The sequence below is a fragment of the Beta vulgaris genome, chromosome 8 (assembly GCF_026745355.1).
Source record: "Beta vulgaris subsp. vulgaris cultivar EL10 chromosome 8, EL10.2, whole genome shotgun sequence".
NCBI lineage: Eukaryota > Viridiplantae > Streptophyta > Magnoliopsida > Caryophyllales > Amaranthaceae > Beta > Beta vulgaris.
This window is the reverse complement of record NC_079209.1, coordinates 18,902,224-18,974,312: the sequence shown is the minus strand read 5'-3', so window position 1 is coordinate 18,974,312 and position 72,089 is coordinate 18,902,224. Positions and strand designations below refer to the sequence as shown.

The window sequence follows — 72,089 nt, the reverse complement described above, 5'->3', positions numbered from 1 at the left end:
CTTAGCTTGTTGTATACGTGTGTGATTTGAATATGTGAGTGTATGTACTTTAATAATGATTGATGCATTATAATGAATGTTGTGTCGTTTAATTATTAGAGGTAGTCTTCATGAATGAGATGGATCGTATTTGGATGTATGGTAGTCGTGAATTGAGTGAGTTTGTGAATGGGGTCTCAGAATTCTGTACAACTGCATTAGAATATCAAACATCCTCTGGAGCAAACGACTTTTATTGTCCTTGTTTCGATTGTAGAAATGTGAGCAAGGTTAGTAGTATACATGTGGTTAGGGAGCATGTCTTTCGCCGTGGGTTTAGGCACTAGTAGAGAAATGCCGATTTGCGTCGGACCTGAGACGCCTATTTGCGTCGGACTCAAGTCGGACGGCACAGGTCTCGACGCAAATGACCTTAAATTGATCTGCGTCGTATGCGAAAATGACGCAGATCCTTTACCTATTTGCGTCACACGTAATATACGGTGCGACGCAGATGACTCTCCCCAACACCAGATAGAAGGGGAATTTGCGTCGCACATAGCACTGGGTGCGACGCAAATCAGGCATGTGCGGCGCACCTTCAGCGATGTGCGACGCAAATCAGGCCAAAGTTATGCACAAATTCTCAAATGCCCAGCAGTCAGTAATTTGCGTCGCATGTAGCAATAGGTGCGACGCAAATTACAAAATTTGCATTTTTTTTTTTTAGATTTCAGCTTTTTTTTTCTCTCAAACTCACATATTGTATATTTTCATTCACCATGCTAGTAAATCAAAACAAGATTCCAAAACAAATAATATTCCCACAATATGACTTAAAATCGCAATATTTTAGCATTGATAGGTAAATATTATATACAAACAAATCTTTGCATTAATATGTAAATATTAGATACAAATAAATGTAAAAAAATATATACAACATATACAAAACAAATTACATTGTAAATATGTAAAAAAAAATGTAAAACTAAAACTGAATCTAATAAAGGAAGATGGTAATGGCGACGTTTTTCGATGTGTTTGAGGGAGACAACTTCGAGAACAAATTCCAGATCTGAAAATAAAACATAAAAATGCCAAAAAAATAAACAAAAAAAATTAGATACAAAAAATAAAATAAAAAACGAAATGATTAAAATTTTATTTTTCATCTGCATGAACTAAGTTTTTATTTTTCAGATCTGAAAATAAAAAATGAATTTTCAAATCTGAAAACTAAAGTAGAAAATCAAATATTTGCGTTGAATCATACCTGGGAAACAAGATTATACTTTGATTTGTTCGTTCGCGTTGAACCATACCTGGGACACAAATCAGATTCGTTTGTTTGTGTTGAACCATACCTGGGAAATGATTCGTTCGTTCGTTCGCAAAGGAATTCGTTCGTTCGTTCGCAAAGGAATTTGAGAGTTGTGAAGCGTTCGTTGGAATTCGTTCGTTTCCCAGGTATTCGCTGAATTTGAAAGATTGTACTTTGATTTGTTCGTTGGAATTCGCTGAAAGTAGGGAGGGTTGAGGAAGGGAGAATTTAGGTTGGAGAATTTGAGAGGAGTGAAGCAGCTTAGCAGCGCATAGACTAAGAGAGAGTGAGAATTTGAGAGGAAACCTGAAGCGGCGCATAGAGTGAGAGAGTGTGAGAATTTGAGAGGAAACCTGAAGCGGCGCATAGAGGAGTGAGAAATTGAGAGAGATGAGTTAGGTTAAGGGATATGTTAAGGGGCGCGGTGGGCTGAATTTGGTTGGGCCGCAAATGTGCGTCGGATGGGCCAGGATGTCCGACGCAATTTGGTCTTCTGCAACGCACTCAAATACGATGCGACGCATATAGGGAAATTCATTTGCGTCGTATGGGCCACGTGGTCCGACGCACATTGAGCTTTTGCAACGCACTTTTAGTCGATGCGACGCAGGTAGCTTATCCTGGTGCTAGTTTACACATGATGTGCGTCGCACTCTTCTTCATGTGCGACGCAAATAGGTTTTCTGCGTCACTTCCGTGTTAGTGCGACGCAAATCAGGGGACGCAAATCGTCGTTTTTCTACTAGTGAGGCCTCAATACCACGTATGGGTTTAGCACGGTGAGCAGGGGAGGTATATAGGAACTCTGGAGTAAAGAATGATGTATGTGAAGAAAAGAAGGATGATGATGACTTAGGGGATGAGAATTTGGATGATAAATTTGGAGATGACAATAGGGATCGGGTAGACGAGATGATACACGAGGTTGAAGATCAGTCGTGTAGACCACCTCGTATTTTTGAGTCTATGTCTCAGGCTGCTGAACAGCCGTTGTATCCAGGTTGTACAAAGTACACCAAACTTTCCGCGGTGGTAACACTGTTCAACATTAAGTCGAACGCTGGTTGGACGGACTCTAGTTTTACATCGTTGTTGGAAGTTTTAGCTGAGATGCTCCCTGATGGAAATGAACTGCCAAAGTCGTACTATTATGCGAAGAAGCTAATGTGTCCTTTCGGTTTAGAGTACGAGCGGATACATGCTTGTCCTAACGATTGTGTGCTTTATCGTAATGAGTATGATCATTTACATGAGTGTCCACGTTGTGGATTGTCGAGGTACAAGCGTGAAGGAGCTGGAGGTAGTGAAGGACCACCAACTAAGGTGTTGTGGTATCTACCCATAATACCTAGATTTAAGCGCATGTTCTCAATTAAAGGAGATGCGAAGAATTTGAGGTGGCATGCAGATCGTAGGAAGAAAGACGGTCTGCTCAAGCATCCGGCTGATTCACCTGAGTGGAAAACTATCAATAGGGTGCATAAGTCATTTGGTAATGAGGATAGGAATCTGAGGCTTGGATTATGTACGGATGGCATGAACCCTTTTGGCAATCTCAGCTCGCAGCATAGTACATGGCCAGTAGTTTTAGTGGTTTAGAACTTGCCTCCTTGGTTGTGCATGAAACGCAAGTACATGATGTTGTCACTTCTTATATCGGGGCCCAAACAACTGGAAATGACATAGATGTATACCTTCAGCCACTTGTTGAAGATTTACAGAAGATGTGGAACGAAGGAGTGTTAGTATTTGATGCGTATGCTAATGAGATGTTCACTCTACGTGCCATGCTTTTTTGTACTATGAACGATTATCCAGCTTATGGGAACTTATCTGGGTATAAGACTAAAGGAAAACAACCTTGCCCGATTTGTTTAGATGACATGAAATCTACACACCTTAAGGGCTGCAAACATGTGTATATGCGCACACGAAGGCTCCTCAGTCGCGACCATCCCTATCAGTTTAAGAAGAAGGCATTCGATAGGACGGTTGAAGAAGAAGTTGCTCATAGACCATTAACTGGTACTGAAGTTTATAATCAGGTGAAGGGCATTGAAACAGTCTTTGGTAAACCTGCTAGTGAGGTTGATCGACCTACAGGATTATGGAAAAAACAGTCCATTTTTTGGAAACTCCCATATTGGAAAGATCTAAAGGTTAGACATTGTTTGGATGTCATGCACATAGAGAAGAATGTTTGTGAAGCTATTCTCGCGACACTTATGAATATTCCGGGCAAGACAAAAGATGTTAAGGCGTCACAACTTTACTTGGAAAAATAAGGGCTTCGACCAGCTTGCTACACGATGTCGTGTGCAAAGAAACAGATTTTTTGCGAGTCATTGTATGGCATTAAGGTCCCTACTGGCTACTCATCGAATATGAAGCGCTTTGTTACCTTAAATGGTGAGATGAAGTTATCGAGTATGAAATCGCATGATTGTCATGTCATGATGCAAGTATTCTTACCGATCGCAATTCGTGGGATACTTCCAAAGCATGTGAGGCACACCATTACAAAACTGTGTTCATTTTTTCATACAATATGCAGCAAAGTCCTAGATCCATCGACCCTCGATTCCTTGCAGGCCTGAGTAGTTGAAACTCTATGCAAATTTGAGATGTATTTCCCCCCCGCATTCTTTGACATTATGGTCCATCTCATTGTCCATCTAGTTCGAGAAATTAAGCTGTGTGGTCCAGTGTTTTTGAGGTGGTGCTATCCTTTTGAGAGATATATGAGAACTTTGAAGGATAAAGTTCGAAATCCTGCACAATCAGAAGGTAGTATAATTCAAGGGATTGTGGGTGAAGAGATCAGTAATTTTGTGGCTGAGTATTTTGCTAGTGTTGATCCTGTTGGACTTCCGACATCCCGACACGAGGGCAGACTTGAGGGCAAGGGTACAATTGGTTCAAAATTGATCACACCTTCCGTAGAAAAGCGTAAACAAGCTCACGTATATGTATTGCATCACGTACCAGATGTCCATCCTTATTTAAGTGAACATATGGACGAATTACGTGTTACCAATCCTGGAAAAGGAGTGAGGGCATTGACGCAAATGCATAACAAGACTTCCATTGATTGGTTTCATAAACGAGTACTGAATGATTTGGATGAAAGTGTTCCTGAAACAGTCAAGTGGTTAGCATTTGGTCCTCGTGAAACTGTACGCTCTTATGAGGGTTATGATATTAATGCGTATACGTTTCGGACTGAACGTCAAGATCTGAAGTCAAGATCGCAATAAAATAGTGGTGTTTCACTTGTGGCGTCGTCTACACAATATGCAAGCTCGAAAGTAAGTCGCTTGTACATGCTGAAATCAACTATTATGGGCGAATACAAGAAATATGGGAGCTGGACTACTGTACTTTTCATATTTGCCTCTTGTGTTGCAAGTGGGTTGACGATAATCGACGTTGTGTAAGAAAGGATGATCCTTGCGGTTTCACTCTTGTTGACCTTAGTCGTCTACGTGAAACTGAGGAGCCATTTGTAATTGCATCACAAGTCAAGCAAGTATTTTTTGTAACTAATCCTGCTGATCAAAAGTGGTCAATTGTTGTACCTGGTAAAAGGAGTATCCTCGGTATTGGTGATGTTAATAATGAGGAAGAATATGATGCATTTGAGGACCTCCCCCCTTTTACCTATCCTGAAATTAGTGTGGAAGATGATGTGAATATGTCGGAGAACTATATGCGTGTAGATCACACGGAAGGGATACATGTACTTGAGGATCCTAAGAAACGGTGGAAGGTCACTAAATCATGAGACATAAACTCAGGTCTGTGTAATTTCTCCAATTTGTAACTATTTTGGCCTTTTCGCTCCCAAAATGTACTTATCAAGTCATTTAACCCCAAATTCTCTTTGAACATCATTATATGAGGCATAATATAACTAGTATGTACATTCTTAGGCTTGCATTTGTAGTTGGTTGCATTTCGGGAACGAAAATGCCATTTCGGGGCTATTTTGGTCTTTTCGCTCCCAAATTGTACTTATCAAGTCATTTAACCCAAAATTCTCTTTGAACGTCATTATATGAGGCATAATATAACTAGTATGTACATTCTAGGCTTGCATTATTTGTTGGTTGCATTTCAGGGACGAAAATGTCATTTCGGGGCTATTTTGGCCTTTTCGCTCCCAAATTGTACTTATCGAGTCATTTAACCCCAAATTCTCTTTAAACATGATTATATGAGGCATAATATAACTAGTATGTAGATTCTTAGACTTTAATTTGTTATTGGTTGCTTTTCGGGAATGAAAAGGCCATTCCCGACCTATTTTGGCCTTTTCGCTCCCAAAATGTACTTATCAAGTCATTTCACCCCAAATTTCTTTGAACATGATTATATGAGGCATAATATAACTAGTATGTAGATTCTTAGGCTTTAATTTGTTGTTGATTGCATTTTGGGAACGAAAAGGCCATATTTTGGCCTTTTCGCTCCCAAAATGTACTTATCAAGTCATTTAACCCCAAATTTTCTTTGAACATGATGATATGAGGCATTATACAACTAGTATGTAGATTCTTAGGCTTTAATTTGTTGTTGGTTGCATTTGGGGAACGAAAAGGCCATTTTCGGCCTATTTTGGCCTTTTCGCTCCCAAAATGTACTTATTAAGTCATTTAACCCCAAATTTACTTTGAACATGATTATATGAGGCATAATATAACTCGTATATAGATTCGTAGGCTTTAATTTGTTGTTGGTTGCATTTCGGGAACGAAAAGGCCCTTTCCGGCCTATTTTGGCCTGTTCGCTCCCAAAATGTACTTATCAAGTCATTTAACCCCAAATTTTATTTGAACATGATTATAAGAGGCATATATAACTAGTATGTAGATTCTTAGGCTTTAACTTGTTGTTGGTTGCATTTCGGGAACGAAAAGGTCATTTCCGGCCTATTTTGGCCTTTTCGCTCCTAAAAGGCCATTCCCCTGCTGCCCCCCTCCCACAACCCCCTTCCCCCTCCCCCTGCACCCTCGCCACAGCCCCCTGCCCTCCTCCCACTCCCCTGCACACCCTCCCCTACTCCCCCCTCCCACTGCACCCCTCCCCCTGCTGCCCTCCCACTGCTGCCCCCCTCCACTGCACCCACTCCCCCTCCACTGCCCCCTCCCCTGCTGCTCCCCTCCCCCTGCACCCTCCCCACAGCCGCCTGCCCCTTCCCCACAACCCCCTGCCCCCATCCCTACTCTCATGCACACCCTCCCTGCTGCCCCCCTCCCACTCACCCCCTCCCCGCTGCCCCTCCCCCTGCTGCCCCCTCCCACCCCCCCTCCCCTGCTGCCCCCTCCCCCTGCACACTCCCCATACCCCTGCCCCCTCCCCACTCCCCCTCCCCCTGCACACTCCCCACAGCCCCCCTGCACCCTCCCCACAGCCCCCTGCCACCCTACATACCCCCTGCCCCCTCCCCACTCCCCTGCACACCCTCCCACAGCCCCCCTCCCCACTCCCGTGCACACCCCCTCCCCATTGCACAGCCCCCTCCCGCCCTAAATGTGAATTTTTTTATTATTAATGCGTATATTTGTACAATTTCAGGGACATAGCGGAGGTGCATACGGATACAAGTGCGGAACACACCACCGAGGATGAGTCGTTCGATTACTAAAAGGAGAGGGGTAAATTGGTTAAGGCTCGCCGTGAAAAAAAAGATGCACAAAGGCCAAGTAAGTCATTGGAGAATAAAAAGAGAAAAGGAAGGGAACCTACAAAGTCACTAGGGAAACCCACCCTAATGACTTTGGAGTACGATCATTTGGGGCAACCTTGTGGAAAATGGCGTCAAAAGTATGCCATGCAAGTTGGATTTGCATGCATAAGCTCTCCATTCTCCACTCATGGAAAGAGGTGCCCGAGTCTTTGAAAAAGATGATTTGGGAAGATACTATGGTAAGCTTCGCGTACAATAACGTTTAGAATCTTAACACTTTAGTTAAATATATATGTAATATTTACTAATTTGTGAAATGCGTTTTTTGTAGAATCAATTCAATATTGAAAATGATGAAGCCAAGAAGAATGTGTTTTTATCCGCGGTTGCCCAAAGATTCAGAGACTTCAAGGCCAAGTTAGTGTCGGGGTGGATCACTAAGCGGAGAAAAGTCTTGGGTACAAAGAAGAAGAAAATCTATGGGGGAGAAACACACACCAGTTCTGAGGCTTCACCGGACACATCATTTGAGGCGCCCTCCAAGTTACTATATCAGATATGGAGGCATATCACACTTGAGCAGTGGCAAGCATTTGTTGCACAAAAAACAACCCCGGAAGCTGTTGTAAGAATATTTTACTTGGTAAGATTTAATACTTTTAGATCCAGTAATATTGTATAACACCATACCTAACCGTTGTTTATATTTGCGTGTTTCAGGCATCTCGTGACAAAAGTAGCGCGAATGCAAAAGCTAAGAAGTACTATCACCATTTGGGTGCTCAGTCGTATGGTCAGGCGAGAGATACATGGATGTATAGCCATTACCCCACGATTGGGTTGACAATGGCAACGGGCACTAGCTCTACGACGACAGTTGCACAGCCTCCGCAACCAGATAGAGTGCTCGATTGGTGGTGTTCGATGCATGGGGTCGATGCAAAGGGACAGAGAGTCTTGCCTGATCCCGGAATAAAACAGATAGCTAATGCCATTGTAAGTACATATTATAAGTTTTTGATATGGTATATACACTATAACTTGTGCGCTCACGAGCATTTCTCTTTTATCCTTATGTAGATGGGCTTGAAGGAAAAGGAGGCAGCTGGTGAGTTCACTCCTAAAGGAAAAATAAATGACTTACACGAGACTTTAGGATGGGACCAATATGGACGTGTGAGGGGCGTAGGTGTCCGCCTCGGGGTGAGAAAGGTGTATGGTGATCAATACACCTCTACGTCAAAATCCAGTGCCTCCATGTCAATTCGGCAGCTTCCATAGATGTGGAGGCTATGAAAGCCCAAATTCGGGAGGAGCTCAGAGCGGAGATGACTCATAATTTCAACGCCATTTTGGCGTAGATGGGCTTACCGACTTTGATACTTTCCAGCAGGACAGTGTTCCTACACAGCCTGATCGAGTTCCAAAGTTCACCGTAATCACTTAATATCACAACTATTGTTCTTAAATGCATGAAATTCTTACTATATATATGTTGTTTCATAGACTAACTATGAATAGAGTTTTTTTTAAAAGGAAGAGACACCATGTGAGCTATTAGCTTGAGGAGATGGTCATGGCAGTTTGATTCTCGTTGCTTATGGCCAAGCACAACCCCTGAGGGGCCGGGTACGATTGCACAACCAGGCAGTCGCTGATATTCACTATGTGGTCAGCATTTCATAGATTGTGCCCGGTTTCGAAGAATTACCTCTTCCGCTGCCGAATGCAGAAGTTGGTCTACAGTCAGTGACTGATGCCCTTGGCAGTTATGTTCTATGGCCGCGTGCATTGGTGCGGTTACAGATGAGGTACAATGATTAACATAATATATATATATTATATATATATATAATATATTATATATATATATATATATATATATATATATATATATGTTTTCTTTATAGTTCCTATATATATATGATTGTCAGTTATATCTTTTTAATTTAACTAATTACTAGGGTTCGGGGAAGGCCGACAGGAAGGGAAAGAAGGCATGTTCACCTCAAGAAGGCCGACATGATGAAGTGGAGAAAGTAAATGTTTCTATGGCAAAGTGTCCACTCATTACGGAGATCGAGGTGGTGCAAGGCCTTACTTCTCCGTGCTTTTGGCACATGAGTGCGGAAGCGATGTAGACGATGAAGCAATGATTGAGATTCAGTTGTCGCACCACCAATTCCACTACTTTGAGGATACATTGACCTTCATTTCTAAGGGTGATATTAAAAAATTATTACTTGGGGAAGAGTTGAATGTTTCCATGATACAAACATTCATGAGGTAATACTTTAGTATATAGTACATATATATGCCTTAATTAAGTAGTTTTCAATCCAACTAACTTCCATAATAAGTAAGTTTTCTTTTAATAACTATGATTTCTCAGGCTATTATACAATGAATTGATTGCATCTAGTGAGCCAATGTTTGGTTGGTTATGTCCAAGCTTCGTACGAGATGACAGTTGCTTAAAAAACAAAAAGGAGGTGAAAGACTATCTCAAGTCTTCTTTGAAAGCATGTTCTCGTCAACAATATAAGATCATTCTTCTTCCTTACATTGAATCGTATGCTTCTTAAACTCACTTTACTTTAATTAAATTGACCTATTAGTTGTTCTACGATTAATAATAACTATATTTTATTGTTGTAGGAATCATTGGACACTGATTGCAATATGTTTGTCACGTAACGAAGCCTACCACTTTGATTCTATGCGTAAACAAACACCACGGCCCTTACTAGTCAAATCATTGTTAAATAGGTAGCCTAATCGAAACTCAATATATGCGCACTTATTAATATTAAATGTACATCTAATCTTATAATAATGTATTGATGTAGTGTGATGAAGGAGGTTAATGCAATAGGACTTCGAGCACCAAAATCTCCTGTTTGGCATTCAGTCAAGGTAACATGACTAATTTTTTTCCTTACATAGAAACACATAATACACATCTAACATCAATGTCATTTATTGCATCCTTTGGTGAATTTACTGTCCGCTACAAGAAGGTGGACTTGCGTGTGGGTATTACGTCATGAGGTTCATGCTCGATATCGTCAACTGTCGCACACATGTTGAGGATCTTCAAAATGTATGTAACTTATTAATTAATTAGTATATGTTAGTTTCTGCCTATTTTTGCCTTTTACGCTTTCAAATCGTATTTATTGATTCATTTAACCCCAAATTTATTTTGAACATGATTATATGAGGCGTAATGTAACTATTGTGTAGATTTTTAGGTTTCCAATTGTTGTTTGTTGCATTTCGGGAACGAAAAGGCCATTTCTCGAGTAATTTAACTTCATTTTCTTTTTGAATATGATAAAATGAGATATATTATAACTAGTGTGTAGACTTTTAGGCTTGCATTTGTTTTTGATTGAATTTCGGGAAGATATATGTCATTTTTAGAACTACTAACTACGGTAAAATGATTGAATTCTTATATATGTGTTTATTCTTTGGTTGTTTTGCAAGGTTTATAAGAATTCCACACCAAGTTCGACGAACTTCACCAAAGAAGAAATAGATGAAGTTCGGGATAAGTTGGCGTCCCACATTACCGATGATTTCTTATGATACATTTTAGCTCGAATCTACTAGTTTGTATCAATTCTTTGTACACTTTTTACATTATTAAATATATATTTGAAGTTAATTTACCTTTCTCCACTTGCCATATGTTATTGCATTTAATTTGCATATTGTTTTTTGTCGAAGGGAGGTTCATTTATCTAAAATTCAGAAGCAACCATTTATTTCATTTCTTTCTAAAGAAGTGTAACAGGTTGACATTTAGTAGACTTGCTAATGTACAACTTTTTCCATTAACATTTCTAATTATAAATTATAATAGCTTGTAAAAAGTTGAAATTATGAAAACATCTATTGAGACAAATCAAATAATATTTTCTAAAATTAACTTTTATTTTTAATCTATAGATAAAGTTTGATATTTGGATAGCGCAAAATTGAGAGTGTTGAACTTAAAGAGCGACGATAGATAAAGTAGTATGTTTTGATATGTTTCAGATGGATCGTTTACATTAGGAGAGAAAACTTATTTTAGTGATTCTACTTTACTTTGCAGTTTAGATTTTCAATTAATAATAATTACACAATTTTGATATTTTTCAAAATCTCTACTCCCTCCGTTTCAAAATATAAGGCATTCACGCTTTACAAAAAGTTGCTTTGACTACAAAGATCTCTCGTAATATGATAAATAAAAATTATACCGTTGGATTCATCATGAAAAATACTATAATAACCTTAATTTTTATATCCACGTAAATTAAGAGTAATTAACGGTAAAAGTTCGACCTCAAAAATCGTGCGTGCCTTATATTTTGAAACAGAGCGAGTATTATGTAAGTAAAGAGGGAGGAACATGGTGTCCTCCATACAGAAAGTCTGATATACCTTTGATAAATTTAAATTGTCAGATATATTAAATACTATTTTCTTCTCCTTACTTGCCATATATATTGAACAAGTTAACAATGGAGTTGAATATAAAATTTCAATTAAATATTACAGTAGGGAGAATGATTTCCTATTATTACATATGTGTGAAAACCTTGATATATAAAAAAATAAATTAACAATATAACTTGATTGACACAATCAGAAGAAGAAAATAAAAACTTGAATTTCATATTCATTTATACTGATAAAATTTTTAAAACCTAAATGTTGATTATTAGTCAGTAATTTCTGTTATACAAATCATGTATCAGATTCAGAGCCAAGAAGAAGCAAAAGAGCTCGAAAAGAAAACAGTTTTGGATCTGATTTTATTACTGCTTTCTTAACTGAACCTTATTTGATTGACTGTGATTTTGTCTCTTCCTTTATTTTGGAAGATGATCCTAAAACATATGATGAGGCAATGAAGTCCATTGATGCATTTTTTTTTGGAAAGAAGCTATTAATGACGAGCTTGATTCAATCCTAAGTAATAATACTTGGGAATTGACTGACTTACCTAGAGGTTGCAAGCCCATTACTTGTAAATGGATCTTCAAAAAAAAATTGAAACCTGCTGGATCCATTGACAAGTATAAGGCTAGAATTGTTGTCAGGGGATTTACTCAAAACATAGAATAGATTATTTTGATACTTATTCCCCTGTCACCAAAATTGCAACAATTACAACTTTGCTTGCTTGCATTCATAATCTTTTTGTGCATCAAATGGATATGAAAACTACTTTTTTGAATGGAGACTTGGAGGAAGAGATTTACATGACTCGACCTGAGGGGTTTGTGGTTCCTGGTCAAGAAAATAAGGTTTGTAAGTTGGTCAAGTCATTGTATGGACTTAAACAAGCTCCAAAACAATGGCATGACAAATTTGACAAAATTAAATCGTGGTGATGGTGTTCATGTAAATAAAGGTGATTCTTGTGTTTACTCTAAGCATGATGCCTCTGGGTGTGTTATCATTTGTCTCTATGTGGATGATATGCTAATATTTGGTACTGACTTGGATCGTGTCAAAGAGACAAAGAATTTCCGAAATTCAAAATTTTAAATGAAAGACATGGGTGAGGTTGATGTTATTTTGGGAGTAAAAATTAAAAGAACTCCAAGTGGTATTTGTTTAAATCAGTCTCACTATGTAGAAAAACTTCTTCAAAAGTTTAACACCTTTGATGTCGATCCAGTCAGAACCCCCTATGATCCAAGTTTTCATTTAATGAAAAAACAAGGGTGATCTAGTTGGTCAATCCGAGTATGCGAAAGTTATTCGAAGCGTTATGCTTGTTATGAATTACACAAGACAAGATATCCAAGTTTTCATTGATTGAAAAACAAAGATCATTGGGATGCTCTTCGACGGTTGCTTAGGTATCTTAAAGGTACCGTGGATTGGGGTTTACAATTCTCAAACTTTCTAGCTGTTTTGGAAGGTTTTTGTGACGCAAATTGGGTATCTGGTAATGATGAAATTAACTCCACTAGTGGCTATGTTTTTACACTAGGTGGTGGAGCTGTATCTTGGAAATCTTGCAAGCAATCTTGTACTGCTATGTCCACTGTGGAATCTGAATTTATTGCTCTTGTATTGGCAGGTCATGAGGCTGAATGGTTGATAAATCTTCTTGCAGATATTCCAATGTGGGGGAAGCTAGCTCCTTCTGTCACTCTCCACTGTGATTCTCAAGCTGCCATAGCTATTGCAAATAACCACGCCTACAATGGGAAAAAGAGACACATTCGTTTGAGGCATAAGGTTGTCAAAGATATGTTGTCAAATTGAGTGATATCACTGGATTATGTTAAATCAGATTGGAACATAGCGGATCCGCTCACTAAAGGCCTGTTTAGAAAACTAGTTTTGGAAACATCGGAAGGGAAGGGTTTAAGGCCCATTGGATGGATGAATTGTAATTAATGAACTCATAGTCACTATGAGTTCAAGGGAGGACATTATGAATAATTCTGAAGCACAAATTTTAATTTTCCATCCCTAGATGTTTATGAAGTAATGTGCTTGCTACAAATTGAAATTGAGGTTTAGGGTGACTAAAGGCTCTTAATGAACCCATATCTTTATTTTTGGAGGTGTGATGTAGCTCACACTTGATGGGATTCACCTACTTAGATGTGGAAGTGTGGCCGCTTCCTATGAGATTTGCATGGGCTAATTCTCTAGAGCATCTATGAGCATCCAGGTCTAAATGTATGGCTAGTATAAGGCGTCACTATTATTCGCGGAGAATCATAATGATATACATGGTCAATTGTGTGTTTCAAAGTGATGTTTCTTTACCTCCCTATTAAGCTCAAGACTCAAGTCACTTGATAGGAAAGAGATCCTGGCTTAAAAATACTAAGTGTTAATTCAAGTCGCAAGACGTTAACACTAATGCAATTGTTTGTTTTGCCCAAAGCCAGTTCTTTTTCATTCTTTTTCCTTTCTCTCTTCTTAACCTGTGGGGGATTGTTGGAAGTTCAACAATTAATACCTCAAAGTGAGGAGTGGAAAAACAATGTTAAAGGCTCTTGTCCCACATTGAAAAATATAGCTTTGCTTTACCTTATTTATTCACAGGAGTTCCTTAGCACTACTTGTTAGATAGAGTGCTAGATGGATGGACACACCACACACGCGCGCGCGCCGGCCGGGCCGGGCCGGGCACGGACTCGTGGCGCGGGCGGGGGTTGTGGGCCTGCGGTCCATTTTAGATTTCCTTTTTTTGTTTTGTCGTAAATCGCCAGAATCTCGGATTGCTTTTATTACCGAATTCTGTAACTGTTGGTAGCAAGATTTCCGGAGCCTAATTGATTCACTTTCCTTATCTTCAGCCTTCCGTTTATTCTCTTTGGAGCCTTATTAAAAGGCTGGTTTCTCTTCAGTCAATACACATAAAAATAACTCACTTAAAAAATACTTCTCCACAAAATCTATTATGGTTTTGGGCAACTTCTGATCTCCATTAGATGTGTGAGTGCACACGTATCTTGGAGTCGTGCTAATGCTGGAGGACGATCACTTGGTCTCTACTACATCGGGGTAGCGCGAAATTGTCTTTCAGGATAGTGGTTATCCACGTCACGATCTGCTCTCCGTACACGCTTCAACAGATAAGTATAATTTTTTGTTTTATTTGCAACATCTTCTTCATAGGGAGCTAAGATAGGGGACAAAGAGGAGAAAGGGAAGCATAATGGTGGTGGGGTGTCGGGTAGAATTGTTGTGGGAATCTTAAAGGGAGGTTCTTCCTTTTTTTATGTGGCTTTAATTTCTTTGTTGTTGCTAAACCAAAATTATTGTTACACTAATTGATTACTAGTTATTGTAAGTCTAATTTGTTAACCTATTAATAATTTTGTAAATTTTAATTTCTTTTAGCCACAAAAATTCAGAACATGTCTATTTAGCTTATAATTATTATTAATTAAAATTTTAGCTTAAGTATACAAGTTTATAATTTCGGAATATTTGATCTGAGAGGTCATCTCCGTTCGATTACCATATTATTTATTTGAATTTGTAGTCTGTTGTTGCTATGAAACATAGATGATATTTATTACATGGGCACTTATAATCTATTTGTTCTTTTAGGATCATTTGCCGATTAATAAACGAAGTCAACCTTCTAAGCCAACTGTTTTAAAGGTCAATTTTAAATTTTAAAAGTGAATTCAGTATAATTCTAAATTTAAGTTGATCAAATATGAATTTATTCTATATTTACGATTATTTGATTGGAATTATACATTTGAACAATATATGTTACAAGTGATTGTGGGAAGAAATATTAAAGTTAGTTTTTATGAAGTTTTTAAGATCAGGTTATCAGGAAATAAACACCATTACATGTGATACTTAAAAATGATTTTTAATGAAAGATCTGTTAATTTGTTAATTGTGATTTACTTTTTTCTTTTTCTTTTCTTGTCTTTGTTCTGTTTTTATTTTAGTTTCCAATTGACTACAGTAGCATATATATATTTCAAAACTTGTTAAATGACTGCAGTAAATGATATGTTTAAAACTTAAGGTCCATTCTCTTCAGTTTATTTTCTGTTCAGTTCAGTTTAATTCAGTTCAGTCCAGTTTAATTCAGTTCAATTCAATTCAATTCAGTTCAGTTCAGCTCTGTACAATACTTTTATTCTCACATATCACTATTCATTTCAGTTCAGTTCAGTTCAATTCAATTCATTTCAGTTCAATTCAATTCAATTCAGTTCAATTCAATTCAATTCAATTCAGTTCAGTTCAGTTCAGTTCAGTTTAGTTCAGTTCAGTTCAGTTCAGTTCAGTTCAACTGTTTTATGCCGAAAAGAACAGGTCCTTAAGCAAAATATAATAAAAATTAAAATTTTTTTTTTCAAACATTACTAAATTATTCACAACTACTTAACAACTTTTGTGAATTAATCAATCACGTCCACACCACCTTTTAAATTTCCTCGGTTCCATTGTTTCTCCTTCTCCACCACCTCTATTATATTACTCCCTCCTTTTTCTAAAGATCTTCCCTCTTTCCGTTTAAGGGTGTTTCCAAAAGATCTTCCCTCTTTTTTGCTTTATTCCTTATTTGGCAAAACAAATTTCCCTGTTTACCCTCTCATGTCAATATCATATGGTCCACCATTACATTATTAATTCAATTTTACTCCCTTTCTCTCTCCTACTTTAACCCCTTTTATTTGTTTATTTCTCTTAACCCCTTTCTCTCTCCTACTTTACTCACACCATGCCCCACACAACTTGATTTTCCTTGGTATCTGTAGGAACAGTAAGTGAGAAGATCTTTAGGAAACGGAGGGAGTACTTCACAAAAAAAAATAAGAAAGTCTTCATTTTTTCTATTTTAGTAAATGTTTTTCTACAATATAAAAAATATGAGAAAACATCATGGTGCCATAATCTATATTTTTTTATTTAAAAAGAAGTCCGCCAACTACTTATTGGTCAATATAAATCACAATTACAGGTTTGTTTTTTCCACTTTCCTCGCTCCTCTATCTATATACTTTCCGTTTGCTTTTTCACGTTCGGCAAAACATTTTTTTAAAATGTGAATATATCTAATTGCGTATGAGTAAAAGTTATAAAAAGTTGATATTTGAAATCCTTGTATTGAGACGAATTTAACAAGATCCTACTTGACTATGTTTTTTTTATATAATGATGAGAAAAATCTTGTTAAACTTGGTTGATGAATAGTGACCAAATATCAAATTGCGCAATTATTTCGAAACGGATGACGTATATTGTCCATTCACAATTAAAATTTGCTGACAGAACATTTGGACGATACACTCATACAACGACTAATAAGGTTTTAAATAAATGAATTTTTGTTTGAACGTGGATAATATGATTGTATCTTAAGCTATGGCGGTATCAATCCATGTGATTTCTCCTAAACAATGTTAGTCTTCGTTTTCGTGCTACCTCAGCCTTGTTTCTTTTAGTTTCTTGTACTTTTGACTTTTAACCTTGCTATTGCATTTTTATTTTTTTTTTTTGGCAAATGAAGAGATATATTACCAAAAAGGAGGTGATTACAAACGCTAATCACACTAGCAAGCATGTTACAAAGCTCTAAGACAAGCCATTACACAATCATGTTTCATCTAATCTCCTCAGGACTTCTAACAGCAATTCTAAATAACACATCTCGAATTACAGTAGAATTAGGAAGAACAGTATTAGCAAAAATTTGACTGTTACGTTGCCTCCATATTGCATAAAAGCATTCAGTAACAGCCATCACAAAGAGCTTCCCATTTTTCTTTCTTGCTTGCCTTTTTGCTACTTCAATAATGTCATGTAGGTTGCTACTTATTCTTGCAAACCTCAAACTATGACACAACCCTTGCCAAACATCATTTGCATAATTACATAAGAAGAAGAGGTGATACACTGATTCATCCTCCCTCCTACATAAACTGCAGGTGGTACTACAATTAACACCCCATAGGCTTAACCTATCTGTAGTTGCAAGCCTGTTTTGTAACCCAAGCCATAATATAAATTTGCTCTTTGGAGCTGCTTCATTGTTACATATTAGCCTTCTCCATTGCACCCTATCAAATTCTCCCCTTAGAAGCTTATAAGTTTTCCTGATTGAAAACTTGTTACCAGTACTCAGAACTTGCCAGCCTCCTATATTCTGCAGCCATTCCCTAGTGTCAATTATTTTCCTCAGTATCCAGGACCACTGAGTACTAACTCTTACTGTATCATATGATGCCCTCTTGATATAGTAAGCATGAACCCATTTAACCCAAAGCTTGTCCCTTTTGAAAGCAATTGCCCACAGAAGCTTGAGCAAGGCTGCTTTGTTCCATATTTCCATGTTGATGCTATTGCATATTTTGATTTTGATTTTTTGCAATTATAAGTTAAAGTCGATTTTTTTAAAGGGAAGTTGGGTATTCGATGTTACTACTGAAATACTTGGCATTGGTTAAAGTTTAATTATAAATGCTAATAGTTAACTAATGTTTCAAAATCATTTATCTAAAATTTAGAAGCAACCATTTATTTCATTTCTTTCTAAAGAAGTGTAACAGGTTGACTTTTAGTAGACCTGCTAATGTACAACTTTTTCCATTAACATTTCTAATTATAAATTATAATAGCTTGTAAAAAGTTGAAATTATGAAAATATCCATTGAGACAAATCAAATAATATTTTCTAAAATTAACTTTTATTTTTAATCTATAGATAAAGTGTGATATTTGGATAGCGCAAATTGAGAGTGTTGAACTTAAAGAGCGACGATAGATAAAGTTGTATGTTTTGATATGTTTCAGAAGGATCGTTTACATTAGGAGAGAAAACTTATTTTAGTGATTCTACTTTACTTTGCAGTTTAGATTTTCAATTAATAATAATTACACAATTTTGATATTTTTCAAAATCTCTACTCCCTTCGTTTCAAAATATAAGGCATTCACGCTTTACAAAAAGTTGCTTTGACTACAAAGATCTCTCGTAATATGATAAATAAAAATTATACCGTTGGATTCATCATGAAAAATACTATAATAACCTTAATTTTTTTATCCACGTAAATTGAGAGTAATTAACGGTCAAAGTTCGACCTCAAAAATCGTGCGTGCCTTATATTTTGAAACAGAGCGAGTATTATATAAGTAAAGATGGAGGAACATGGTGTCCTCCATACAAAAAGTCTGATATACCTTTGATAAATTTAAATTGTCAGATATATTAAATAATCTTTTCTTCTCCTTACATGCCATATATATTGAACAAGTTAACAATGTTGTTGAATATAAAATTTCAATTACATATTACAGTAGGGAGAATGATTTCCTATTATTACATATGTGTGAAAACCCTGATATATAAAAAAATAAATTGACAATATAACTTGATTGACACAATCAGAAGAAAAAATAAAAACTTGAATTTCATATTCATTTATACTGATAAAATTTTTAAAACCTAAATGTTGATTATTAGTCAGTAATTTCTATTATACAAATCATGTATCAGATTCAGAGCCAAGAAGAAGCAAAAGAGCTCGAAAAGAAAACAGTTTTGGATATGATTTTATTACTGCTTTCTTAACGGAACCTTATTTGATTGACTGTGATTTTGTCTCTTCCTTTATTTTGGAAGATGATCCTAAAACATATGATGAGGCAATGAAGTCCATTTATGTAGTTTTTTTTGGGAAAGAAGCTATTAATGACGAACTTGATTCAATCCTAAGTAATAATACTTGGGAATTGACTGACTTACCTAGAGGTTGCAACCCCATACTTGTAAATGGATCTTCAAGAAAAAATTGAAACCTGATGGATCCATTGACAAGTATAAGGCTAGAATTGTTGTCAGGGGATTTACTCAAAAACATAGAATAGTTTATTTTGATACTTGTTCCCCTGTCACCAAAATTGCAACAATTACAACTTTGCTTGCTTGCATTCATAATCTTTTTGTGCATCAAATGGATATGAAAATTACTTTTTTGAATGGAGACTTGGAGGAAGAGATTTACATGACTCAACCTGAGGGGTTTGTGGTTCTTGGTCAAGAAAATAAGGTTTGTAAGTTGGTCAAGTCATTATATGGACTTAAACAAGCTCCAAAACAATGGCATGACAAATTTGACAAAATTAAATCGTGGTGATGGTGTTCATGTAAATGAAGGTCATTCTTGTGTTTACTCTAAGCATGATGCCTCTGGGTGTGTTATCATTTGTCTCTATGTGGATGATATGCTAATATTTGGTACTGACTTGGATCGTGTCAAAGAGACAAAGAATTTCCTAAATTCAAAATTTGAAATGAAAGACATGGGTGAGGCTGATGTTATTTTGAGAGTAAAAATTAAAAGAATTCCAAGTGGTATTTGTTTAAATCAGTCTCACTATGTAGAAAAACTTCTTCAAAAGTTAAACACCTTTGATGTCGATCCAGTCAGAACCCCCTATGATCCAAGTTTTCATTTAATGAAAAAACAAGGGTGATCCAGTTGGTCAATCCGAGTATGCGAAAGTTATTCGAAGCGTTATGTTTGTTATGAATTACACAAGACATGATATCCAAGTTTTCATTTAATGAAAAACAAAGATCATTGGGATGCTCTTCGATGGTTGCTTAGGTATCTTAAAGGTACCATGGATTGGGGTTTACAATTCTCAAACTTTCTAGCTGTTTTGAAAGGTTTTTGTGACGCAAATTGAGTATCTGGTAATGATGAAATTAACTCCACTAGTGGCTATGTTTTTACACTAGGTGGTGGAGCTGTATCTTGGAAATCTTGCAAGCAATCTTGTACTGCTATGTCCACTATGGAATCTGAATTTATTGCTCTTGAATTGGCAGGTCATGAGGCTGAATGGTTGATAAATCTTCTTGCAGATATTCCAATGTAGGGGAAGCTAGCTCCTTCTGCCTTTCTCCACTGTGATTCTCAAGCTGCCATAGCTATTGCAAACAACCACGCCTACAATGGGAAAAAGAGACACATTCGTTTGAGGCATAAGGTTGTCAAAGATATGTTGTCAAATTGAGTGATATCACTGGATTATGTTAAATCAGATTGGAACATAGCGGATCCGCTCACTAAAGGCCTGTTTAGAAAACTAGTTTTGGAAACATCGGAAGGGAAGGGTTTAAGGCCCATTGGATGGATGAATTGAAATTAATGAACTCATAGTCACTATGAGGTCAAGGGAGGACATTATGAATAATTCTGAAGCACAAATTTCAATTTTCCATCCCTAGATGTTTATGATGTAATGTGCTTGCTACAAATTGAAGTTGAAGTTTAGGGTGAGCTAAAGGCTCTTAATGAACCCATATCCATATTTTTGGAGGTGTGATGTAGCTCACACTTGATGGGATTCACCTACTTAGATGTGGAAGTGTGGCCGCTTCTTATGAGATTTGCATGGGCTAATTCTTTAGAGCATCTATGAGCATCCAGGTCTAGATGTATGGCTAGTATAAGGCGTCACTATTATTCGCGGAGAATCAGAATAATATACATGGTCAATTGTGTGTTTCAAAGTGATGTATCTTTACCTCCCTATTAAGCTCAAGACTCAAGTCACTTGATAGGAAAGAGATCCTAGCTTAAAAATACTAAGTGTTAGTTCAAGTCGCAAGACGTTAACACTAATGCAATTGTTTGTTTTGCCCAAAGCCAGTTCTTTTTCATTCTTTTTCCTTTCTCTCTTCTTAACCTGTGGGGGATTGTTGGAAGTTCAACAATTAATACCTCAAAGTGAGGAGTGGAAAAACAAAGTAAAAGGCTCTTGTCCAACATTGAAAATTATAGCTTTGCTTCACCTTATTTATTCATAGGAGTTCCTTAGCACTACTTGTTAGATAGAGTGCTAGATGGATGGACACACCACACACGCGCGCACGCCGGCCGAGCCGGGCCGGGCCGGGCACGGACTCGTGGCTCGGGCGGGGGTTGTGGGCCTGCGGTCCGTTTTAGATTTCCTTTTTTTGTTTTGTCGTAAATCGCCAGAATCTCGGATTGCTTTTATTACCGAATTCTGTAACTGTTGGTAGCAAGATTTCCGGAGCCTAATTGATTCCCTTTCCTTATCTTCAGCCTTCCGTTTATTCTCTTTGGAGTCTTATTAAAAGGCTGGTTTCTCTTCAGTCAATACACATAAAAAAAAGTCACTCAAAAAATACTTCTCCACAAAATCTATTATGGTTTGGGCAACTTCTGATCTCCATCAGATGTGTGAGTGCACACGTATCTTGGAGTCGTGCTAATCCTGGAGGACGATCACTTGGTTTCTACTGCATCGGGGTAGCCGAAATCGTCTTTCAGGATAGTGGTTATCCACGTCACGATCTGTTCTCCGTACACGCTTCAACAGATAAGTATAATTTTTTGTTTTATTTGCAACATCTTCTTCATAAGGAGCTAAGATAGGGGACAAAGAGGAGAAAGGGAAGCATAATGGTGGTGGGGTGTCGGGTAGAATTGTTGTTGGAAACTTAGAGGGAGGTTCTTCCTTTTTTTATGTGGCTTTAATTTCTTTGTTGTTGCTAAACCAAAATTATTGTTACACTAATTGATTACTAGTTATTGTAAGTCTAATTTGTTAACCTATTAATAATTTTGTAAATTTTAATTTCTTTTAGCCACAAAAATTCATAACATGTCTATTTAGCTTATAATTATTATTAATCAAAATTTTAGCTTAAGTATACAAGTTTATAATTTCGGAATATTATATTATTTATTTGAATTTGTAGTCTGTTGTTGCTATGAAACATAGATGATATTTATTACATGGGCACTTATAATCTATTTGTTTTTTTAGGATCATTTGCCGATTAATAAACAAAGTCAAACTTCTAAGCCAAATGTTTTAAAGGTCAATTTCAAAATTTAAAAGTGAATTCAGTATAATTCTAAATTTAAGTTGATCAAATATGAATTTATTCTATATATACGATTATTTGATGGGAATTATACATTTGAACAATATATGTTACAAGTAGAGATGACAATGGGTAGGATCTGGATAGGGTCCTCTAGGATCCAGATCCAGATCCGTTTTTTAGACAAGGATCCATATCCTACCCGAATCCACTGGGTAATAAAAATGAGGATCCAGATCCAAATCCGTATGGATCCTATGGATCCGGGTCCTAAACGGATCCAAAACGGATCCTTGCCTATTGTCTTCAAACTAACCTAATTTTCACAATAGTTAAAGATTTTAAATGATAAAGTTATCTAATATCAACCAAAAAATACATTTAATTTTTGAAAAATAACCATTGCAACTACTTACAAGTATTCAATTATTAAACTATAGATTAGTTATCAACCCAATTTTTGAACTTAATTATCCTGTAAATTCCCACAAAAATCACACATTAATTAAAATAATAATCCGAAATTCAAGCGAAAATCCGTTTTACATGTACTAACTAATATTATAATATTATCAAAATATAATATTAAATTATAATAATATTATAAAAATGTGGAAACGGATCTGGATCTGGATAATAATTTAGGACCCTGTCCAGAACCGTTTTTTTCAAGGAGGATCCAGATCCTACCCGGATTCATAGGGTCCAAAATTTGAGGATCCAGATCCGTCAAAAATGGATCTGGATCCACGGATCCGGGTAGGGTCCATTACCCACTGCCATCTCTAGTTACAAGTGATTGTGGGAAGAAATATTAAAGTTAGTTTTTATGAAGTTTTTAAGGTCAGGTTATCAGGAAATAAACACCATCACATGTGATACTTAAAAATGATTTTTAATGAAAGATCTGTAAATTTGTTAATTGTGATTTACTTTTCTCTTTTTCTTTTCTTGTCTTTGTTTTGTTTATATTTTAGTTTCCAATTGACTACAGTAGCATATTTCAAAACTTGTTAAATGACTGCAGTAAATGACATGTTTAAAACTTAGGGTCCATTCTCTTCAGTTTATTTTCTGTTCAGTTCAGTTTAATTCAGTTCAGTTCATTTTAATTCAGTTCAATTCAATTCAATTCAGTTCATTTCATCTCTGTACAATTCTTTTATTCTCACATATCACTATTCATTTCAGTTTAGTTCAATTCAATTCATTTCAGTTCAATTCAATTCAGTTCAATTCAATTCAGTTCAGTTCAGTTAAGTTCAACTGTTTTATACCGAAAAGAACAGGTTCTTAAGCAAAATATAATAAAAATTTAAAGTTTTTTTTTTCAAACATTACTAAATTATTCACAACTACTTAACAACTTCTGTGAATTAATCAATCACGTCCACACCACCTTTTAAATTTCCTCGGTTCCATTGTTTCTCCTTCTCCACCACCTCTATTATATTAGTTCAAAAAAAACATAAGAAAGTCTTCATTTTTTCTATTGTAGTAAATGTTTCTCTGCAATATAAAAAATATGAGAAAACACCATGGTGCCATAATCTATATTTTTTATTTAAAAAGAAGTCGGCCAACCATGATCTAATAATATCCTCACAAGTTGTCTTGTAAAATCTGCTAACCCCACTACCCCAGCATGGTAAATCCAAACCCTTCCCCTTCTTTCCCAATAAAGATTGCCCAACTTCTTTACAAAGCTAACAAACTTTCAGTATGTAAACTTTTGCCAAATTTATATACGTAGGCGAACTTTAAAGAATACAACTTAATTTCGTAGCTAACAAACTTCCAAATTTGAGGCACATTGCCAACCTTTATGAGCAAAGGCGTACAACATTATTACAAGTCAAACAAGGAATGTTATAAAATAAGCATTATCATGCCGAGAAAAACAAATCAGCAATCATTTTTATAATTTTTTTTATCTTGGACACCTCAAGTGACTTCCCTTTAATATATTTATATATGAAGGTTCTGCGCTATAAATAACGTAAGTACATGCAGTCTTTTAATGCAACTTCACTAGACTCCCTTTTCTGTAATCATTCGAAAAAAGATGTGGAGAATTTCAGCAATTTTGTTTTCTATTATCATATTATTCTTTAATTTGGTTAATGGTGAACAAGATGTGCCATGTTATTTCATTTTTGGCGATTCATTATCAGATGCTGGCATCAATAATGGCCTCATAACAATGGCTAAAGCAAATTATACACCTTATGGAGTTGACTTTCCAGAAAAAATTCCAACGGGAAGGTTCACCAATGGTCGCACCGCTGTAGATTTTATCTGTAAGTATATATCTATACCTATTTTACATCTGAATTTTCTATTTTTGGATTTTATTAATATATTGTGCAAGTTCATATAGCTCCTTTTTGTTAATCGACCAACAATATTGTTTGAAATTATTTTGTATGTCTCGGTATATCCTTATTAGCTAATCGTGATTTTACATATATACATGATATAGTATCAACAATAAAGTTTCAAGTAAATAAACTATACATCCCGTCAAAAAAAAGTAAATAAACTATACATAATTTTCCGCATTTTTTTTTACTTTAGTTGATGCACGTACTATAGATCTAGTCAAGTAATGAGGCATACTTATAAGGCCGGGTTTGTTTTAAAACTACCGGTAGTTATTAGGTATGGACTATGCCACGGTAAGAAAAATTTTCATTTATCAATATTTTACCTTAAAAAAATAATACTAAATACCACTTGCTTTAGTGATTGAAGTTGTAATATATCAACTTGAGGTCACAAGATCATTAAAGCATATGCTATGAAATTTATAATTTTTTTAACTGTACATGAAATAAAACACTCTTAAGTAGAGTACCACGTGATATCGTTCCTTATTTAAGAACCTTTTTAATAGATTTATATTGATATAGATTAGTACTCCCTCCGTCCCATAATATAGTGCCTATTTCATTTTTGGTGGTCAAACTTTAAAATCTTTGACCGAATATTCTCATTTGTATATATAAAAAAACATATTCATGTAGGATCTTGTTAGATTCTCTCAATGTGTAGTTTCATAATATCAACTTTTTATATTTTTTATTAATAAAGAATTGAAGATATTAAAGGTCAAAGTTACGTTTTGGAGACCGTGAAAAAAGAAACAAGCACTATATTATGGGACGGAGGGAGTATGACATAATTGATGAGCTAGTCGAGGCAACATATGATTATATTCAATCATAAAGGAATTATTTGAAATGTATAAGCCAGGTTTATTTGTCATGCTTGGGGGAAAATTAATCACCACATCAATATTCATGTAAAACAAGGCAGATCAATAATATATGATATTTAGTTGAATTTATTACTTTCAGTGTCCATAATAAATTTCACATTTGTGTCATCAGACACTCAGATGAATAGTATATTTATAATATTATACATGAACTTTATTTATAAATAAGATATTTATGAATAACATAAGAAACCATAAAGTACATTGAGAGAGGACACTCAAATTCTTAATTGGAATATGGAGAGATATCTATACTAATATATTAAAAGGCGTGCGTGAACGAGGAACGGTGCCATGTGGCGCTCTCTCTAGGGAGTTTTAGTTTATGTAATCCATGTACAATAAAAAAATTAGAAATTACATAGTATAGGTTTTGATCCCATGACCTCAAGTTCATGTACTAAAGTTTTAACCATTAGACCAAGTTTTATTAATGTTATCATATCAAAGTACAATATTAATAAATGAACATTTTTCTTATCTGGGGCATAGCCCGAGTCTAATAACTAGTGTGAAATATAAATATAGTACAAGTTATGAAGTTAAACAGGAAAATCGAAATTTGCTCTGAGACATTCCTAAGTAGTACCCACTCTCCCGTAAGTATCTTACAAAGATAAGCGATAAATTTGTATCAAACCTGTAAAAAATTTATATGAACTTGGTTCACAATAAATTAGTATATAGTTAATGTTAATTCATGTGATAATGAAAAAAAGATTACTATATAAAAAAATAGGTGTAAAAAATGAGTAGATCTATATTGTGAAATTTAACTATGTGAGAAAAAGTTACTATATCACAAAGTGAAAATTTCATCATGATTAACTAATATGAGAAAGATTGACTATATTAAAAAAATAAGTCATTACAGTAGATATTAACTATATAATATAATTTACGATTTTAAAAATGTTACCATATAAAAACAAAGAGTCACTATGTTAAAAAAATGGTTTTGATCCACAATAATATTATTGAGAATTAGGTCCATGTAAAACTAACTCATCAAGCTTTGAATTTAAAGCCAAATTTAAAAAAAATATATCAACAAGTATCCCGTATTGAATTATTGCATATTTATAATATTAGGCAACGAGTATACCAAATACTTATATTATTATTCTGCAATGTTTATATTACAGCTCAATTCTTGGGATTTCAAAGATTCATAACACCATATAGCAGTGATAGCACGCAAATGGACCAAGATATATTAAGAGGCGTCAATTACGCATCTGGTTCTGCTGGAATTCTCGTGGAAACTGGATCACACTTGGTACCAAAATAGAATTTATTGATATCTCCATATTTTGGTTGCATGCATTGAGGCAACAGCATAATAATGCTAATATGCTATACATATAGTTGTTTCTTTGCACGTTCTCCCTTTCAGCTTTTATTATTAGGAGTCTGTTTTTTAAAAGACCGTCTCACGTTAGTGTTAACGTGAGATTAGCTGATGTCATGCTGATGTCATGGTGTGCATCAAACCAACAGCGAAATTAGTTATTAAGCGCTTGGACCTATTAGTTATGATAACCTTAAATTACTTCTGGATGATTAGTGAAGCGGCAAAATATACTAGTTAACGTTGAATTATATTAGTTAAGCATTGAAGTATATTAGTTATATTATAGAAACCAGATTATAACACGTTTTACTAATAACTGAAATCATAACTATTAACCTTACAAATATCACCATTAATCCATAACCATGCTATAACTAATAATATGACAACTATAACTAATAACGTGTAAACAATTACTAATAACTAAAAACCATAACTATTAACCTTAAAAATATAACAAATTATCCATAACAATAACTAATAACATGGAAGGTACAACTAATAAACTATAAACAATTACTAATAACTAAAAACCATAACTATTAACCTTACAAATATAACTATTTAATTAGCTGCATAACTATTTACCTGAAAACGATAACTAATCACCAAAAAACCAATAACTATTGACTTGAAAAAAATATAAAACTTTTTACCTAAAAGCTGCAACTCATAATAAGAGATTCATTACAGTTTAGACTCATTGATAGAGGGAAACAAATAGCTTTGAGAACTTCTCATCGTCAAGATTGAAGAAGTCGCGAAAAAGGATTTATGTAGTTGAAAGTTTCATATGTTCAAAAAAGAAAATAAAGAAAAAGAAAGAGATGAAGGGTTCAGAAAGAAATGGAAGTTGAGTGGAGGAGAAGGAAATGGCAGGGTAAGGAGAGGGAAATGATAGTGTAGAGGAGAGAGAAACACGTGTTAGTAGAACAAAGGGACATATGAGATAGAAATTAGAGTAGGCAGAGGAGAAAGAAAATAAAAATTGAGGGAGAAATGAGATGGTTTTACTATCATAACAAATAGGTCAAAGCGCTTAATTAATATAATTTAACGCTTAACTAATATATTTCAGTGTTTAACTAATTTATCCAAAATAATTTTAAGGTTAACACAACTAATAAGTTCAAGCGCTTAACTAATACCACTGTTGTTATGATGCACGTGTGTAATACCAACATGACATCAGTTGACCGGTCTCATGTTAACACTAACGTGAGATAGTCTTTTATAAGAATTTGTGTTATCTTAGATACAATTACACAAGTATAACGTCCAATAAGCTGACATAATCCATGACATGCAAATTTCTAACTGTTATGACATATAACACACATAATCCAATATGCTACATACGTAATTCATGTTCCTTAACTGCTTTCCAAAACACCCCTTATTTTCCCCCATATTTCTTCTTTTTATTTTTTGACGGTCCCCATGGTTCTTCTTGACATCCCTTAGCTTAAGTTATAACGCTTCGAAATACGTTTCCCTCGACATACTGTCATAATTTAAATATTAGAACTATCAACTATAATAAACAAGTTTAATTTGTGTGGTGTTATATAAATGGTTTTAAGACTTGCAAATAAGTAAAAATCATGACCAAGGTATTATTTATTTCACCTCATTAATTAAAGTTCATTTCATTTTAGCAAAATTATTTTCAGTTTTACTGAAAAAAGTTACGTTCTATGAAACTTAGTTAAGTTATAGTAAAAATCAATAAAATACACCATTTTTGTTTTTATAAGTTGCAACATTTTATTATTTTCATATACTAACCAAAAAGTCAAATATTACAACTTAAAAAAAAAAAAAAGAAGTATAAGAGAAACCATATAGCATCAATAAACATTAGTGCAGATTAGAAAACAAGATGACTTCAATAAAATTAAGTTCATCTCGCAAAACTAAGCTCACTTTTAATGAAAATAAGTTTAATTCAGCAAATGAATTTTAATTTAGTAAAAATCAAGTGAAGTTAATTGTACTTAATAAAAATAGTAAATGCATCGTATTATATTTTATCTTGTGACTTCTAAGTTTATTTAATAAAGTCTTAACCACTAAACCAAATGATATTTGGTGATATTATTTTAAAGTAAAATATTTAAAATGAAAACTATAAGTAACCGTGACAAAGCCCGGGTCTATAAACTATCTATACAAATATATTAAAAGGCGTGCGCAACAACATCGATGCGCCACGTGGCACCCTCCTCCTGCCACCAGAATTTCGCCATGTGTCTGTTAACCAACAAAGTCAATTGGTCATCATTTAAAAAATAAATTACAAATATGTAAGGGTTTTCAAAGAATCACCATCTCATCTAACATCTCTTAGTGATCCATGTTTCCACAAAATTACAAATATGTGTTGTAGTTAGTTAATATTATTAAACATATCCCTTGCATCCTTAAAAATAAATAAATTTGCATGTTCATTAAATTAATTATGTATGCATGATACCATTTGAAGAGCAGTGTTGACCACTACAGTACTACCCCTAGGGAGTTTTAGACTTTTAGTTCATGTAATCTATGTACAATATTTTTTTTAGAAATTGCGTAGTATAGGGTTTAATCTCGAGACCTCAAGTACATATACTAAACTAAAGTCTTAACCACTAGGCTAAGTTGTATCTATTGTTATTATCATAAAGTATTATATTAATAAATGAAATTTTTTCTTACCCGGGGCTTAGCCCGGACCTAATAACTAGTTTAATTATCAAAATTCGATCTCAATAGTAAATAAGTCTCAATCAACGCAATCAATCTAGCTGAATCACGATTAAACCTTCCTTTTCTTCAAATTGAAACAATTTTAAAAAACAAAGTAGATTTTACAATTTGAATTAAATGTAAAACTGAAATTTGTGGTTAAATAAAGTTTACAAACATTTATTGGCACAACTAATTATTTTAGCAACATATATAGGAGTAAAATTTCGTAAAGAGAGGAAAACAAATATGCGTAAATATAACCAATAAGAGTAATTGGTTGGAAAATATCTTCAATGAAAAGAGAATGACATACGAACATGAAATTAAATAAGCTAGTTTTCCTTTACAAAAAAATTAACTCAAAAATATAGTAAATCCATCAATATCAATTTAGCTCTCCAACATAACTCACTAACCCATTTTTAACTTTCTCTCTCCTCAAGATCATCCCTTAAAAAATTGCTAACAATGGTATCACTCTCCAATATGCTCTCCAATTCATTATTATCTTTATTTCCTTTTTTTAATATTTTAAATTACATGTGTCTTCATACTGTGCTAAGAGCATGCTCTCTCAATGCTCTTGAGAAAGAGTAATTCTCGAAGTTATCTCCATGAAGAGCGAATGAAGAGCACCAATATTGGGGTAGAGTTAGCTCTCCATCTTCTCTCTCCTTGAAGAGCTCCTTAGAGCTACTTAAAAAACACCAATATTGGTCGTCGATAAACAAAGGTTTTCTAGAAGTTGAAAGAACAAGAGGGAGAACACAGAAAAGGCATAACATAGAGATAATCCTTTTATCCCTAATAACTAATTCTATCTAGGAAAAGTTTTTGAAAATAATATATATTCCTTATTAGGTAGTTTAACATTTACATATGTTATTTTCTCCATTTTAGGGTGATCGAGTTTGGATGGATCGACAATTACAATATTACGGGATGACAATCTCAAAGCTTCAATCCCTGATTCAAGGCTCAGTTGATAAGTACTTAAACAAGTGCTTGTACACTGTTAATATTGGTAGCAATGACTACATTAACAACTATTTCATGCCTGAACACTATCCCACAAAGACACTCTTTACCCCTGGCCAATATGCTGAACTACTTATTGGTCAATATAAATCACAATTACAGGTTTGTTTTGTCCACTTTCCTCGCTCCTCTATCTATATATTTCTCCTGTTTTAAAATAGTTGCACCGTTTGCTTTTTCACGTTCGCCAAAACGCTTTTTTAAATGTGAATATCTCTGATTGCATATGAGTAAAAATTATAAAAAGTTGATATTTGAAATCCTCGTATTGAGACGAATTTAACAAGATCCTACTTGACTATGTTTTATTCTTAAATAATGCTGAGAAAAATCTTGTTAAAGTTGGTTGATGAATAATGATCAAATACCAAATGTTGCAACTATTTTGAAATGAAGTACGTATTTTGTCCATGCACAATCACCATTGACAATTAAAAAAATTTGCTGATAAAACATTTGATGATACACTCATACAACGACTAAAGTTTCAAATAAATGAATTTTTGTTTGAACGTGGATAATATGATTCATGATTGTATCTTAAGTTATGGCGGTATCATCAATCCATGTGATTTCTCCTAAACAATGTTAGTCGTCGTTTTCGTGCTACCTCAGCCTTGTTTCTTTTAGTTTAATTTCTTGTACTTTTGACTTTTAACGTTGCTATTGCATATTTTGATTTTGATTTTTCGCAATTATAAGTTAAAGTCGATTTTTTTAGAGGGAAGTTGGGTATTCCATGTTACTATTGAAATACTGGGCATTGGTTAAAGTTTAATTATAAATGCTTATAGTTAACTAATGTTTCTAAAATCATTTATCTAAAATGCAGAAGCAACTATTTATTTCATTTCTTTATAAATAAGTGTAATAGGTTGACTTTTAGTAGACTTGCTAGTGTACGACTTTGTCCATTAACATTTCTAATTATAAATTATAATAACTTGTAAAAAGTTGAAATTATGAAAATATCCATTGAGACGAATCAAATAATATTTTATAAAATTAACTTTTATTTTTAATCTATAGATAAAGTGTGATATTTGGATAGCGCAAAATTCAGAGTGTCGAACTTAAAGAGCGACGATAGATAAAGTTTTATGTTTTGATATGTTTCAGAAGGATCGTTTACATTAGGAGAGAAAACTTATTATAGTGAGTCTACTTTACTTTGCAGTATAGATTTTCAATTAATAATAATTACACAATGTTGATATTTTTCAAAATCTCTACTCCCTCCGTTTCAAAATATAAGGCATTTATGCTTTACAAAAAGTTGCTTTGACTACAAATATCTCGTATAATATGATAAATAAAAATTATACCGTCGGATTCATCATAAAAAATACTATAATAACATTAATTTTTTTATCTACGTAAATTGAGAGTAATTAACGGTCAAAGTTCGACCTAAAAAATCGTTCGTGCCTTATATTTTGGAACAGAGTGAGTATTATATAAGTAAAGAGGGAGGAACATGGTGTCCTCCTTACAAAAAGTTTGATATACCTTTGATAACTTTAAATTGTCAGATATATTAAATAATCTTTTCTTTTTCCTGCTTGCCATATATATTGAACAAGTTAACAATGGAGTTGAATTTAAAATTTCAATTAAATATTACGGTAGGGAGAATGATTTCCTATTATTACATATGTGTGAAAACCCTGATAAAAAAAATATATAATTGACAATATAACTTGGTTGACACAATCAGAAGAAAAAATAAAAACTTGAAATTCATATTCATTTATACTGATAATATTTTTTAAACTTAAATGTTGATTATTAGTCAGTAATTTCTATTATATAAATCAAACTCTTCCACTGTATTAATATCGAACGATTAAACCTGATATACAAATTCCTCCACTTTATTTGGATACAAACTTTATTCTATTTAATATTTCCTTCTCTCAAAATTATATTTGACTAATAATCGATGAACAAATAACTAAAAAGAATCAACAAAACATTGATATAAGAAAATATATAAAAAAAAACGGTTTTTTCACCAAGTACCTCGAGTTTTCAGAAAATCCGCATGGTACCCCCAAGTTTTCAAAATACACGGGGTACCCCTAAGTTACAAACTAATACACTCAAATATCCTTAATGACTAACGACGTTAACCGTCGTTAGTCATTAATCCTAATTTTCTATTTTAAACCCTCATTAACCCCCTAATACTAACCTTAGTCCTAAACCCCTATCTCTAACCCTAACCACAAACCCTTAATCCTAACCCTAATCCTCCCACCATCCCCTCCTCCACCTCCCACCATCCCAACAACCCCTCCTCCCCCACCCTTGCATTCCTCCTCTCCGACACCCACCCCCTCCCCCATTCATCGTCGCGAGCCCATAATCCAATTGGGGTTAAGACTAACGGTGGTGAACGTCGTTAGTCATCAATGGTATCTGAGTGTAATAGTTTGTAACTTAAGGATACCCCGTGTATTTTGAAAACTTGCGGGGTACCAGGTGAATTTTTCGAAAACTCGGGAGTACTTGGTGAAAAAATCGAAATTTTTTTTATAAATAATTATAAATTTCTGTCTGAATCATTTTATTTTTTTTAACAATGATGAATAACTAATGGAGGAAAAAAAATTAATATAACGTGGACACATAAGCGTGCAACAATTGCTGCATTAAGATAACCTTTATCATTATAAATTACTCCAAAGAAGGATTATATAATCACTTTAATTGAATTTAGATGATCCAAACTATGGAAATTTATTTTTTCCGTAAACTTATTTTCTTAAAGCTGAAGAAGACGCAATCTTTTAGGTACTTTTGAAGAATACCAATTATTAGATCAGCTAGTAGCCCTAACAGAATGAGGCGCTTTTAAATTACTTTTTTAGTGTTCTTTTTGGGTCTTGCAGACACTATATAGTTCAGGTGCAAGGAAGGTAGCAGTATTTGGATTGGGTAAGATAGGTTGTGTTCCGGCTGAAATGGTAATGAACAATGCAACTGAATGTGTAGAAGAAATCAATCAAGCGGTGGACCTTTTCAACACAAAGCTTGTATCACTTGTGGATTATTTTAATGCAAAGTTTGATGGGGCCAAATTTACGTTCATCAATGTCTCTGCCATGCAGTCCTTAGATCGTATTCTTCCTGGTAAGCCAGTTAAAAGAATTTAATTAAAATTGCATGTCATCTGTATAAATAATGCCAAGAACTTCGGGTCAACATTATTCATATGGTAATCTTAGCCTAAACCTTAAGCTTTTTGACTAATATAGAAGAAATTTACTGTGAAAGATATTGTTGAGTTATTTGTTCCCAATTTTGTATATATTCAAAAAAAAAAATTATGAAAATTTATCAGTACACAATTAGGGTTATTAATAGTCAAATTGTTTGCCATATAACATGATAATTCAGGTTAAACACCCTAATTACTCCCTCCCCATAAAAAATGAAATTTAAATCTTCTTTCTTACATTTTGTATGCCCAGTTTTCCACCACTTGTTTTTATTAGTTGATTACAAATATAAAATGTGTTTAGAAAGATTCATTAATAGAATAGTAACAATAACAACTAATACTTTTTTATGCAAAAAAAAATTATTATCATGGAATAATTCATTTGTGGTCTTATCCAACTTTGCTAAATCCACATCATTCATTCCGAATGGTGAGTTCGGATCGTCTAGAGTTTTAGTAAAACTGTACAAGGTAGAGTTGTATCTGAGCCATAAATTTTAAAATCAAGGGCTCATATTGGTGGAAGGAAAAGATTTTGGCGTGGATTTTGATGAGATAAAATAAGGGAGATTTTGAAAAAAGAATATATGAGCCATTAATTTTTTTAGTCAATGGTTGATATCGTTCAAACTCCACCTTGTAGAGTTATTTTAAAGCTCTAAAATATCCAAACACGAGAATGGTAGGGGAGGAAAGGGAAAAATGAGGGAGCAATGACAAAGTGATAATAGCACGGGAAAAGTTGATCTCTTCTCATTCATGAACGCAGTATATAATACAAAAGGAATCTCTATACAAAGGAGAAAATCAAGGAGAATAGAATAACTTCCCTAAAAGATAGGAAAGAATATCTACCAGAATAAGTAAAGATACCTAAGATATAAGATATCTCTAACACCCCCCCCTCAAGTTGGAGCATGTAGGGAGCTAATGCCCAACTTGGACATGAGAAGATCAAACTGGGTTTTGCCGAGAGCTTTAGTGAACACATCGGCCAACTGATCAGTCGTAGGAACATAGGAAGGAGCAATTAAGCCATCGTTGATTGCATCACGAACAAAATGACAATCGACCTCAATATGCTTCGTGCGCTCATGGAAGACAGGATTTTGAGCAATATGAAGAGCCGACTGACTGTCACAGAAAAGAGGAATAGCCTTTGGATGATGAACCCCAAGACTAAGCAGAAGACCCTTGAGCCATTTGAGCTCGCAAGTGATAGCCGTCATCGAACGATACTCAGCCTCGGCCGAAGATAGGGAAACAGTGTGCTGCTTCTTCGTCTTCCAAGAGATAGGAGAGTGACCCAAGAAAACCAACCAACCAGAAAGAGAGCGACGAGTGATGGGACAAGCAGCCCAATCAGAGTCACACCAACCCTGCAATGTAAGGTCACTCGCAGAGTTAAGCAAGATGCCCTGTCCAGGAGTACCCTTGAGGTACCTAACGACACGCAAAGCAGCCTCCCAATGAGCAATGCGAGGAGCCTGAAGAAACTGAGAAAGAATGTGAACAGAATATGCCAGATCAGGACGGGTGACCGCAAGATAAATCAAACGGCCAACAAGACGCCTATACCGCTCAGGAGCATCAAAAAAATCACTAGTATCGTGGCCAAGGCGATGATTCTGTTCCATGGGAAATCCACTCGGCTTGGCACCCAACAAACCTGCCTCAGAAATAATATCCAGAGTATACTTCCGCTGACAGAGAAACAATCCGGAGGCACTACGGGCAACCTCGATACCCAAAAAATATTTGAGAGAGCCCAAATCCTTCATTTTGAAACAGTCACTCAGATAAGCCTTAAATAAGGCGATGGCAGCAGAGTCATTACCAGAAATGATGAGATCATCCACATACACCAAAACATTAAGCTGCGTAGGACCCTTCGTATAGGTGAATAGGGAGTAATCAGAATAGGACTGTAAGAAACCATACCCTTTCAAAGGAGTAACCAACTTGGCAAACCAGCACCGGGGAGCCTGCTTCAAACCATACAGAGATTTGCGGAGCCTATAGACAAGGGCAGAATCAGGGCGAGAAAAACCAGGCGGAAGCTTCATGTAAACTTCTTCCTCAAGATCACCATGAAGAAATGCATTGTGAACGTCCATTTGATGAAGTTCCCAATTTTTGGAAGCAGCAATGGCCAAAAAGGCACGAACAGTAGTCATTTTGGCAACAGGAGCAAAAGTCTCATTATAATCAAGGCCAGCCTGCTGATGATTCCCAAAGACAACCAGGCGGGACTTGAGACGTTCAACACTACCATCTGAGTGATATTTGATACGATAAACCCACTGACTCCCAAGAGCTCGTTTACCAGGTGGAAGAGGTTCAAGAGTCCATGTCCCGTTTTCCTCAAGAGCACGAATCTCAGACTGCATGGAGGCACGCCAACCAGCATCCTGCATAGCCTCTTTGAATGATCGAGGTTCCTGTGTAGAAATAAGAGCTGCAAGAAACTTTCGATAATTTGCAGAAAAATTGTCACAATTTATATAGTGAGCCAAAGGATAGGGAGTACCTAAAGAAGAGGATGAAGCGGGGGTAGACGAGCGGGAATCCACACTTGGGGTAGTAACACTGTCAGTGACAAAGTCGCGCAGACGGGTGGAGGGGAGCTTGAGTCTTTGGCCACGCCCTAAGTTATCAGTAGACAAAGATGATGAAGAGGGTGGTGTAGGGAGAAGATGGGCCTCGGAAGATGTGGGGCTAGAGGAGCTGCCAGCGGGTTCCGAAGAGGGACAATCTGGGCCGGTCAATTTTGTAGCGGAAGCTGAAGTAAGGGGGGCAGAAGAATCTGGGGCTGGATCGAGAGAAGATGGGCCGGTTTGGTCGGTGAGTAAAGAAGCGGGGCCAGTTGAGTGAGAATCTGGGCGAGACATTTGTGGAGCTGGGCAAGATTTTTGTGAGGCGGGGCGAGAATTTTGTGGGGCTGGGCGGGATTTTTGTGGGGCTGGGTCAGATTTTTGTGGGGCTGGGCCAGATATTGGGGAAGCGGGTCCAGTAGATTGTGAAGCGAGAGAAGAAGAGGGAGAAGTAGGCCCAGAAGGAGAGGCCGTGAGGTTGGTGGGTTGAATGGAGGGAGATGAAGAAGAGAACTCAATGGGATAATCGTCAAAATCATAATGAATGTCCTGAGAGGAGGATAGTAAGAGATCTGGAGAAATATCAACTTGAGAGGGAGAAAAGTATGGAAAAATATGCTCAACAAATTTTACATCTCTAGACACAAAGAAGACCTTTCTCTCAAGATCATACAATTTCCATCCCTTTTTGCCAAATGGATACCCAATAAAAATACATTTGCGACTGCGACTAGCAAACTTATCTCCAAGAGTTTTTTGATTATGAGCATATGCAAGACACCCAATAACCCGAAGAGCATCATAAGAAGGGGTATGACCAAACAAGCATTCAAATGGGGACTTCCCGTGAAGAATCAAGGAGGGAGTATGATTAATAACATGTGCAGCGGCCAAAACACATTCCCCCCAAAAATAGATAGGTAGATGGGCTTGAAATCTTAAAGCTCGGGCAACATTAAGGATGTGTTGGTGTTTACGTTCTACCCGCCCATTTTGTTCAGGAGTGCCCACACAAGAAGTTTGAAATAAGATGCCAGTAGAAGCAAAATAATCAAGTAAACATGTAAATTCGGTGCCATTATCACTTTGAACAATTTGGATATTTTTAGAGAATTGACGTTGAACCATGGCAACAAAAGACATGAACATAGAAAATACTTCTAGCCTATCAACTAAAAGATATGTCCAGACAGCTCGAGAAAAATCATCCACAATAGTTAGAAAAAATCGAGCACCACTAGAAGAAACATGGCGATAGGGCCCCCATAAATCAACATGAATTTTTTCAAACACACGAGAAGTTTTAGTAGTACTAGAAGGAAACTTAGTACGAGTATGTTTAGAGCGAAAGCAAATCTCACAATTAGGATCTAAATGTCCTTTATGATTGCAAAGAGGAGGAATAAGTTTAACAATCTTCTCAGACGGATGACCCAGACGTTGGTGCCACAAGTCCAAGAGAGAAGAGGAAGAGACCGCAACATGATGAACAGTGTTAATGCCCTGAAAGTAGTAGAGACCTGCTTGCCTAGTCCCCGTTCCAATCCGCTCCTTCGTGGGGCCCTGGATGACACACATAGAATTAGTAAATTGGACAAAACACTGCAAATCATCACATAGTTGAGAGACAGAAAGTAAATTGCAGCTCAAATTAGGAACATAAAGAACATTCTTAAGAGTAATGGTAGGAGATAAACAAACCGAGCCCACCATGGTAGATAAAACCGTGGCACCGTTGGGAAGCCCAACAGGACAATCAAAAGCCTGAGAATCAAGTAACCAAGAAGCAATACCCGTAACATGGTGAGTAGCCCCTGTATCAATAATCCACAAATTTTTATCAAACTCACCATTCAGACGAGTTTCGGGAACCGGTGCATTGCCAAATAACCCAGCAAGTGCTTTCCACTGCTCGGCTGAAAATAAAGAAGAGGATGAGGAAGGTCCGCCCGTGCCGTCTGAAGGAGTCACGGCAGCGTGAGCACGAGCAGGCTGGGGAGGACGGCCACGCCCTGTGGATCCTTTGGGTTTATCCGGATACCCATGAAGAGTATAGCAGTGATCAATTCCGTGCCCCTTTTTGTGACAGTGAGAGCATGTGAGATGCGCCCAACAAGAAGCCGAATCGTGACCTGTTTTGTGACATTTACCACACACCAGACGAGAGCCCGAGGAAGCCGAGCCACGACCAGGTGGTCCCTGAGCCCGGACAGAGAAGCCGAGTACTTCGGCTGGACTCGAAGAGTCCACAGATGAGATGTGCGCGAGCCGCACACGTTCATCTTGCACAGCAAGATGATACACACGGTCCAAGGAGGGTAATGGGTCAGAGGATAATATATTGGTCCGTAGATGTGAGTAATATTCAGAATAAAGTCCCATCAGAAATTCATGTAGTTTGGTTGTTTCACGACGTTGAGAGTATAAATCAGACACAGTACAATTGGGACAACAGGAACAACATATAGATGGTTCAAGAAGAGAAAGTTCCTCCCATAATGCATTCAATTTTCCATAATAGGTAGACACAGACATAGTTTTAGTTTGTTCACAACGAGCAATAGAAGATTTAATTTGTTGAATTCTAGGACCATTAACAATATAGAAACGGTGTTTTAAATGATCCCACAAACGACTAGCCTCACGATATTTAGTTAATGTACTCTTTACCTCGGGAGTGATGGTGTTGGTGATCCAGGAAACAAGCATGGCGTTAATGGTGAGCCAGTCCGAGTCGGTGCAAGGAGGAATAGGGGAAGTAATGGTGCCATCAACGAAGGAAAACTTGCGCCTAGCGACAAGGGCTAACTGAATATCTGCGGCCCAGTCCGCGTAATTGTCGTGCGTGAGTCTGGTCGGGGTAATGAAGTCACCGGGTCGGTCCTGTGGACCGAGAAAGAATGGTGATGAAGGATCAATTTTAGCCGGAGGCGTGACAAGAGGAAGGTCATCGCCAGCCTTGGCGGAAGAAAGAAAGAAAAAAAATTTAGGTTTTTATGAACCTGCTCTTGATACCATGACAAAGTGATAATAGCACGGGAAAAGTTGATCTCTTCTCATTCATGAACGCAGTATATAATACAAAGGAATCTCTATACAAAGGAGAAAATCAAGGAGAATAGAATAACTTCCCTAAAAGATAGGAAAGAATATCTACCAGAATAAGTAAAGATACCTAAGATATAAGATATCTCTAACAAGCAATCTCGCATTTTCCACTTTCAAGATTTTTTTATTATTATTACAAGGTTTAATTTATTAACTAGTTTTTAGACATTGTGCATTGTTACGTACTATAACTTTTATTTATTAATATTTTAATTTAAAATTATAACACTAAAAATTATTTGGTTCAATGGTTAAGACTCTAGTATATAAGTTTAAATTTACGGGATCAATTTTTTTTTTTTGTTGCATGTTTGTTTACTTTTAGTAAACAAGTAAGCGATAAAGCAAGGTTGAACAGTTCCTTGTTTAAGAACGTCTTTTAATATATTTGTATAGATAGATGGTGGAAAGAAAAAGAATCCTTTAGATTTCATTCCTTTCAGTTCATTATATAATTTTGAAAAAAACTTACCATCCTGCAAATTCTGCTCAGTTTCCCTTTATTTCTTGTTATAGAGTAACATTCATCCTCCTTTGATTAAAAAACACTGTTATGGAGTGACAAAAGATATAACAATGAAACTTTTCCTGTTGTTTTGACTCCTTTTTCCACCAAAAAAATCTTGATGCAAAAACACCTAAAAGAGGGTATCAATAAAAAAAAAAAGATTGTAGCACTAACCATTAGCCTTAAAGACTGTAAACCGCAAGAAGTTTGCAAAGCCATATTAATTAATACGATAAGTGAATAATCGAATCAGTGTGTGATTTTGCAGGCTTTATTACACGTTCTACTTGCTGCAAATTAAGAAGTGATTTCCAGTGTGAGCCGCTGACGCCACCATGTACCAATAGAAACTTGCATGCATTCATGGACGGATTTCATCCAACAGAAGTTGTAAATAAACTAGTAGCAACAATGGCATTTTACACTCCATTTCCATTATCACTTGTTCATCCTATGAGTATCAGTAAATTAATTAGAAGTTAGCACTAAGCTAGATTCAGACATGTTTTACTTGTTTAAAACTTGTAATTCCACATTCGAAAAATATTAATAGTGAAATACACAAGTACATAATTCACATATCATATAAAATATAAACGTAATGGTAACAGGTGGTCCGTCAGGACCATCTTACAAAGGATTAAGCTCAATGAAATCAAATATTTCGGTCCAGCTGATTAATGATGTCCATTACAATCACCGAACTATATTAGAGAATATGTGTAAATCAAAAATACAAATCTAATTCAAATTAGTTACCGTTACAAATTATGATTACAAAGTCGGTTACATTAATATTTAAACATTACAATGTTGATCAACTTCGCTTCGAAATACAAATTGACACACAATCAACCTTCTAGCATTATGAAACCGTTAACTTTAAACAACTTCAAATCTTGAACCTACAATAGATAGTACTGTACAAGTGTGGAGAATAATTGTGTTAACCTGATTGGTTAACCCTATCATTCAATATATATAGTGTTTACAATGCAGACCTATTACTAGTAAAAAACCATTCTATCCTTTTACAAATAATGTTACTCTAATACACCACCTCAATCTTTACGGGGTGAAACAATAGATAGATTGGTACAATGTTTAGTAAACAAGTCAGTAGATAGGGCCTTAGTGAAATATCAGCAACCTGAGACTATTTAGGAACATGTCGAACAATAAGACCTCCCTCGGCAACCATTTTCCGAACAAAATGATAATCGACATCAATATGTTTGTTACGATCATGATGAACTGGATTAGCAGTGAGATAAGTGTAGAGACATTATCACAATAAACAATCACAGGACGACGAAGAACATGGCCAATATCAGCAAGAAGTTGTTTGAGCCAAATGGTTTTTGCAACTGTGTAAGCAACAACCCTGTATTCAGCTTCAGTGGAGGATTTAGAGAGAGTAGGTTGCTTTTTCGAACGCCAGGAAATAAGATTCTTCCCCAGAAAACAACATAGCCAGTAGTAGAACGTCGCGTGTCAGGGCATCCTGCCCAATCTGCATCAGGTAGACAATAACAACAGTAGGAGAACTGCTGCTATATAAGAAGAGGCCGAAATCCAATGTGCCCTGCAGATATCTGAAAATTCTTTCCACAACATGAAGGTGAGTAGTTTGAGGAGCATGCATAAACCGAGACACCAAATTAACAGCATAAGCAGTATCTAGACGAGTCATAGTTAAGTACTGCGATGCACCAACCATACTACGATACTTTGTGGGATCAGCAAGAATTCTCCATCAAGTAGAGACAATGTTACTCTAGAGACAACATGAGTAGTAACTGGTTTAACAATATGAAGATGGAATTTACGGACTAAATCAGAATCATACTTGTTTTGAGACAAAAATAAACCAGAGGGAGTACGCATAACCTGAACACCTAAGAAGTAATGAAGATCCCCTAAATCCTTCATAACAAATTGAGAAGAAAGGACAGAAATGAACTTTATGACAAGAGGAGGACTACTACCAGTAAGGACAATATCACCAACGTATAAGAGAAGAATGATAAGATGCCCACGAAACTTAAGAGTGAACATAGAAGTGTCACAACTGCTAGACTTGAAACCAATAGATAATAGGAAATTGCTTAAACGAGAGAAGCAAGCTCTAGGAGCTTGTTTCAAACCATAAATGGAGTTACGGAGACGACAAATATGAGTAGGTTTTGATGGATGAATAAAACCCGGAGGTTGATGCATATATAAACCTCTTCATGAAGAAAAGCATTTTTGACATCTAATTGACGAATAGACCATTTGAAAGAAACAACAATAGTAAGAATTTAGCAAACAGTAGTTGGTTTAACAACAGGACTAAAGGTTTCAAAGTAATCAATACCTGCATGCTGGTGATTTCCAAAAACGACAAGCCTGGCTTTGAACTGCTCCACAGAACTATCAGAATTGTAATTAATCCGTTAAACCCACTTACAACAAAGTAAATTCTTATCATAGTTGCGGGGTACCAACTCCCATGTGTCATTATTAATTAAAGCCTTATATTCATCTAGCATAGCTTGACGCCAACGTAAGTCTTTAGAAGCTTGTTTAAAATTAGTAGGTTCAGACTCTACACTTTAAGTGTTTAAGTTCATTAAGACTTTAGTCCTGGAGACACCATCCTTTAAATGGGTGACCATGGGATGACGGTTGACAACAACAGAAGAAGAGATAGATAAGGGCTGGTCGTGGAACACAAGACGAGAGGGTGAGGGAGGGTCAAACGTGGGAATGAAATGCTCAACGTTGCGCTTAGTGGGGCGGGATTCGGGGGCCGAGGCGGGGCTAGCGGACGCTGGTGGGCCAGCGTGCCCGCCAGGAGTCGCTGGAGTGAGGCTATGCGAGCCAGCGGGCGGGGAAGGAGATGCGCGCCTAGCAGCTGTAAGCGAGCGGGCATTGGAGACCCAGCTGGCGAGGCAGACTCCTCGCGAGAGAAGTCATGCGACGTAGCTCGGTGGATGGGGAGCGGGCCAGGCAGTAGCGGAAGAAGGGCTGGGAGGCAAGCCATGGGGCTTGGGCTGGGTGGGTAGCAAAGGAGCAGCAAGGCTGCGAGGAGTAGAGGAGGAGGAACCAGAACCAGAAGACTGAACGACAACGTTAATTAAGGCAAGATGAGAGGATGAATCAACTGCATCCTTCGAACTTTTGAGACGTTGTTCATGAAGAAGCAACTTAGGGCGCAAATCATCAAAACTAAGAGGGAAAGGGTAATGCAACAGAGTGGTAACAATATGATCATACTCAGAATCACGATCCAAACCAAATAATTTATGCTGAACTAAATCCTGATTAGAGAAAAGACATTGAATAGCAGCCAAGGAATCTGCAATAACCTTATTAATCCCACGCAAATATCCATCCATAGACTGAGATTCACTTTTTTTGATACGAGTAGGACGACCTTTCAATTCCATAGAACGAGCCATACTAGCATGCATAAAACTAGTCTATAAACGATTCCAAATTTCCACTCAGGTAGATAAATCATGCACATCAACAAAAACATCATGAGACAACGTGGCAAAAATCCAATACATTTAATTTGTTGATCAACACGCATATATTCATAAAAAGGAGCATTAGGAATTGAAACACCACGATCATCAATAATAGCAGCAGGAGGAACTTCAACCATACCAAGCAGTTGATGTGAAAGAAGCAAACAAGTAATCTGAGTTTTTCACAATAAATAATCCTCAGGCGAAGAGAGAGTGATCGTTTCCAGAATACTGAGATTAGGGAAGAAATATGCGGTAGAGCAAAGAGATACGCCGACGTGGATTTGTGCAATGGCGGCATAGCCGTGGTTGTTGGCGCGACAGAGGGCGTCAGAAAGCCTGGCGAAAATCGCGGTGGTGTGCTCGACGACAAGGGAGATTACATCCCATTAAGAACCGAAAAAGGAAAACCAAGAACTTGGTTCGAGAAACAGCCGAGTGGGGCTGTGTGAAGAACGACTGCGGAAGGGTTGCGGTCAAAACAGCCCTAACGGTTGTGTTTTTGGCCAGCAGCCTTTCCGTAGCAGCCCTTCACAACGAAGGACTGCAGTTTAGGCCCAAAATCGCAACTATTCCAATATGGAAGGGCTGCAGTTTTGGGCCTAAACCACAACCCTTCTTTGTACAAAGGGCTGCAATTTTGACCATAACCGCAACCCTTTTGACCCAGAAAAACAAAAAAAAATCATAGGCTTAGGCATACAAAACATTAGTTAAAATATATAAGCAAGAAGAGCTATAAGTTTAATAACCTCAAACAAACAAAAAAGAGCCGAAACCTAAAAGACCTAGGATGCTTTGGTTATTTTACATAAGGGATCAAACTAGACTAGTGAAGATTTGCGGACAATATAGCGATAACCAACAACCTTTCTCCTCAGTTATGTGGTGTTGTCAACTGACAGCACGACTTTCCCCGCCTCTCTTGCCAAGAACGAGTTGTGGATGGCTTCGTCAGAGGGGCTGAGTTTTCTCGGTTTCCTCACGGCGAGGTTGTAGCTATCCTGGGCATTTGGGATGAACTCAGCGCTGTACTCCAAGTCGCAACCTCCCACAACCAAGTCCCATGTTATTGTTGGACCCGCCTATTACAATGCTAAGAGAACTTAACACAAAAACATAAAAAAAAAAAAAAAAAAACAATGCCAGAACAACAATAAATGTGACTTTGTCAAACTAAATTGCTAAAACTAATTAACCCCCAATACTAATAAACATGGTATATTCTCAACACAGATGTAGTTTAGAGTTTTCGCACACTGCTTAAAAAACTTTGATACTACCATTCCCATGGTGGATCCGGTCTACATAAGAATTTTGTTAATACACAAAATCTCTCTCAAACGAATCAACAACATAAAATCAAATTAATTCCACAAAATAAAATAAAAAAAGCCTAAAATTCGAAAAACAAATTTGATAAAAAACCGAGTAAATCTCTAACCCTGGATCTCAAATTAATCTCGAACCATCTCAAATTAATTCCATAAAACTAAAAAACCTAAAATTGACAAAAAAATACGAAAAATACCATCAAAAACCAACAAATACAAAAACAATGCTGGCGAGGTGGTGTGGGACGAGGAGCGATTTGTGTGAATGCCGACGAAGTGGTGTGAGCGACGGCAGAGGAGGCAAGAGAAGAGGGGGAGTGGTGGTGTGAGCGACGGTAGGAGGAGACGCGAGGAAATCCCAGAGACGAGAGACGAAGGAGGATTTGTGGTGATGGTGTGAAGATTTGTGGTGGTGGAGGTTTGAATATATTTGCATGAGAGAAGAGATTTGTGAGATGTGTGAGAGAGGAGAGAGAGAATGAGGGTTTAATAAAGAGTGCTGAATATTTTAAAAGCCCGCCCATTGAATTTCTTCCAAAATATTTAAATGCCCATTGAAATAATATTTTCGCGGGTGGGTAAAGGGTTGCCGTTAGCCCAAAAACCGCAGCCCTTCGAAGATGAAGGGCTGCGGTTTTTGGGCTAACCGCAACCCTTCACTAAAAGGGTTGCGTTTTTAAAAAAACCACAGCCCTTCGTTTACGAAGGGCTCCGGATTTTGGGCTAACCGCAACCCTTCACTATTAAGGGCTGCGTTTTAAGAAAAACGCAGCTCTTCCGTTTTTTCCCCTAGTGGAAGCAGCAAAAGGCTGTGAGAAGGCTGCGAGAAGGAGTGGGCACGCGCCGGCGCAGACGAAGAGGCGCCGGTGGTCGGTGCCGGCTGTGGCTGCACGAGGGCAGCTTGTGTGACAGAAGCGTGTTGAAAAATCAATCGAAGGAAAAAAAAAATTACGGAAAAATAATCTTAGAAAGCCCTAGACTGTGATACCATATACAAGTGTGGAGAATAATTGTGTTAACCTGATTAGGTTAACCCTGTCATTCAATATATATAGTGTTTACAATACAAATATATGACTAGTAAAAGACCATTTTATCCTGTACCTATACTGTTACTCTAATAAGTACATTACAACACAACAAGGCACATGCCACAACAATGAGAAAACAAAACATATACATCAGCAAAGTTGAGTGCTAACCCATAAAACAGTGTTAAGACATGCTTTGGTATTCCTTTAGTCGAAAACTAATCAATAAAAATTACAACAACACATTCTTTAAGCTTGTCCCCCAATACTCTTGGTGAGTTTAGGATTCCTTACAAAATAATCTTTCACTAGAGAAACAAAATAATCTTTCACTAGAGAAAAAAAAGGGCAAGTGCTATTTCAAATAGGCTTCGATTGTTTGAAAAACGAAGCATTATTCGCTTTCATATACAAAAATAAAGTCAACTATTGGCTCCATTTAGCCCAAAAACTGAATGAATTTAACAATCAAGGATTGCAATTTTTGGGGTAACTAGAGCCATTTAGTCAAGGTCTCTGTTCAACCAATAAAGCCGGACCCTTTTTTTACACACAAATGAGCAACTCTCTTTTCCCTCGCTTACTGATAAGTGTGAATTATTATATATTATAACCTTTTAATTCCATCTTACTAGCTCTCTATTAGTATTATAAATTATAAGTTATGGTTTTAATTGTTTTCATATGTTATTTAGAAAATATGTTTGTTGGATTATTTATTAGTTTGACATATACTATGTTATCTACTAGTAGTAATATATCATATGTGTGATAGGTACGTTATAATTTCCGAGTTTTGATATATTAATGAGCTAAACTAATTAATATAAATTTTAGCCAAAGCATGGGACGAAAATTGGACTAAAGCCCAATACTGCAAGACACATGAGTAAAGAAGTATGGAGAGAATAAAAGAAAATAAAGCAAAAGGAGAAAAACCTTATTGCCTTGTGGGCTTAGGAGATCCCACGCTACATAAAGAAAGCAGGAGACGAAATTAACCCCAGTGATGATGAGTTGATGACACGCATCATACATGACTAACATGAGGGTCAAGGCATCAGTGAGGGATATAAATAAAAATAAAGCCACGGAATAGAAGAGAGGGGAGGAGGTCTTGGAGGCGGCAGCACAGTAGCAATAGGACGAAGCAGAGAGCACGAACTGGCTACACACTTCGAAACTTCAAGCACACATTCGACCATGTTTTCTAATAATTGGGTGATGTTCTCTCAATTATGAATAGCTAATTTATTTTTCTAGAACTTAGATGAAACCCTATTAGTACGAATTAATAGTTTAATGGTGATTGAGAATTGATATTTGGTTTATAATTATATAACTATTGAGATTATTATTTGGTTGGTTATCGTTTGCAATATAAGTTGATGATTGTTCTTGTAGAATTGATTATTGGTTTTATTGTTACCAAATTTACATACTTTGTTCTTGTAGTTCAAAGTGATGTTATGCAATGGTGTTTGATAATTTGTCGTTGAAAAGTTGAATAATTTATGCTTTGGTTAGATAAGTTATGTCACCTAATTAATCGCAATACTATTTTTATAAGTATTCCGACTTGTAGTTTAGGGTACTTGATAAACTTGTTAATTCTCATTTCGATTTATCTGTTAGTCATATTAGTAGTAGTGGATTCGATTGTCCTAGATTTCATATTATTGTCGGTTTTCCGATTCACTTTTTATTGCCAAGTTTATATAATTATTATTTATTTCAGATTAGTTTAATTAATTTACAAACAAATCATCATATCACTATTTAGGATAGAATTAGTAGACATTAGATTTAATATTACTCAATTGTTCCCTGTGGATACGACAAGTTTGTATACTTGCAATAGTAAGGTTTTATAACTTGTTTGAAATCGCTATCAAGTTTTTGGCGCCATTGTCGGGGAACCGTGTTTGGTTAATTTAATTTAGTGTCTTCTAGTTCATTTCTTATTATAATCTTAATTTTCTGTTTTTATTATTTACTTTTCTTTATTAGTTTCTTAGGTACTTTCGCATTTTACAAGTATTGAAGGTTGGAGAAAAGTTGTTGCATTCATATCTCAAAGATCATGTGCTTTCTTTCCATTCTATACTTCTATTTTGCGCTTGTTTTTATGTTTTTAGTTAATGTTACGTCGTAGGTCATTATCTTTTGATTTAAATCCTTATAATCCCGAAATTAAACGTAGACTTAGAGAATTAAGGGCTTTACATTAAGTGAATAACTCTACTTCTGACACTGAGACTGATTCTAATTCAATGGGTGACCAAGAACCTAGAAAACTGAGTGAGTATTTCACTCCTAGGACGTACACTTCTCCAGTAGGTAGTCGAATGCCCACTATAACTAGGATATTTGAAATTAAACCTCAGACTATTCAATTGCTCCCTCCTTTTTATGGTCTTGAATTTGAAAATTCATATAAGCATATTGATGAGTTTTTAGAGGTATGTTCAACTTTTAATCAACCTGATGTGCCAAACCAAGAAATTTATTTCTTAATTTTTCCTTCCTCACTAAAAGATAAAGCGGAACATTGGTGGACTACAAAAGAAAACATTACTAATTGGCAAAATCTTGTTACTCAATTTCTAATGATATATTTCCCAATTGGTAAATTAACTAAGATTAGACGCGAAATTACAACTTTTTCTCAATTACCTAGTGAGCAATTCCACGAATGTTGGGAGAGATTTAGGGATCTTTTACGTAGTTGTCCACACCATGAAGTCCCTAAATGAGCGAATTCAACAAATGATAGATGCTTCTTGTGGTGATACCTTTTTCATTAAAACTCCTAATGAAGCATGGGAAATCTTTGAGCATTTGAATGATAATTCTTTACAACATGCTAATTCTTCACGTATTTATGAAATATCTCATTCTCCTAATTTGTCAAGCAAAGTAGAGGTTCTCAGTAAAAAAAAGTTTGATCAATTAATGGCTATTAACAACATTAATATGAACCCCACTATTTCTCATGATGTATGTTCAATATGTGCACATCCTAATCATTTGTCTCATAATTGTCCTACTATATACTTTGAAGTATCACATGAACAGGTGAATGCGGCACAAGGCTAGCCTCCGCACAATAATCCATATTCAAATACATACAATCTGGGTTGGAGAAATCATCAGATGTTCTCCTGGAAGCAAAATTCTAGTGAGGTACAGCAAGGGCAACGAGCTAATCAAGTAAGTCAACTTGGTGTGAGTAACATTCCTCCTGGTTTTCAATCTCAAAGGTATGTCACACCTAATCTACCTGTTTGTGTGCTGCTGCACAACCTGCTCCTAATTTTGAATATCTGAAATCATGTCTTCATTGGGGAATATAACTTCTACATTCGGTACTATTATTACTTCTTCTATTCAAGCTTTGGAAACTAAGATGCATATAGTTGATTCTCAAAATCAATCTATAGCTAAGCTTGAAACACAAATAGGTTAACAAGCTAATACAATGAGTAAAAGAGACGATGGCAAGTTACCTAGTAATTCGGTTGAAAATCCTAAGAACCATAATTATGAACAAGTTAAGGCTGTCATGACCCTCAAAAATGGCAGAGAGGTAGATAACTTAGTAGAGGAAAAGAAAAAACATAATAAATCTAACGAGTTGGAAAGCAAGGAAAATGAAACTCAAAAAGGAAATGACAACTCTCCCTACTGTGTCTAAATCTTCACATTCTATTCGTTATGAACCTAGAGCTCCTTATCCTCAAGCTTTAGATGCACCTTCACCTTATGGTAAGAACAAGTAAAAAGAAGATATTCTGGAGACTTTCAAACAAGTTAAAATTAATATTCCTCTCTTGGATGCAATAAAACAAATTCCTGCCTATGCTAAATTTCTTAAAGATATGTGCACTTTTAAAAGAAAATCGAAGGCGTATTGCCTGTTCTTAAAAAGCTGTCCTAAGTGAACTAGTAAGCTCTATTTTGCAGTTTAACCACACTCCTAAATTTAAAGATTCTGGTGTCCCGACTATATCTTGTCATATTGGTGATCATAAAATTGAAAAAAAAAACACTATTAGATGTAGGTTCAAGTGTTAATCTCATCCCTTATTCAGTGTATGAGCAGCAAGGCTTAGGTGAGCTAGAACATTCTAATTGTACCCTACATTTAGCTGATAGGTCTGTTAGAGTTCCTAGAGGTAGGATTGATGATGTTTTAGTTAAAATTGACAAATGTTTCTTCCCTGTAGACTTCTTAGTATTAGATATGGAATCAGGTAACCCTTCGAAAAATATTCCTTTAATTCATGGGTGTCATTTCTTAACCACTACTGATGCTTCTTTAAATTGTTGCTCTGGAGAGATGGTGGTCTCTGTTTTAAATATGAGAATTAAACTGAATATTTTTAGAGCTTCTTCTCAACCTACATTTGAAAATGAATCTAAATGTTTCTTTGCTGATTTGATTGATGATTTAGTTGAGGAGGCTTTACCTGCACTCATATCTAAAGATGATCTAGAAACTAGTATTGCACATGAGAACATTGGGACATATAACCTGGGAAATGTTTATGAGGTATTGAGCTCTATTCTTGATCACACTTCCATTTTAGAAACTTCTTCTAGGATGTCTAGAAATGAGCCTTTACCACCCCACTCTGCGTCTCCAACCCCATTATCTATAGTTTCTCCCCCTAAACTTGAGTTAAAACCACTTTCATCTACACTTAAGTATGCATATCTAGGGTCTAATGAGACTTTACCAGTTATAATTTCATTTGAATTGTCTACTAAGCAAGAATCTGCACTAATTAAAGTTTTAGCAGAGCATACGAGGGTTATAGGATGTTCAGTAGCAGATTTAAGAGGAATTACTTCTTCTATTTGTATGCATAGGATCTTTTTAGAAGAAAATGCTAAACCTACTAGAGAGATGCAACGAAGGTTGAACCCACACATGAAAGAAGTAGTCATGAAAGAGGTCGTGAAACTTTTAGATGCTGGTATCATATACCCTATTTGTGATAGTCAGTGGGTTAGTCAAGTGCAAGTTATCCCTAAAAAGTCTGGTATTACAATTGTGAAAAATAGGGAAGGAGAGCTTGTTCAAAGGAACAAAGATCACAAGTTGGCTAGTATGTATTGATTATAGGAAGCTTAGTTCCGTGACTAGCATTTAGAATGATGCCTTTTGGGTTATGCAATGCACCTTCTACTTTCCAAAGATGTATGATGTCAATCTTTTGTGATATGGTTGACAAATTTTTAGAGGTGTTTATGGATGATTTCTCTATTTTCGGGTCTTCATTTGATGAGTGTTTAGGTAACTTGACGGCTGTATTAAAAAGATGTGAAGAGGTAAATCTTATTCTGAGTTAGGAAAAGAGCCATTTTATGGTTAAGGAAGGTATTGTTTTAGGTCATAGGATTTCAAAGAAAGGTATTGAAGTCGATAAAGCTAAAGTTGATATCATCTCTAATCTTCCTATTCCTACTTCTATTAAGCATGTTAGATCCTTTCTAGGCCACGCAGGTTTTTATAGGAGATTCATTAAAGACTTTAGCAAGCTTGTTAGTCCTCTCACCAATATTCTTGCTAAAGATATCACCTTTACTTTTGATCAATCATGTGTTGAGTCTTTTGAAAAGATAAAATTGTTGCTTGTGTTAGCACCTATAGTGCAGCCCCCTAATTTTTCTTTGCCTTTTGAAGTTATCTGTGATGCATCTAACTATGCTGTTGGTGCAGTACCTAGTCAAAAGGTAAATAAAGAAACTCATGTAATTTACTATGCTAGTCGAACTCTTACGGATGCTTAGAAAAATTACTTAATTACCTGTTAATGATAAAGATTATACCAGTTTAGAATGAACTATGCGTAAAATATTGCGATCAGGTTACACTAGCGACGATGAGCTCGTTGTGGAGTTCGATCATGCTAGGGTCCAGACCAGACAGGATAATTACCATGCATTCTTTAGATGTGAAACTGAGACTAAGTCTGAGGATGGAGAGCCTCAACCCACAAGGAGATCAAAACGACAAAGGACATATGTGGATTATTATGAGGGGGATGTAGATGAGACTGAAGATGAGATCTTCATGCCTGAACAACACTAGGAATCTAGGGACAAAGTTGATAATATGGTACTTTAGGTTATTATTTATATATCTATGATTAGAGAAATAATATAGTATATTGATATAATAATGTTGGATAGTTGGCCAACAGTGATTAGAACTGTTTTATAGTACCATTGTTTTAGGAAAATATAACGTTATAGTAACAATTATTTAATAATACCCCGTTTTGGAGGAATAAAAGTATTATTTATTTATATGAGTGAGCAAGAATTAATTCTGGGCACGTGATGTGAATCTTTTTATTATTTAATTTTTTTATTATGTTATTAAATTCTTGATTGTTTCCACTTGTATGTTTTGATGTGAATAATATCTCCATGAATGATTATGTGATTACTAGAGAACATTTTATGTTGAACTTGGAACTGTTTGAGAAATTATTTGTTAATGCGATCTTGATTGATCAAATCAAATGTTGCCTTCTTAGATGGGCATATAAGTCATACTGGAACCTAAATTTGAGTTATATTACTTTCAGGTCATGAAGTAGGATGGCTAACAACAACGACCTAGCTGCTGCTATTTGCCTCTTGGCGGAAAAATTGACTCAGGAGAGAGCTAGGCGTTCTAAGACTGCTGGGGATGTGTTTGAAAGGCTAGCTAAGGTTAAGCCACCATATTATAAGGGGCAAGATGATCCAACCTTCCTAAAAAACTAGATTAGGGAGTTTGAGAAACTCTTTGAGGCTGTGAACTGTCTTGAGCATATGAGAGTGGATCAGGCTGTGTTGTACCTTAAGGATGAGGCTGTATTATGGTGGAGGGAGAGTAGAGCTAGACTGAGTGCTGTGGAGGGAGAGTAGAGCTAGACTGAGTGCTGTGGAGGGATTTGATTGGGATGCTTTTGTGATTGCCTTGAGAGGGAAGTTTTACCCTGTGTTTATGAGGAAGCAAAAGGCCCAAAAATTCATTAACCTTAGGATGGGTAGTATGACCATCTTTGAGTATTACGGCAATTTCATAGCACTGTCGAGATTTACACCGAAGGTTGTAATCATTGAGGAGTTGAAGGCTCAAAGGTTTAAGCAAGGGTTGACTGATGAGATGCAGTTGGTATTAGGAGGTGAGACTTTACATTCCTAGATATTGTGTATGGGAGACCAGCCCATATTTCTGGACCATAGTCGAGGAGGGATAAGAAGAATATTCTGGTAGGTGAGAAAAGAAAAGACTTTAATGCTGGGGGAAACCAAGGGATTTTCAAGAGAAACCGGAATGGTAATGGGAATTTCCAAGAGAGAAACAACCAGGATAACCGCAATAAGTGTCGGCCTGAAAGAGTTCATCACTGCAAGAGCTGTGACAAAAACCACCCTGGGAGAGACTGTAAGGGAGACCTAGTAACTTGTAACTACTACCAATACAAGGGTCATAGGGAGTACGGGTGTTACTCTAAGTTGAGTAAGAAGCAGAAAGGCCATGGAAAAGGAAATCAGGTCAGATCAGGGTTCAACCAGTCAGAAAATCAGGTCAGATCAGGGTTCAACCAGTCAGGAAACCAAGGTCCTAAGTCTGTAGGACAATAGAGCAACCAGGGGAACTATAGTAAGCCTGCAAGTGAGAATCCCAACCACAATAAGCCAGTAGGTAAACTGTACGTGATGAGTCGGAATGAAGCTAAGAAATCTCCCGACGTAGTTTCTGGTAATTTTTTTTTATCAACTCAGTCCTTGTTAACACATTGTTTGATTCGGGGGCAACTTATCCTTTGTGACATCATCTGTCCTAAAGAGTCTGAGGTTAGTAGATTATGAAGAGATTGACTTGTCTATGAATATTCCTACTAGGGAGATCATATGGTGTACCAAGTTGTTTAGAAATTCGCCTTTGAAGATATGAGATTGTGTATTTCCATGACTTAATAGAATTCAATTTCGGAGACCTGGATGTGACTCTTAGGATGAACTGGTTAAGTCTTTACAAGGTTAACACCGACTGTGAGGTTCAGAAGGTAGTGTTGAGAAACCCTTTGGGAAAATTGACCTCCTATAGACGTTTTGGGAAGCCTAATAAATTTGGCGTTATTTCTGCGATGCAAGTAAGGAAGTTGATAAAAAGGGGTGTGAATTATTCTTCTGTAGTGTGCAGGATGTGAGTAAGGAAGTTGGAGTGAAGCTTGAAGATGTTCCAATTGTGAACGAGTTTATGGATGTGTTTTCAAGTGAGATTTCAGGTATGCCACCTGCGAGAGCTATTCAATTCACCATAAACTTAGTTCCTGAAACTGCACCTATATCTAAGGCACCCTATAGAATGGCACCTCCTGAGATGAGTGAGCTTAAGATGCAATTGCAAGAACTATTGGATAAAGGCTATATTAGGCCTTGTGCATCACCTTTGGAAGCTCCTGTGTTATTTGTGAAGAAAAATGATGGAAGCATGAGGATGTGTATTGACTATAGGGAACTAAACAATGTAACCATCAAGAACAAGTATCCTTTACCTAGAGTAGATGACCTATTCGATCACTTGAATGGAGCGAGTATGTTCTCGAAGATTGACTTGCGTTCAAGATATCACCAATTGATGGTCGCTGATAAGGATGTAACTAAGAATGCCTTTAGAACATGTTATGGTCACTATGAGTTCACTGTGATGCCATTTGGATTAACCAATGCTCCTGCTATATTTATGGACTTAATGAATAGGATCGCAAAGGCTGAGCCTAGAAATCTTAAATCTTGGGGAAAGTGAGGCAAGACTGAGCGCTTTATGTTTGGGGTTGTCAGTTTTCGATGAGATCAAAGAGGATCAAGTTGGGGATGAGCACCTAGATAAGATCAAGGAGAAAATGAAGCAAGGTAAGAAAGTCGACTTTAAGATTCATGATGATGGGAGTTTAAGGTTTAAGGGGAGGTGGTGTGTACCACAAAAATGCAATGACCTTAAGAGACGTCTTATGGAAGAAGGGCATAACACTCCCTATTATGTGCACCCTAAGGGTGACACGTTGTATAAAGACCTTAAGGGTATCTATTGGTGGCCAAACATGAAGCAAGAGATAGCCGAATATGTGTCTAAATGCCTAACCTGTCAAAAGGTAAAGATAGATCATAAGAGACCCATGGGGAAGGTTCAATCCTTAGACGTTCCTGGATAGAAGTGAAATTCTATTACTATGGACTTTGTGACTGCTTTACCTAGAACGAGGAGTGGTAATGATACTACTTAGGTTATTGTGGATAGATTGACCAAATCCGTTGTGTTTATACCCATTAAGGAGACATGGAAAAAGAAGCAAATTGCTAAAAAGTACATTAGGCATGTGGTGAGACTGCATGAAGTTCCAAAGTATATCAATTCTGATCGAAATTCTAGGGTTCTTTTGAAATTTTGGAAAAAGGTCCAATTAAATCTTGGGACATCATTGAAGATGAGTACAGTCTTTCACCCTGCGACTGATGGTCAGACTGAGAGGACTAACCAGACCATGGAGGATATGTTGAGAGCATGTGCTATTGATTTTCAAGGTAGTTGAGAGGACCAATTAGACCTGATTGAGTTTTCTTACAACAATAGCTATCATGTGAGCATTAAGATGACATATTTTGAGGCATTATATGGACGGAAGTGTATAAGTCCCATTTGTTGGAATGACTTTAGTGAAAATATAGTCTTGGGGACATAGTCTATTAAGGAAACCATCAAGAATGTAAGTCTGATTCAGGCTAGAATTCAAGTTGCGCAGGAGAGGCAAAAAAGTTATGCTAACTTGAAACAACGCGAGGATGAGTTTGCAATAGGTGATAAGGTGTTCTTGAAAGTATCACCCACATGAGACTTGGGAAAAAGGGCAAGTTAAGTGCCAAGTATGTAGGCCCATATGAGATTTTGGAGCGAATTGGGAAAGTCGCCTATAGATTGCCATTGCCAATGGAGTTTGAAAAGATGCATGATGTGTTCCATAATTCCCAACTCAAACGATATATTCCTGATGAGCGTCATTTCCTAGAGCCTAAACGGATCCAAATCGATAGTAGCCTCACATATGAGGAAAGACTTGTCAAGATTCTCGACAGGAAAATGTGTAGTACACGCAATAAGGACGTCCACTTCGTGAAAATACTTTGGTCTAACCACGAGTCTTAAGAGGCAATGTGGGAAGCCAAAGATGAGGTGAAATAGAAATATCCAGATTTTGTTCCTTGAGGTGAGTTGCGAGGGCGTAACTCGTTTTCTTTAAGGGGGATAGAATGCGATAGAATTTCGCGCTTTTTGCCATTTTTTATGTGATTTTTATGCCTATTTTTGGCTATTTGCACATGTTGGTGCAAAAGAAGTAGATTCTCCGCATAAGAAAATGTGTTCATAAGTAACACAAGTATTTTAAGTTAGTAAAAGTGTGCACATAAGTGGCACAATACTTTTCAAATGAAGGATGAGTTTCAAACTTTTGAAAATATGTGAGTTTTTTGTATTAAGATTCGGGACAAAACTTCTTTTAAGAGGGGTAGGCTGTAATCCCCCATAATTTTATGGATTTTATAAATATATTTTAGTATTTATATATTTATATTTAAACATAATTTGGTTTGGAATGATTTATTTATTTAAAGAAGGTTGACTATTTTGAAAGTCAAATGAATTATTTTAAGGATTTAAGGAACTTCAAATATTTTTTTAAGGCATGCTTTGAAAAATGTCTGAAATACTAATTTGATTTGGAAAAGAAGTTTATATGGGCTTGAGGAACCTAAAATTTCTAAGTGGATTAGAAAAATGATTTCTATTGATGTTAGGAGTTCTAATTAATTAATCTTACTCATCATCAAACTTTATTTGAACTCAATCTTCTTTTCCTAAGCCCAGAAGGAAAAGCCTCTTTATAAATACTTAAACTCAATTATTTTACCACACAAAAAAAATTATTCTCTTTCTCCTCACAACAAAGCAGTCGGCCCCCTTAGTTTTCTCTCTCCTCACGATTATTCTGTTTTCTTATTCTCTCAATTTTTCTTTCTTCTTCTTCAAGTAACGGTTTCTTCTTCGCCAAGAAACGTCCCCACACCTCCATAATTCACATCCTCCGTGTGCCCCGTTGTTGTTAAGTGTGCTGCTGTATTTTCGGCACCTTGTTCTTGCTTGTTCATTGATTTGTTGGTTAACTTCTTTTCTTCCTCCTCAAGTTTTGATTTAAGATCATGTTTTTATGTTTTATTTTACTACTAATCATGATTAATACCTTTAATTTACTATTTTAATGATTAATCTTAGGTTATATATTATATTATGTATTAAAAGAATAAAATTTCAGATTTGATTATTATTTTTAAATAGAGTTTTTAATTACCAAAGCATGGATTTTTAGGGTGTTAAATATTGGAAAATCATATTAGCATGTTATAAACTATGGATTGATTTAAATTATGAATTTAAGCATGTTTAAGTATGTTTAAAGAGAGTTTTATAATTTTATAAGTTGCTGGAATTTTAGAAAGGGCTTTAATAATGGAGTTTTAAGGATTTTAATCACTAGTATGTTAGTACTATGCTAGATATTAAAAGTGATAGAAGTTTTAATGGTAAAAAAAACTTTTGAATATTTTTAAAGAGGATTTAAAGTATTTAAAGTTGTTGTATCTGGATAGAAGTGATTAAAGGTGGCCTATTAGCTTGTTTACACAAGATACGTACATACATATGTGTTATGCGATATGGTATCATGATTTAAGAAGGAAAAGTTTTAGTATCATGTATAGGAACTTTGCAAGTTCATATGTGATTTATATTATAATTAGATTTTACATGTTTTATGCATGTGTGCAAACATGTTGATTATGAGTTAAAAGTTATCATGTTTGTATGAATGAAATATTGATGCAAATATGTGGATGGGAACATTAGTTATTAATTCACATGGGGGAATTAATATATTGTTGAGATTGAATCATGTTGAATCATGTGTTCCCTTACAGTATTAATTTCACTACATTATAAGGTACGATTGATTGTTGGCTAGGTTCAACAAATTAAGAAGCATTGAAATTAAAGAAAGTTATCTTGGATTGTAAGTTGTGTGATCACTCATTGAATCCTAAGATAAAAGAAAAGTTCAGTAATGAATGTTTGATTTGATATTTTTGTGTTACTTATGTGTGTCATAACAAGTAATAAATTGTAAATCACGTAAAGTGTAACTTGGATAGTAATAAACTTTATACTGGTGCACGTCTAGAGTTGGACAAACAGGAGTTGGAGTACATGGTGAGCGTGCCATGACTTTTTCTGGGAAATGGATTGATCACCATTCCTATTTCTTAAAGGTTCCTCGATATCGCAAGTCATTCTGGAATACGGAGTCGCGCTCGTATTTCGTCTTCCTAGGTGAAGGCAAGTTTAGATAAGACAACTCGGTCCAATAACTATTACATAAAAGTAATGAAAAGATGATTAAAGTTTAGTTCAGTAGAAGTTATCTGCAAAATGTTATATTGTTATATTATTATTTATCCATGCATATTATTCATTAGTATCATGTTTGGAATGCTTATGTAATACTATGTAGCATTCAGCTTTGCTGATTACGTGCTTTGTTTGTGATTGTTGATCATGGCTTTGCTTTATTGATCATGTGATGACCCATTTTAATGAGCATATTCTTTAGAGCATTGACATTACAGATTCGCAGATGTTGCATCACTAGGAATTTGGGAATGGAGAGCTTGTGTAACATATTATCATATTTACTACCTTAGTTGAACATATCATAATAAGTTTGGTTTGAAGTAGACATTTATAATGTGTTTGGTTTTAAGTACTTATTTATTTATTATATTAAAGCATGAAGTTTAGTTATATGTTTTCCGCTGCAAAATTCTAAATAAGCCGATACATTATCACAAGGGCGATAATGCTTTGGTAATTCTCTATGTTTTATATTGAAAAGATAGTTTGGAAAGAGAGAATTATCGGGGTGTTACAGTTGTAGACTGATAATTGTGTCTCCCCATTTAAGGATATGACAATGAACACACTGCGGACTTAATCGGTCCGATCCAAGGGAATAACAGTTCTAAAAGCCATCCCAAAACTATTTTGAAAAGTGTTACAATCTTATTTTAAAGCCAAATACATTATTCCTGAGAATTAATTTATTTTAAGTCCAATTCTTTGAAAAAGCCCAGCGATTAATTATTCATGATAGTTAACAATTTTAGTTTAACAAATAAATAGTTTCAAAGACATTCTCATAATTAAAATCGGATTTAAGGAGTCAAAAGAAAAAAGAAAGTGTGTCAAGTGCAGCATTCTCCACCTATATCCGGTGCGCCGATCTGCAGTTGACATGTGGCATTATGTGTCACACAAAGTGATGTGCTTAGCGCACTCCTATACGCGACACACAATTTTCTTTCTTATCTTTTTTAAAGCATGTACCACGTGTACGAATCTAATTGGGTATGATGTGTCAAATGCACTAATGTTCGTCTGACAAGTGTGATTGTGCGTCAAACTGCGCCAGGCGCATCCCATGCGTGACCCGCAGTTTCCTTTTCCCTATATGTCTTCATTTTCGTACGGTTTTCAAGCGGTTTTTCCACACACAACACACTACGACTTTCATATTTTACGAAACCTCTCTACAAAACCTCCCAATAAAACTCATACTTTTTAACATACACACACATACATACACACATAGTTTCCTTTAGGCTTAACGATTGCTCGCCCCGAAGGTTGTCAGCCTCACACACTCAAGCCACGGTATATTCCTGATGGTCGTTGAAGAAATTCTTTATTTTTATATTGATGTTAGTAACTATTTCTTTCGTGATGTAAATCTTTAATATTATAATTTTGCCTTTGCACATTCTATTGCCTCTTCTTTGTTTTATTCAATTATTATTCATATGCCTATGAATGCTTTATGATTGTCCTGGTGTAATGCTTTCATAACCCCACGTGTATGTTTTGCTACTCCAAGACCTAAAGAACTGTTCTAACTAAATCATACAATATGGGAATCTAGGTTCCCAGTAATTTGATTAATAACATACCACTAAAAAAGTCTTTTATGTGTTTCTAGAATCAACCTAGACTGATTATTTTTAGGGTGTGTGAAAATATTATTTGCTTATTCTTCTGCATAAAAAATGACATGAATCAATATTAAGTAGAGCCAGCAATGGGCGAATGTGGTTCCTTACCATATTAGTAGCCTCACCCTGAACTCGATTTTTGGTTCATTGACCATCTATGGAGTCATGACGGGGAATTCTACGTTGGATAAGTTCGTAAGTTGTCCTTACGATTTCCCTTATCCAATTAGGTTTATGAGTCTCTTTTTAAAGACTTGTTGGCGACTTGAAAAACATTTTCAATAAACCTTTACAATGAGGTAGTCAAATACGGGCTCATCCCGCGTAGGCAGAATAAAAACACGTCTACAATTTGGCGACTCCATTGGGGAGAATTTTTTTTTAAAAAAAATTACGGAGTGGGTTAAACTTGAAGATGCGATTTATACTCTTTTTATGCCTTAGAATGACATTACAATTTTGCATATATATGTGGCTATTCTTTAAGCCACCATAAGGAGAATCAACCTTGCCTCATTCTTCTATGTGTGAGGTCACCCACGGGGGGTTTGCGCTTTGTCCTTCCAAAAAGCTTCCTGAGCGGTATTGTTGGATCTTAGTTATAAGCAAACCTACCCAACCATGACATTGTTCTCTTGTTCTTGAGTTGAGAACTGGAGTGCATCTTACACGTGGCCACCTCTTTAAGTAGGGGTACAAAGCGTGGGATCAATCTCTTACTCATGGATCCTTTCAAACTTAACCTAATCCTTGGCATAGTTTTAACATGGAACTGGACTTTATGTTGGAACTTTTGCATTCATGTTACATGACATTTGCATGTGGTTGCAATTTTACACCAATCCCACGCCAGATGCACGTCTATGTGTCGCGCGTAGCAATGTTGCGCGACACGCAGTTAGTGCATAGCATGCTTATTTTCAATTTAGTCGTCATGGTGCTTGCTCGATCCTATGTCTGTCTATCTGCATTCGCGTAAAGCATGGTTATTCTAATGTCTCACCTAATTCGAGCATAAAAATCAGTCCTTTAATGCAAGGTCGAGCCTGTCCTAAAAAAAAGTGCATCTAGAAAATTGGTCATGGTAGAGTTAGAATCATCATGCATGTCTTCCTTCTCCTTGGTGTCCAATTAATCTTTCCTATCGATCCTATCTTACCATATTCAATTAATTTAAAAAACTTACATTTTCAAAATCGATTCTACACCCTCGTATATTATACTTTTTTGAAAAATTTACTAATCATATGAACTATTCAACAATAAATAATTTCAAAATTAATCCATCATCTTTTCCTAGCGATAGATAAAAGGAGTTCGTTTCAAAAACAAATTTCGAAAATTCTAAACTTGATCCAAACACCTACAATCCAATCCAAGCAACCCAATTCTTGTATTCATTTAATATTTTTTTTAGGTCAATCTCAATTTGAGTCCATGCATTTATATTAGGCCCGCTCGCATTAGTGTCGATCTTAGGCCCATGCAAGTCGAGTCCATCCCAAAATCTAGGCCCATTTGCATCTTTATGTGAACCGTAGTTTATGTCAATCCTAGTCCAAGTCTAATCCCAACCTATTATATTCTAAGTCCAATCCTAGTCCATTTCCACTGTCAATCCATATGAATCTCTCCGTCTAAGTGAAAGCTATATGTTAATCTAGTTTAAACTTCGGTCCATTTCGGTCCTGTTCATATCCTAGATCTAGTTTGCATCTCCATGTAGGCTCTAGTCAAGTCCAACTCCCCCCTAAGTCAATAATGGCGCAAATCCCTTAAGTCTAGTGCAGCTGGTCATTTCATAGATCCATAACTAGCCAAATCCTCGAGTTTAGCGAAGCTAATCATCCCTGTAAGACCATAATCGCAACCCCCTAAGCCTAGAGAAGTTAGTATTCCATAAGTCCACATAGGCAATTCTAGCCTACTTAGTCTAATGTAAATTTCGAAGTTTAGTTGTCTAGCCACCTTGCTCCTTCGTCAGTTCAAAGTCTAGTTGCCTATCCTGCTTGCCTTAAGTTAAAAGTCTAGTCTCCCTTATTGTCCAGCCTTCCTTAAAGTCTATCTTGCTTGCTCACCCGTAAATTCAAAATCTAGCATCCCGTAAGTCCACATAAGCAATTTTTGAGTCTGGCTTACTTAGTCTAATGTAAGTTCTGAAGTCTAGTTGTGTAGCCTGCTTGCTCGCCCATAAGTTCAAAGTTTAGTTGCCTAGCATGCTTGCCTTAAGTTAAGAGTCTAGTCTCCCTTATTGTCCAACCTTCCTTAAAGTCTAGCCTAGTTTCTCACCCGTAAGTTCAAAGTTTAGTCTCTCTTATCATCACGAGAACCCAGTCATCAAGTCCAGTCTAGTTCAGATCATGTCTGCATTTGCATATAGTTAAGCCCATGTGTTCTTTATGATGAAGTCCATACTAGTGCAAAAACATACTCATTTCTAATCAATTCACATTTTCATTTTCATTCTTCCATGTCCCATTCCCATCTCTCATCTCCATTTCTCATTGCAAGAATCATTTCTTGAAACTTGCAAGAGGTCCACTCGATTTTGTTCATGACCGTCCGTGATATTATAACTTTGGAGCGCCTAATGGAGGAACAAATTGTGAGCCTACACTCTAAAACTCTTCAAGTGCACTGTCACCACCCCGACTTCATTTAGAATCATGAAGATTACAATCATTTCTTAAAACTTACAAGAGGTCAACTCGATTATGTTCATGACCGATCGAGAGATTATAACTATCGAGCGCCTAATGCAGGAACAAACTGTGAGCCTACTCTAAAACTCTTCAAGCGCACTATCACCACCCTGGCTTCATATAGAGTCATGAGGATTACTTTTGACCGCCTTCACAATAGAGGTATGATCACTTTCATAGGGTCCATTGCCTTAACAATAGAGGCATGATCACACCCATAGGGTCTACTGTGAACCCTACACCTAACATATAATTTAAAAGGCGCAACCTACATTTCTATCGCGAATTACAACAAAAAAAAATAAAAATTTGACACCTAGTGTTAGACCCCTTAAATACACTACAAGACATGGTCGATGCCAACAGACTTCTAATGCTTTCTACAATGAGAATCAACATCACCAATAACCCTTTTGCGAAGTACATCAACCATTCAAAAGGGCATAGTCTTTTATTTCTTGTTTCCTAGAATGAGTCAGAGAGTCCTTATGTTGAGCCATTTATGTCTTTTCCCATCGAGTGTATGTCATTATAGGACTTCATTTATAATATCCATTCCACTTTCATTTCATTTTTTTCATTGGCCTTTCACCATCATTTATGCTTCTAATTTAATGATGAAAATTAAATCACGTAATGACTTTGACTAATAAAAGAAAAATGATAAAAGAACACATCTTGGATAAGGAATCATCCCCTCTTTCCTCCATCGTCCAAATTATCATTAGCCAAATAATCTATCAAATCAAAGCTCCACAAATACCCTTCAAACCTTCCAATACCCTAACCCACAAAAAAAATTGTGTGCAAGCCTCGTACGTAAAAATGTTAATGCCCGGGAAAAACAAAAAAGAAGTGAAAAAATTCAAAGTGCAAAAAAAAGCAAAAGAAAACGTACAAGACAAAAAGAAAGAAAAAGCCAAAGGCAATGAAATAAAAATTCAAGCTAGGGGGCTTCCGCACAAGTTCTACCCCTCATTCAAATCCTTCAAACCATCAAAACCTTAGCCCATATAATCTAAATCCATGTTCCTATCGTAGCCCGACCAATTAAACCTTCATAAAACATTAACCTTTCAACTTTTCATTAACCATAACTCCTTTTTTAAGGTATATCTAAGCCCGCTAGGTTATAAACCCGAAAGAGCGGCCTAGGAAAAAGTTAAGGGGTTACAAATCATGTATATAAAATAAATCATATATGGCACTACGAATGGTCTGATTTCGCAAGGATACATATGAATCTTCATGGTCTAGTGATTTGATTTTCTAGAATTCTGGAGCATACTCTTTCTAGATCCCGACATAGAATCTAGTGTGAACCAAGCCTCGTTAAAGCCTTTTCCCACCTATATTTATTTAAGTCACAAAATCAAACTTTTTTTTCAATCCAAGCTCTTCTTTATCCTTGAAGGACTCTCTCACAATTCCATGATCTTTGGCGATATTTGACTTTACGTTATCAACTTTCCTAAGAACAATCCCTAGTGAAAACTCTGAATGTTCAAGACAGATCAAGTCCAATTCAATCAAGGCTCGCAACACCTTATCCAAGATAAGCTCAGCCAAAGTGGGGGATTCCTTTATATGTGGTGGTTCCTCCAAATCAAACCAAACTCCCGAAAAGTTGTAATCTGCGTACCTTGTTTACGGTCCCCGGTTATTGACTAAAAACAGTTTTCGAAAATCATTTTATTCAGTTCTAATCATTCTATCATTGTGCATAATCATATCTCATAGTCTTGCAAAACCCTGACCTTGCATTGCATTTCATACATTCTAATATTGCATAACCCTAATCTTGCATGACGTATCATCTTCCTTAAGTTTGCATAACCTTAATCATTGCATAGCATCTCATGCATCCTTAGAGAGTCTAAGTTTGCATCTTTGCATCATTATGTGCTTTGTGTGAGTTGTATGCACCTTTTTGCTAACATCTTCTTTTGTAGGTAATCAAATTGTTTGTAGTTATTTTCCTGCATACTAACATTGTGTAATATCCCAAATTTTTTTAACTATGAAATTTATTTTGCTATAACAAGCTTTTGTAAATATAAAATTCTGAAAAATAAAATATAATAGTAATAATCAGATTTTTTTTATGGAAATTAGTTTTTATAATACCAGATTTTTTATCATCAATATATATACATATATATATATATATATATACATATATATATATATATATATACTATATATAATATATATATACATATATAATATATATATATAATATATATCTTATATATATATAATATCATATATTAATATATACATATATATATATATATACATATAATATATATATATTTCGAAAAATTATTAAAAGAAAATAAGATTTTATTTTATCACCTTTTTCGTTCAAAAAGAAAAATAGAGATAAAATAAAATTATGACATTATAACTTGAATTGGTTCTGGGGACGGATTAGATTTTTTAAAATGCTTATCTTTTAGTAAAAATCACTCAAAAATCCCCACATAATACACTTTCTTCATCTCTTTTGTAATTCTCAATTTCGGATCTATCATCTTCACCATTGTCGTTATTCGAGGTTTAACAAAAATAAAATAAAATAAATACTTTAAAACCCCAACACTGTACTTGGCCAGCTGCTCTTCTTCTTCCTTTTTTATTTCTTTTCTTCTTTCTTCCTTCTCTTTCTTCTTTCTTCTTTTCTTCTGGTTTTCGGTGGAATGGCTAATGGGAACGAAGTTCATTTATGTGCTTTAAGTTTTGAAGAAAAAAAATAAAAAATAAAAATAAAACAATTTATTGAATTGTGGACAACAAGTTCACGGAAAAGTTGTGACTTGCTGTCACAAAGAGTGTTGAAATTTTTTTGACTTTTGTGCACCTGTACCATGTTTTCTTCAATTTCTTTCTTTTTCTTTTTTTTTTCTTTTCAACTTTGGTTATTCAACTTTGTTATTATTAATCTTGTAACCTTTGATTGATTATTTTTGGGATATTATATCAAGTGACTAACTTTAGGTAATATTATTTGTTGTACACGAAAAATTCGTAGAAGGCGATTTTTAGTTGATATTTCTATACTTGGGACGCGTTGGAGGTAATTCACAACGTCCATACATCAACACTTAGAATCCCGTGTATGTGCTATATGTAATTGATGTTACTATGTAATTATATTTTATGATTGATGTATATTATGTGACATGAATAATATTAATACTTGTTACGACTAAAATTATTATTATTATTACAGTATATACTATCGCTGCGTATCACACATATGTATCTACTAGTATTATTGGTATTACTTTTGGACTTATTATCTACCTATTTATACTATCGTACTAAAATTATACTAATGTTGATAATGTACCCTAGTGGGTACAACTAGTGTGTTAATGATGTTGTGAACGAAAATTATAAGTTGATATTGTGACTCTATGAGGCTCTAATGATGGACGTATTGGTTACTTAAATTATGGACGTTGATTATTATAATTCTATAAAGTGATTAAGTTGTGAAAAATATTTATTGAATTAAAGACTTTCCTGTTAATGTTAATGTGATGTTTAATGTGTCATATATTTCAAAATCTATTAATCACGTAAAGTGGCCTGGAAACATTATTTAGGGAATTATCCTATGGACTTGGATCCTCCATAGGTGATGAACAATACTTAATTTTTATTCTGTTATAACTCTTTATTGTCTTCTTCCTAATACTATTGGTTCGCGTTGCAGATACCCATTAGATTAGTGAGGGGTGTGCACACTACGGACGTTCTGCGAAATGATATTGACCATTACTCTTAATTTATTTGGGTGAGGACCCATGTTGAAGTAGGTGGTTACTAGGATTAGTCCCGGCCTACTGATGTTCAATTGCCCTCTAATAATTAAATCTGTTGTTGTATGAATCATATAAACTTGAAGTATTTAAATTGGTTATATATATTATATACTTGTATATATTACGTTATACTTATCTGTATTATGCTATAAAAATTATTTTTAAAATATAACTACTATTATTTTATGGGATGGAGTTGTAATTACTTAGCTTTCGCTAATTTTTGTGTATTTATTTTCCTTTGTTTTTTCCTATTTATATTGTGCAGGTTGGTGAAAGGGACTACGTTGCAGGAATGAGCAAATATATAATTTTTAAGTTCACCTAGTTTAATAAATATTACAGTATTGTTATTTGGGGTTGTTTAGTTTTGGATTTGTTTAAATTAGAAAACTTAGTTTGGTTTATTTTGATACTTTGGTTTGTAACTTCAAACTTTATTTATTTTTATTAATTAGCCTTGCATTTATTTTTAACAATAGATGCTGCGGTAACACCCTAAAGGTTTAGTGAAATATTTTAATGGAAAGTGAATGTTTTATAAAGTTTTGAAACCAAAGATTTAGGGTGTTACACTTTGTTTTTCAGAGACCGACGTATATAGATCAATTCTAAACTGCAGAGCGTTTAGAATCATTCTCCATCCCTACACCATAAACTAGGACTTTTAGTTTCCTAAACCTCGGTCAAAGTTGGGGGCTTCTCTAGCCACATAATTGTTCTCCCCATTTAAGGATCCGATGATGAAGCATATCGTGATCTTAATCGGTCCGACCCAAAGGGAGAGTTCCTTCCCAAAACTATTTTGAAAAGTATTAAAGTCTTATTTTCAAGCCCAATTAATTATTCCTGGTAATTTATTGTATTTTAAGCCTATTTTTTTTGAAAAAAATCCAATGATTAATTGTTCATGATAGTTAAATATTTTATTTTAATAAAAGATATTTTAATAACTAAAATTGGATTTCCGAAGTCAAAAGATAAAAGAAATTGTTTAAAACGCGTCTACCAAAAAGGCTGGCAAAGCTTGTCAATAAGTCAGGCATGTGCACCTGGCGCGCTGTCGTGCGTTAGACACAACATTGTCCACCCGCATTAGGTACACCAATTTGCACCTAACATATGGCATTATGTGTAACACAGAGTCATGTGCTTGGCGCAATCCTCTGCGCGACGTGTAGTTTTCTTTCTTATCTTTTTTGAAGCTCGTACCACGTGTACGAATCTAAGTGGGCATGACGCGTCATATGCACAAAATATGCATCTGACATGTGTGATTGTGCATCACATAAGACCTGCGCCAGGTGCATTCACCCTGCGTGTAACAAGCAGTTTCCTTTTTCCTATATATATGTCTTGATTTACATACGGTCTTCAAGCGGTTCTTTCACATACTTGTACGCTACGACTTTCATATTTTACGAAACCTCCCTACAAAACTCATACTTTTCAACACATAGACAAATACATAAACACATATTTTCCTTCAGGCTTCACGATTGCTTGTCCTGAATGTTATCAATCTCGCAAACAACCAAGCCACGGTATCCTAAGGGTGATTGAATAAATTCTTTATCATTATACATCTAATTAAAAAATGAAATTGTGTACAAAAACTACAAAAATCTGACAAACTTTTACAAAAAAAATAAAAAATTACAAAAATATATATATAATATAAACATAATCGAAAAGAGAATGAAAAAAAATTGAAAACTAAAATACAAAACTAAAACCCTAGATCTATAATATACATAATTAATTCGAAAAACTAATTATAAACTAATAATACACGAAATCCTAAATAAAGAAAACCTATTTACCAACAAAATTATAATTGATGCGAAGAGAGAGATGACAAAGCAGTTATTGCTTTCGATGAACGACGAAAACGAACGATGATGATGAAGAGAATGGTGATTTCGTGCGTGGCGATGAAGCTTAAGAGACGGCGAGTTTTCGAAGCTTAAGATATGACAAAACCGAGAGTTTTCGACGAAGAACGAACAAAATGGCGAGATTTCGATGAACAACGAACAAGAACTGCGGGTTTTCCGAGAACAACGAACGATGAAGCTTAAGAGTCCGGCGAATTTTCCGAGAGGGATATGCGGAAAAGGTAGACGAGAGATATTAAAGACGCAAATTACGTTGCGGAGGGAGAAGGAAGGAGAGAGGGGGGCGTCGGCGAATTGAGGAAGGAGCTTAGAGGAGAGTTAGGTTTAGAAGAGAGAGATTAGGTTTTGGGTCTGAGAGAAAAAAAGCAAGGGAGAGTTAGAAATAAGGGGACCGGTTGAGAGAGAGGATTGGGCCGCGCATTATTTTCCATAGTGGGCTACATTTTCATTTTATTTTATGGACTGAAATCGGATGCGGTCCATAAAAGGACCGCATCAGATTGTCCTCTTAGTTTTCGCTCTCATTTTTTATGTTGATTTTCGGATGCGGTTTTACAAAAACCGCATCTGTTACTAAGTGACATATAAGGTTTTTTCCACAAGTGGTAGAGGCCAGCATGGACGAATGTGATTTTGACCGTATTCGTAGCCTAATCCCGAACTCAATTTTCGGTTAATTGACCATTTATGGAGTCTTGACAGGAAAATCTCCATTGGATAAGTCCATAAGTTGTCCCTACGATTTCCCTTATCCAATTAAGTTTATGAGTCTTCCTTTAAATACTTGTTGGCGACTTCAAAAATGATTTCAATAAAACCTTTACAATGAGTCACTAGTAGAAAACAGACGATATGTGTCTCACCATCTGCGTCGCACAATAGGACAAACGTCGCAGAAGACCTATTTGCGTCGCATGCAACAGGGAATCGACGCATAAGGAAACTATGTGCGTGTGTCTAACTAACGTGCCATGCAAATAATATGTGCGTCGCATCAAGCCCATGGGCGGCGCATAAAAAGTAATCTGCGTCGCATGAAGCCCATGGTGCGCGCAGATTACAAGCCCACTCCAACCCGTGTTTTATATCCTCTTTGTAACCTAATTTCTTATTTTAACTCTCAAACCTACTTTCTTATTATCAGCCACGTCTCTCAAAGTTTTCCTCTCTCTATCTCTCCAAGGTTTCGGTCTCTCTCTCTCCAAGGTTTCCCCTCTCTCTCTCTCTCTCTCTCCAACTCTTCTCTTTCTCTTTTTTGTTTTGGTTTCTCTGCGATTTCATTCTCAACACGATTTGGAAAGCATGTTTTCATTCTCAGAAGCACGATTTTCATCCTCAGATTTCTCTGCGATTTCATTCTCAGAAGCACGATTTCTTTCTCAGAAGCACGATTTGAAGAAGAAAGAGATTTCATTCTGTAGATCTGGTTTTTGGCGATTTGAAGAACAAGATTTGAAGAAAGAGATTGAAGAACGAGATTTGAAGAAGAACAGCGTTTTTGGCGATTTGTATTTTTTAAAAAATATATTTAGTGAAATTTCTGTCTGTTAGATCTGGTTTTTTTTTAAGGTTTAGTTTTTTAATTTCGTTTTTTGTTGTATGTTAGATCTGAATTTTTAATTTTTGATATTTGTTAGATTTTTTTCGTTTCTTAATCAACGCAAGACGATTTGTACCTTGAGTTCACTAGTTTATTTATCGTTATTGTTTCGTTTCCGTTAGATCTGTTTTTGTGTATGTTTTTGTATTTCGTTTTTCTTTCTGAGCTTCCTATGCTGCTGGGAATTGGATGCGGAGGTTTGTGATGTGCGTCGCATGTTGACAAGGTACGACGCAAATAGCCTTATCTGCGTCGTTTTTCCGACGAGATCTGTATCACTAATTTGCGTCAAGACCTGTGCCGTCGGACCTAAGTCCGACGCAAATGGTGCTCCTAGGTCCGACGCAAATTAACATTTTTCTACTAGTGAGTTAGTCTAATACACACTGATCCCGCATAGACGAAGTAAAACGATGCCTACAGTAATGCAAAGGGAATTTGGTATGAATACAATCCTAATAGATATGAAATTCTAATGACTTTAAAATCATAGTCTTGTAAACTTATAATGACCTTAGAATTTTAAAAATTAATAGACTTGTAAGGATGTCAGAATTCTAATATACATGAGACTCTAGTGGACCTAGGATCCTAAGATGGATGGAATTCTAATGCATTTAGACTCCTACTAGGCATGGATTTCTATTGATTCTAGACTCCTAAGATGCAAAACTCTAATGAATTTAAACTCCTATTATACATGGATTTATATGGATTCTAGACTCCTAATATGTGCAGACTCCTTAGAGATTTAGACTCATATTAAGCATGAATATGTATTAATTCACTAGTAGAATAAATGCTTATTGTTGCGGTCATTAAGTGGCATATGGCGAAGGTTTTGGCCGCACAGCAATTAAGGGTGCAACAATAGGTAAATAATATATTGTTGTGGTTTTTAAGCGCAACAATATTTCAACATATTGTTGTAGTTCCTAGCCAAAACCGCAGCAATAAGTTTATTTTTTATTAAAAAAGTACAACGTATTCCTGCGGTTTTGGCTAGAAACCGCAGCAATAGCTTGGCCTTTTGCTGCGGTTGTTGCCCAAAATCGCAGCAATAGGTCCTGGTATAGGTAAATAAAAAAATTTCTTTTTGCATTTCGGAATTAAATTTGAAAGATTAAAACCATGCAACTAACCCATCCACTATCCACCAAATTTACTGACAAACTGAAGATGAAATGACATGAATCTCATTAATATATAAAGATAAAAAAAACTAGTTAAATATACAAAAGATCAAAAAGTAAAATGAAAAAACAAAAATAACAAAAAAAACTACTACAACTTAATGACTAATTACAAACATTATAATAAAAACAAAAATGTATTAGAAAAAAATACGAATCAGATTTTAAAAAAAACAAAAAAATAAAAAAAAAATCCTAAAACAAAAAAATCTACAAACAGATCTAAAAAACAAAAATAAATCTAAAACAAAAAATCTACAAACAGATCTAAAAAGCGAAAAAAACGATTCATGGCACCGATACGGTGAACCAGATCTTATTTCTTGAACGAACGAACCAGATCTCGTTGATGGCGCCGGTACATTGAACGACGAGGAGAGTGAAGATGGAGCGCGAAGATGCCGTTAGTCAAAACCCATTGCTCGCCACCAGATCTCGCGTCTCAACCACTCGCGTTCGTCATTCATCACTCACCATCTTTCGTTGATCGTCGCTCGCCAACGGTTCATCACTCACCATCAATCATTCTTAATGAAGCGACATGGTCGACGGATTGCACGTTTCTCGTTTCCCCATGGTCGAGGGATTACGCATTTCTCAATTTGCCA

The 72,089-nt window shown here is 35.8% G+C and overlaps 2 protein-coding genes and 1 long non-coding RNA gene across 3 annotated transcripts; 1 reads left to right on the top strand and 2 right to left on the bottom strand.

The window, feature by feature from the left end:
* Window positions 1-17,103: 17,103 nt before the first annotated feature.
* On the bottom strand, window positions 17,104-17,832 carry LOC104901329 (uncharacterized). Its single transcript, XM_010688891.1, has one exon. It carries the CDS (start codon window positions 17,830-17,832, stop codon window positions 17,104-17,106), a length of 729 nt encoding a protein of 242 aa, XP_010687193.1.
* Window positions 17,833-24,389: 6,557 nt separating this feature from the next.
* LOC104901311 (GDSL esterase/lipase At4g18970) lies at window positions 24,390-40,777 on the top strand. Its single transcript, XM_010688866.4, has 5 exons — window positions 24,390-24,668; window positions 26,794-26,927; window positions 30,636-30,875; window positions 33,668-33,908; window positions 40,478-40,777. Exons 1-5 carry the CDS (start codon window positions 24,434-24,436, stop codon window positions 40,690-40,692), a joined length of 1,065 nt encoding a protein of 354 aa, XP_010687168.1. The 5' UTR covers window positions 24,390-24,433; the 3' UTR covers window positions 40,693-40,777.
* A 365-nt stretch (window positions 40,778-41,142) lies between these two features.
* LOC125492321 (uncharacterized) lies at window positions 41,143-47,102 on the bottom strand. Its single transcript, XR_007268895.2, has 2 exons — window positions 42,569-47,102; window positions 41,143-41,813 (listed from the first exon to the last, which is right to left on the bottom strand). It is a non-coding gene; the product is annotated as an uncharacterized LOC125492321 (long non-coding RNA).
* Window positions 47,103-72,089: the final 24,987 nt, after the last annotated feature.

Coding starts and splice junctions, on each gene's coding strand:
- LOC104901329 (XM_010688891.1), bottom strand. CDS start 17,832: ATGGAAATATGGAACAAAGCAGCCTTGCTCAAGCTTCTGTGGGCAATT.
- LOC104901311 (XM_010688866.4), top strand. CDS start 24,434: ATGTGGAGAATTTCAGCAATTTTGTTTTCTATTATCATATTATTCTTT. Junction 24,669..26,793: donor CACCGCTGTAGATTTTATCT/GTAAGTATATAT, acceptor TTTATATTACAG/CTCAATTCTTGGGATTTCAA. Junction 26,928..30,635: donor TGGAAACTGGATCACACTTG/GTACCAAAATAG, acceptor TCTCCATTTTAG/GGTGATCGAGTTTGGATGGA.